The 72,089-nt window shown below is 41.1% G+C and overlaps 1 protein-coding gene and 1 long non-coding RNA gene across 7 annotated transcripts in view; both read right to left on the bottom strand.

Moving 5' to 3' along the window:
• arhgef9a (Cdc42 guanine nucleotide exchange factor (GEF) 9a) overlaps positions 1-27,773 on the bottom strand; it is a 59,580-nt gene extending 31,807 nt beyond the window's left edge. For 2 of the 6 annotated variants that reach the window (XR_012595550.1, XM_074648023.1), the window contains exons 1-5: positions 27,460-27,772; positions 20,474-22,153; positions 19,025-19,363; positions 17,342-17,468; positions 17,125-17,231 (exon numbers count right to left, since the gene is read on the bottom strand). Coding sequence is in view for 5 of the 6 variants with exons in the window: in XM_074648023.1 (XP_074504124.1) it covers positions 17,125-17,231; positions 17,342-17,468; positions 19,025-19,363; positions 20,474-22,081 (2,181 nt within the window). In the remaining variant the exon portion in view is untranslated. Of the gene's footprint in view, positions 1-17,124; positions 17,232-17,341; positions 17,469-19,024; positions 19,364-20,473; positions 22,154-27,459 lie in introns of all 6 variants that reach the window. The other 4 variants (XM_074648024.1, XM_074648027.1, XM_074648025.1 and 1 more) reach the window with 3 other exon arrangements.
• A 22,166-nt stretch (positions 27,774-49,939) lies between these two features.
• On the bottom strand, positions 49,940-61,833 carry LOC141774806 (uncharacterized). The gene is made up of 2 exons (XR_012595471.1): positions 61,684-61,833; positions 49,940-50,238 (listed from the first exon to the last, which is right to left on the bottom strand). It is a non-coding gene; the product is annotated as an uncharacterized LOC141774806 (long non-coding RNA).
• Positions 61,834-72,089: the final 10,256 nt, after the last annotated feature.

Below are 72,089 nucleotides of genomic sequence, written 5' to 3'. Positions count from 1 at the left end.
ACCCACATATTTCAATCCCCACACCCCCAGCAGGCTGTCTGTTAAAAATGTGTAAGCCCTAATGACATCATCAGATACTTGCTAAAGCTCCTCCAGTTAGTTTTTACACCCTGAGTGGTACTCCCTGTGACTTGTTAACTGATTTTGATGTTGTGTAAAATCAGTGAAGCTCCAATTTAATTTAATAACTAGACACTGTATATTGTAATGAGACTAGGATCAAGTGCATTCTAAGTGTTTTGTGGATACATTTTAATAATCATTTTAATTGTGTATGCTAATGCAAGGATGCACTCACACAACCCTGGATTTATACACTTAAAACATACAGTAGGTAGGGAACCAGCAGTGTGGGTGGTCCAGTGAGCAATCACATCCTGGTTTTTGCAAAATGAATTCCAACTGGTTTGTGAGAGTGTTTCGACCTCATTACCACCGTTGAGTTGCCCTTGAGCAACACGGTTAACCTCAAACTGCACTAGTGGAGCTGCTCAGTGTCCCACAGATCAGAATGTGGGTTGCAGAGGAAACCTCCAGATGTGAAAGTGTGTAACTGTGTAAATGCAGAGCGGGAAATAATCCGAAATAAAGCACGGGGCTCAGAAAAGGTACTCTGAACAAATAAAGGTACAAAAGACACACGGCTCAAAACCTCAACTAGAGGGTGAGTCCTCTAAACTACACAAACACTCATTTGTGGAACAGGAAAATATATTCAGAAGCACTGAGGTTTGCCCAGTGCTTATGGTGAATCTCATTTCCAAGGCCCCGGGAGAAGTGCGGTAATGCGGTAATCATGTGACGCCCTGGGCTCAGAAAGACATTACGACACAGACATACTGAAAAAACAACAACTGTAAAACAGAGTAACAATTTCCTGAGCGTCACACGTATTAAAAAAACACCCTAAACTGTCACAAACAAAATACAATTTTCGCCTAGTAAAAATGTAAAGGTCACATATGAGCTGTATTAAGATATTATTCTTTTGAATTAATCATTTGTACCCTCAAAGTAGCAGGGATACGTCAAACTGGAGTTGCAGGGTGTTGTGAATAGTCTGGTTAGTTAGAGAGGACAGAGGCTGTAGTCAGCTTGGAATTATACCATTTACAATAAATTGCAACAGCAACACAGCTTCATGGCAGGAAAAGGGTATCAAAATATCAGTAAAAACTGCTCAAACCATCCCTGCAGCTGCCATTCCATATGCTCAATATTTTCCAAACTGTCACATTTGAACCGAAACACGGCTAAATGAACACATTGCAGTTGCTGCTAGCTTGGTTAGCTTTTAACACTCAGGGCCAACACAAACAAACTCTGTTGCGGGTTGATATCTTTTGGCAAAAAAATGACTGTTTGGAACACACTGAGCATATGGATGGATACCAGAGAAGAGGGTTGTGCTTCAGGACTGTTCTGAGAATTTTTTTTAATTTTTATCGCCGTGAAACTGCTGTTGGAATCCACAGTAACCGCCGCGAATCTGTGCAGACTACAGCTGACGCTCTCCGCAAAGTAGCAAGCTACAAACACTTCAGAGTCACCTTTCAAACCTACAGGAGACGAGCGTTTGGTATTCAAAACATATTTTTCCGGGTGCAGTATTCCTTTAAGGCTCAGTGTTGTGAGTGACAGGATAAAATGGCTCCAGCTCCCATCTGATGCACGTGTTTGCCATTGGCGTGCGCATCATTATTTTGGCCTCCGTGTTCGCAGTGATACTTAAGGTGAACATCGCATTGCACACGAGTGCATCCCGGCCTGCAGCACTTGTCCTGGTGTCTGCTGCGCCTCTCATTGTTGGCAGATTATGAAGAGAGCACAACATAATCATGAATGAATTCATAAAGGAGAATCAGTTCAGTTCAGTCCCAGCCGCCGCCTAGTCAACCATCCAGCACACGCACACAGACACAAAAAGCCTCTCCAAACTACACTCTGTCTTCACATTCAGCTGAGAGCTTCAGGATGGATCAAAAGACCTGAGAATAAGTTTAAAAGAATAATAACACCAAACGAGTGCACTATATCAGTATTTTTAAAGCCATAAATAATTTCTAGGGCACTTTCTGCACATACATGCTGATAAAAGCAAAGGCTCCTGAAAGCCAGGCTTTCAGTGAGATGCTGTACGAGGCATCACAGGCAAGATATGACAACCGTCCTCAAACAGGCTTTTTTCCCCCCTTGCTCTGTGTGCTTCTGTGTGTCCATGTGTGTGTGTGTGTGTGTGAAACGCAGAGTGAGCAGATTACATAAGCCTGCCCTACCTCTGTGGGCTCCCTCTCCAATCTCCCTGACATTTAGACAACAAAGGTCACATCTGAAAGTCTAAATCTGCACAGACACCAATGCTAATATACTCATACATATACAAAAGAGAGGGAGAGTTTGTAAAAACGGCAGAATATCTCCCACCGGCAGAGAATCACATGTTAAATAAGGATGAACTTAAACTTACTGTACGTGAATTGCATGCAAACAACCCCATTTGCAGTTAATCAATATGACTTGCATCATTTTCAGGACTGTCATCGTGAAGGGATTTGTACGATTCATTTGTACATTGATCAACTACATTCTGTAGAGTTGGGTCAACACTTTTCGAAGACAGTACAAAAATGTAAAGCTTCATGGATAGTATTTATAGCAGGACAATGGTATTACTTTGTACAGCCTGTTCTCAAACACCGTTAGTAGCTATACCTACGAAAAGTAATGCACTGTAATTCGTATATATCCCACAAAATCAATTTGTATGTAATCAATGTAATCGTGAACCAGGAAGTATAAAGAGCGACAAACGCCGCATAGGAAGCAGGTCGGGGCAAAGAACGTATATTGCCAAGAAGTGAAAGTCAAATGTTCGTTCCACTGTAACATCAACGCCCAGCAGCTAAGCTACGCTTCTGCCATTTTGGACTGAAAGCGACTACCGGACGCCAGTAAAACGTCCGCCTAAAAGGTGACGTACAAAAGTAAAACAAAATCATTTCTAATCTTTTGTCATAATCTACTGGAATGGCCGGTGTTGAACAATAACATATTATAAATACAATAAGCGTTTTCAGTCAAAAATGGTGGCAGCAGCTGTTGTCATAAAAACACCGGAGTTTCGCCTATTTGCTTCTATTCCCTTTGGTCAGGGTGGATGGGTGGATCAAAAAACACCGGACATTCGCCAAGGAGACAGGTGTTCGTGTTCAACGTTGATTTATTTGGCACGCAACTTCCGTACTTAAGTTATGCCACTTCTGGAGTTATTTCAACATAAACCTAATGAAGTAGTTTTGTTGCCTAAACCTAACCAAGTTGTTTCCTGTGAAGACGGAAGTTTATTTTGAACAAACTGTATGAATATATGCACGTGTCACATGTTGCTGGACATTCGTAGGAAAATGCACAAAAAATGAGGAATAAGATATCATACGAACCGTTGTATGAGGATACGTTACTGTGTATTGCATTGTATATTGTGTTATTGTGTCCCCTCACTGTATGTGCAGCAATGTTTGAAATCATTTAATTAAATAATATGCGAGGGTGCACCAAACCCTTCAGTTCTCCCAATGGAAATTAATGAGGACAATGAACTAATGAGTGAAGATAAAAATCTACAGCATATGTTCCTTCCTGACTGGATTGTGAAGGCTCTATTCCACCCATCCATTTGTCAATTGTTCTGTCATTTATCACGCTAAGGGTCCAGAGCAATGCAGATCGCACAATTGGGTCATGGGTCTGTCTCAGATCTGCTCAGTACATGCAATTGGCTATGTCCATTGTACCTTCAAGGGGAGGTGCCTTTGTAAATACCTGACCCACCTCAACTGGCCTCCTCACCAGATCATGTAAAAAAACAATAAAAAAACAGCTAAATCAGTTAAAACTAATATGATGCTTCAGCAATCTGAATTAGCTAAATCAGTGTGTATTTTCCAAAGTCTTTTTAGTGTGAAATTTCCTCTTTGTGTTTTCAGTGTTTCCTTGCTGAGCTGTGGCAGAGAGATAGTAATACAATGCAGGAATTTGGTACCAAAAAAGATTGTGAAGATATCCACTTCATTTGTCAAACTCAGACAGCAGAAGTCTCATATTAAAGTCAGCTGCACTTTACAATTAATCTTCGTCCCAGATCTCTTACTTTGAAATTGCTTTGCAGCCAGTATGGACAGGAGGAACAATTACACAGTACACATAGGCATGTGAGTACTGTATCAAGAGAGTGAAAAACCTATCCTGAAATCAACTTCATTTTGGATCTTTGCATTTGAAATCACATCCTTTCTGTCACTTCTCTGAGCTTACAACCAGGTTAGAGGCAGAAAAAAGTAAAAAGTGGGGCTGTCAACCAATTAAAATATTGAATCGCGATTAATCGCATGATGATCCATAGTTAATCGCGATTAATCGAAAATTATTCGCACATTTTTTATCTGTTCAAAATGTAACTTAAAGGGAGATTTGTCAAATATTGAATACTCTTATCAACATGGGAGTGGGCAAATATGCTTGCTTTATGTAAATATATGTATATATTTATTATTGGAAATCATTAACAACACAAAACAATGACAAATATTGTCCAGAAACCCTCACAGGTACTGCATTTAGCATAAAAAATATGCTCAAATCATAACACGGCAAACTGCAGCCCAACAGGCAACAACAGCTGTCAGTGTGTCAGTGTGCTGACTTAACTATGACTTGCCCCAAACTGCATGTGATTATCATAAAGTGGGCATGTCTGTAAAGGGGGTATCCATAGAACCCATTTACATTCACATATCTTGAGCTAGTATCAAGCTAGTATGACATGGTTGACACCAATGGATTCCTTAGGTTTTTCTAGTTTCATATGATGCCAGTATCTTCTCTCTAGCTTTAAAACTGAGTCCACTACAACCTACAAATCGCAAGTTACGTTAATGCATTGAAGAAATTAGTGGCGTTAAAACAAATTTGCATTAACTTTGGAAGCGCTAGTAAAAAAGGGAACTTTGCTATCATTATCACCAGGGTGTGACATTACTGCAGCGACTGCACCAGTCAATCTCATGATCTCACCCTTCACCCTCACTTGTGAAAATGACCCTGAACCCTTTCCACAGACGCAGCTGCTCACTACCCGCTTGATTGGGACATCTTTTCCCCGTGAGAGAACCAGTGCACATTGGATACACCACGGTCCAATTGAGCCAAAGGGAGAAGATCATCTGCAAATAACAGAGGTCGATCTAATGTCATCAAACTGGACTCTCTCCAGACCTCGAGTGTGCCTCATTATGCTGTCAATGAATATTAAAAACACATGTGAGTGCAATGCACATCCTCGACACCTCCCTTAAATAAGGGTCGATGCAGTGCTGCCAGAAAAGCATGGTGTGATTATGCTATTGCCGCAGAGCTCTACTTCCAAATGTATGGCTCAGGGCAATATCTACACATAATAGTTATTAGTATCCTGGCAGGATATAGGCAGGAAGCTATGCTACTTAAGGCCGTCGTTTGCTACAATATTGGCATCATCCATCATTGCCACACTGACAACCATATGAGGAACAATGTTTGCACCTCTCACCTTTTTTAAGCATTACATTAAATCCAGCACTGGTAAGAAGTGCATGAGTCAAACTCTCTAAGTTTAATTCATTACATTCATCTCATCTCTTTCTGCAGATTTTCTTTGAAACTCTGCATATTCAATGAATGCTGCTGGACATTCACTCATTATACAACCAGATACTGTAGAAATACAATGAATTGGCTGAATTCAACAATTCTCCTTCATGTGTATTTACTGGTCTGAGATCAACCCCTTAGTTCTAACTGTGGATCTACTCTGAGGTCAACTCTACTGGCTGTTCGCCAGCGAGCTACGTCTTTAGAAAGCCTCTCCCTGAACACGACTACAAATGTCAGCGCTACCAAATGAATCTGTTTGTGGTCAGTAGGTATTTGGCTAATGGGAGGCGAAGCCCACCACACCCATTTCCCCTCCAGTCTGCTCCAGTTCTTTTGTTCCCCTCCCGTCCCCACGACAACCACACTGACTTCCTGCTTCCTCCCAGGCCTTCCAGCCACAAAAGCGCCCCTAAAAATAAATCGCTGGACTTTTCCTGAACGCAGTTTTGTCACCATTGTTCAGACATCAGCTGTTTATTCGTTCAGCTCAATTTGGCTACTGGTGTAAAGGCAAGTCAGTGGGTCAGAGCATCGAGCATTTTAAGAAATAGATGAGATAAGAGAGGTAGGTCATGTCAAGTGGGATGGAGGAATTAGAGTTAAAGACATCACAAGTGTTATCAACATTCCTAGACCTAGCAGCGTCAGGAGAAATATTCCTACTCATTCTTGACATAGCCACGGGACCAGTAAAAATGAATTATCATTTAATGATAAACCAGTGCAATATCTATGTGTTCTGCAGACTGTAGAACAAAATGAATCTGCCCTGTGACTGCGTTCCTTTATGTCAGCCCCCCATGAGTCTGCATAACATTGTGAAGTTCTAGCAGGGAAAGAGAAGACGCAAAGTCTTTGGATAAACACTGCCAGAATTTAGGGTATATTACGTCTCTTGAGGAATTAAAACAGGCTTTTGAAGACAAGTTTGGAGATGATAAAACTTACAGTATAATACGAAGCTCTGTGTGGTTGGTCATTACTACTCAACTACTGTATGCTACTTTGATAATTGTATTTTGTTTGCTTATAGATTCACTGTGACATTAATGGCTAAAAGCATATAACACAGAGAACTCCATCTCAATACACTGCCCCTGTATCTCTATTAAAAATCCAAATTATATTGGAACCACTGGGGGGAACTGTCAGGGTTTGCGGACAGCGCACACATGACTCAACGATTCCCACCAAGTGTTACGGCAAAGGTTAAAGGAATATTGCAACATTTGGGAAAATGTGTAGGATTTGACGACATCTAGTGGTGTGGTTGCAGATTGCAACTAACTGAACAGCCCTCCACTCATTTCGCCCTTTCCAAGACTGTGGTAACGTGGGTCGCTCAGTGCAAAACTGCGGTAACGCCGTTCGCCTCGCTCAGAGGCCATCCTTACCATAATAACACTACTTTAGGAGCAATGGAAGTCAGACAGCGGCTGGCGGTACCACGGTTTTGCACTCTGTAGCTCACGTTACCATAGTTTCACAAGCTTGTTGGAGAACTACGGTGGCCTTCAGGTAACGTAAAAACACAAAATACTCTTTAGAGCCAGTGTTTGGTTTGTCCGTTCTGGGCTACTGTAGAAACATGGTGGAGCAACATGGCGGACTCTGAGAAAAGGACCCACGCTGTAGATATGAAGGGCTCATTCTAAGCTAACAAAAACACAACCATTCTTACTTTCAGGTGATTATACACAAATGAAATATGGATATGGATATAGTTATGAATATTGTATTCCTTTTCTTCTAGTAGATCCCCTGAAATGTTAAACACTGCTCATTGTTTTACCTTGAGTTATGTGCGTTACTATTTCTTGAAGCCATTCAGTGAAGCTAAGTATCGAGGCCAAGAAATAGGATGTTAATTAATGAGCTTTTAGAGGTGCTGGTAAGCGAATTATGTCTTTTGGACAGAGCCAGGCTAGTTGTTCCCCCGTGTCTCTAGTATTTATGCTAAGCTAAGCTACTGGCTGTAGCTTCATATCTATCCTACAGATATGAGAGTGGTATTGATCTTCTTCATATACCGTAACTAGGGGCAAGAAAGTCAATAAGCACATTTCCCCAAAAGGTCAAACAATTAAAAAAAAAAGATGAGGACAGTGTACAGTATTTTTATACATAATTAAAGGTCTCTAAATCATTTTTTATGCAGACAAATAAATATATATATATTAAAAAAAAAATACATCTAAAGAGCTTTTAAAAAAGTGACTTTTCCTGAAAAAAAAAAAAAAAATTAAGACTGTGAATTAATCATTTAAAAAATGTTGGCAGGTCCAAAATGAATGTTTTGTTTATCTCTGTGGAAGATATCTGCTTTTGGTTGCCACTTCTAACAAGGTTTGCGAGCCAATAGTATATTGACGTTGGTATCACGTGATATCTCTGGGTCGTCAGTTAGTGTTGAAAGAAAATGGATAAAGGGCTGAGATTGACAGTAAGTGCCTGGCAACGAATTGTGTGAAGTGAATGCAATGGAACGGGGGAGGGAGCATGTGATATCTACTGGCTGAATGTTATCAATCTTATCAATAGTATCTTTAAGATGAAAAAAAGATTATGTTGTATTACATTATATTTATACTTTTACTGCAATGGATTTAATTTAGATTACCTGTTTTCTATTTATTTAGCCCTCTTCTTCTCTGACCAGTGTGCTCAACTTCATTTGCACACATGTTGACTCCTTTAATATCCATTAAGACTGACAAGCTGAAATCCCTATAGCTCCCCACTCTTCGGGGAAAAACGAGTAAGTCTGAAATTTCTCTAAAATTTCCCATAGAGGAAAACAGTGCCTCTGTTAAAATACACTATAACAAGTTCCCTTAAGACAGCATTGTAGCTTTACACAAACTGCAACAACAAGAAAGCATTAAGGAACACAGACTATTTATTTACGTATCTGTTCAGCATCAGTGCTAGTGTGTACTTAATTAAAGCCTGACGATTGGTCATTTGAGAGCCCAGCTGTGGGGTGAGGGATAAAATCGAATGACCTATGCGAGGATTTGGTTGGTTGCCTCAGCCGGCGCTGCTTTAGTGGTTGTGAGTGTAGTGAGCGCGCTCGCTAGTGTCATCCTTCATCAGAGCACTGTCAGCCACCTGCGGCCCAGAACACTGGGAGGTAAGAGCAGTAGTGTCTTCCCATCCTTCCCGAGCTTTCTGGCTGCTACATTTGCATGCAGTGCTTGTTGGATATTTGTACTGCGTCTCTTTGGGAGCGGAGTATATTTAGATTTTTATTGTAACAATTTGGGTGAGGCCAGTCACATCATCGCCGACCAGAGAACAGCCCACTCACCTACTCTAATCAACCATCATGCCCACTGCAACTCACTATAAAGGGGGTTTGCATAAGAAACAGCTCCACCTGTCCTCTGAGCTAAAATGATTTTACATTCTCACTGCCTCCACGCCACGAGAGTTCAAAAGCAGAACATCGGATTGAAATGCAAAACTCTGCAGTGAAACGATATTTGGGTGCAGTGTTGTTTGGCATTCTGTGTTTCTCAGCACCGTACTACTTATTAATAGGTCAAGTCCTGCAATTCAAAGACTTCATAGACTCCACCTGACATACAGTATAGTGCTGTCCTGTAAAACATTCACTAACAAGCTTGCCATCTATGACTGCACACAGGCATGGATGCACACAGAAACCTGCATGCTCTCATACTCGCACACACATCACTGGCCGCAAGGAGCAGGTGTTTTCACATGCCTGGAGGGAGGAACGGGATGGACAAAATAGGGGGGAGATGAGTTGAGGCAGCGAGGAAACGACAGTGGGGGAGAGAAAACGTGATCTGAGGAGAGGGGAAAAGAGAGATGGAAGTGATGAAGGGAGGGGCGATGAGCTCTGAGGTCAGGAAGAAAGGGAGAGGGGGAACAAGGAAGAAGTACAAGGAGCGGAGGGTTGCATAATACGTATATGTGATGAAGGGTCTTCTCCGACGCCACATGTGGTGTAGCAGGGAGCCAGGGAGGTCAGAGGCAGAAAGTTAAGCTAAATAATGTACACAAGAAGTGGCAGCTGCCAGAAAAATACAGCCCATCTTTCACAGAGGCCTGCAGGATACATTCTAACTAGCACAACACTGTACAGGCAGTTAGCTTCTGTCTCATTATTTTAAGACAGGGACAAAGTGACCAGGGCTGGAGCTACGTATTCTATTCAGGGTACAAATACTCAATTAACGTATATTTGAATCACAGCGGTTGTCTAGTTTTAAATTTACAAAATTAAATGTTTTGTAAAAAAAGCCCCAAATACTGAAGGATCATTGTCAGTACAAGATTTCTTCTGAGCTCATAAAAAAAGTCCAGAAGGACAAGATTACAGTAAATGTTACGCTATACCTATCATAGCTAAGAATGTAAAATCTACTCAAATAGAGAGGAGTACTTAAACAATTATTAAGTAAAAGTGCGCTTGATTACAACAAAAAATTGCATATAAAGTGTTTCAAGACTGGGCTTTTTCCAGAGGGGGGCTTAAAGAGACAGCTAGAACAGAGTGTTTCAGACAGAGGGTGAATACAGGTATATTCAGACAGACAGTATGAGAAAAATAAAGTGTTTTTTGAACATTAAAGCATGTAAACATGTTCTAGTAGAAACACAAAATACAAGTATGAACCTGAAAATGAGCATGATGTGTCCCCTTTAAACTCCATGGTTTATTTACAAACTAATGTAAAGAAACCTTTATCAGAAAATCATGATTACTTTAGACTTAGTTGTTGTCTCGTATTAATCTGTATATTGAAAAAAAAATCAATCAATGAAAGTCAATTAACTTGCTTGACACACATTCCAATATGGTGTTTTTAATTTTGGTGGTTCAACCATTTTGTTTAAATTTGATAACAGATTGTGGCTTTAAATTAATAAAGTATTAGTCCAGTTAAAAATAAAATAAAATAAAATAAAATAAAATAAAATAAAATAAAATAAAGTAAAGTAAAGTAAAGTAAAGTAAAGTAAAGTAAAATAAAATAAAATAAAATAAAATAAAATAAAATAAAATAAAATAAAATAAAATAAAATAATCAGGATGCTGGATGCCGCCTTTTCCTAAAGCTGAAGTCAGAATTGTGTCAATATTGACACAGGTATATTGACAATATTGACACACTGACAATATTGCTGAATATTGCAAAAATTGTTGTTTTCAAAGCAACAGCTGATTTGTGAGAAATTTCCAAGTAAGGCAGATTGAGTTGGTGCCGTTTCAAAGATACAGACAATTTATGCAAAACACACATGATCCCCTAGTACAACCAACAGCCAGCAGATATTAGCCCGCATGTTGACAAAGCAGCGAGATGACAACCCCTAATCAGATCTGAATAATGTATTGGCGCCATGGGTGAGTTTTTTGCCCCCAATGTCACTGTTGGTTACATTTGTAGAACATTTTTTAGCTAGTATGAGAGCTGACCATGAATATAATAACAATGTGCAGAGCACATTGGACAAATTATGCTTAATGGAATATTCATTTCGAATGTCCATCCACTGCATTATCTGTAACCGCCTATCCTATTCAGGGCTGCGGGGGGGCTGGAGCCGATCACCGCTGACATAGGGTGAAGGCGGGGTACACCCTGGACAGGTCGCCAGACTATCACAGGGCTGACACATAGAGACAGACAACCATTCACACTCACATTCACACCTACAGGCAATTTAGAGTCAACAATTAACCTAACCTGCATGTCTTTGGACTGTGAGAGGAAGCCAAAGAACCTGGAGAAAACCCACGCTACCACAGGAAGAACATGCAAACTATGCAAACAGGTAAATTAGAGTCAAAAAGTTACCCAACCTGCATGTCTTTGGACCAAACCGGGTTCAAACCCAGAACCCTCTTGCTGTGCCAACAACTGCACCACTGTGCCACCCCTCATTTTTAATGTGTATAGGATTAAACAATTAGATTATTTGTCTATCATCAATAATTTTTGTATTTTATGGACTGTTGCTACTTAGTTTATTGATTTAGCCTCCTTTCAATTTAATGGCAATCTGCCAATTACATTATTGGCTATCCTGTGTGGAAGGTTTTGGCTTAAGGTTGGCGCAAGAGAGAGCTGATGCAGTGTCCAAAATGTTATGTATTTTCAGCTCTGTAAAATTCCAGCTTTCTCAGCTGAAGACAGAATTATTATTATGTTTCTATGTTTGTACTAAAGGCAAGTCAATTTAATTTATACAGCCCCAAGCCACAAATTGCAAACATACATGAAGAACATGGATCCAGGAAGACGTCAAGCAACTTCCAGGTGCCAAAAAACAATGGCAGGACCTGGGTCACACAACCTCCTCTCTAAAAAGCAATGTATCGTAGAGAGGTAAGGAGTAATGAGATTGTAATGGGACTTGGTAATATCAAATTCTAGGCTATTATTATAGTCGAGTGAACAGCTACAGTGAAAGTTATCAGTGGAATTAATACGTGCATAAAATTCCCACAATCTCTCTGTGAAAGACATCTGTTACACATTTTTAGCCTGTGGGGTGTCTGCTCTAAGATGGTGCTGTCAGATAATAAGGGATCCTCATATTACCCAACACAAGGTGACATTCTTCTGTGTTGACTTAAGACCGGAAAAAGTCCTTATCCCCAATATAAACCTGACAAACAGCCATGAAAACAAACAGCGTATTACACAAACAGCAGAAACTGATGACTGTGGGTAAAATCACCTAAGCAGCCTGGGGAAACTATCACAAATGATACAACTGATGCTGGATAACAAGCACTGAAGTGCCTTAGGCCTTAAATAGTCTCATAACAAAACTCACTGCAGGTTGTGACATTGCTTCCACCAATATATCCCCACTGTCCTACAGTGGCAGGGGGCATTAGTTAGGGGTGATGATGGAAGGATAGACATACTGGCCCTGATGAGGTATAAAAACAGAACGTGCTCCAAGAAAGCACAAATCCGTACATGCACAGGCATGCATGATCTGACAAAATAGGAGCGGAGATACTGTAAAACAGGACACACCAGTGAGTAAGAGAATTAACACACAGCGCTGTTCCTCCAGTCCCTGGGAACATGCAGCCATCTGAAATCAAAGTGGAAATGGCTTTTGTAGGGAGCAAAGGAAACCCTCTCAACAGTTATATAAGAGAAAAGGCCCTGAGCCTATCTGTCTCTCTCTCTAACACACATCACATAAGCGCATGGAGTCGCATGCCTATGCATACAACAACAACAACAACACACACACCTGACAGGCAGAAACACATTCTTTGGTAGAAACAGCCTAGGGAGGCTCTGACACAACCACCTGCTCGGATTCAGTCAGCGGCACGACTATTTATTAGACGCATCCTATAAAACAGTATTAGCTGGTGGCTGCAGTAAGTCACCGCGGATACCTGCCCACACCTTGGCGGGGGAATGATGTTGAATGAACACTGATAAAGGATTCTGACTCGCCCGTGGCTCAGAGTGCGGACTGCACATGCATGCAGGTTATTTTGAGGAAGACCTATTCACATGGTTTGTCTCTCTGGCTCTAAAATAAAGCCCGGGGTGAAACAAATGCCACACAATCATAGTGTGTTTTGACGGAGATATCACCGGCCGGTGCTATTCATTTCCTCGCCAAATAATGAAGTCGTCAATGCAGTGACTCACGCACCCTGACAGATGAATACATCGGGAGAGCATGCAAAGTGTGCATGTGTGTGTCAGAGTGTGTATCATAGGTGCTGAGCCCTAAGAGGCAGACACAAACTGAATCTATGTGTATGCGGTCAAATTAACATAAAAGCACTGGTGCTCCCCACGTGTGTATAAAAAAGTGTGTGTGCATAAGTAGTTCATCACTGCCCTACTATTTGCCCAACTAGCCGCTGCCTGCTGACTCATGCGTTCATAATAAATAGATGGCATTGCATAATATGATTATGACCAGACAGACCTAGGTTAGCCCAAACTTAATCATATCTCTTGAAACTCTTAATCTGCGCGAAGCCCTTAATAAGACGGTCCCTCTTCTCTGACAAGTTGACAGCGGAGCTTCGGGCACAGCATTAGTAACACACAGGAAACTGTCCTCTCATCTGCATAGGAATTAACAAAGACTGCTAAGTGTTTGTGAGAGGAGAGGAGAGGAGAGGAGAGAAGAGGAGAGGAAAGGAAAGGAAAGGAAAGGAAAGGAAAGGAGAGGAGAGGAGAGGAGTGGAAAGGAAAAGAGAGGAGATGAGAGGAAAGGAAAAGAGAGGAGATAGAGAGGAGAATGAGGAGAGGAGATGGGAGCAGAGCAGAGGAGAGGAGAGGAGAGGAGAGGAGAGGAGAGGAGAGGAGAGGAGAGGAGAGGAGAGGAGAGGAGAGGAGAGGAGAGGAGAGGAGAGGAGAGGAGAGGAGAGGAGAGGAGAGGAGAGGAGAGGAAAATGAGGAGAGGAGAGGAGAGGAGAGGAGAGGAGAGGAAAGGCAAGGAAAGGAGAGGAGAGGAGAGGAGAGGAGAGGAGAGGAGAGGAGAGGAGAGGAGAGAAGAGAAGAGAAGAGAAGAGAAGAGAAGAGAAGAGAAGAGAAGAGAAGAGAAGAGAAGAGAAGAGAAGAGAAGAGGAGAGGAAAGGAAAAGAGAGGAGATGGAGAGGAGAATGAGGAGAGGAGAGGAGAGGAGAGGAGAGGAGAGGAGAGGAGAGGAGAGGAGAGGAGAGGAGAGGAGAGGAGAGGAGAATGAGGAGAGGAGAGGAGATGGGAGGAGAGGAGAGGAGAGGAGAGGAGAGGAGAGGAGAGGAGAGGAGAGGAGAGGAGAGGAGAGGAGAGGAGAGGGCAGTGACTGGGGGAGAAATCCATTTAAATGAAAGGGAGAAGAGAGGCGTCAGCATTAGCAGTTAATCCACTGCAGTGAGAACGCTCTCTCTCTGCCTGCGGCCTCTAGGCTCCAGCAGTCATCCTAACAGGAAGACTGTAACACTGTATACCAAACAACAGATCCGATCCTGACATGAGATCCATACCATATAAACAATGCATGACTTACCAGAAATAACACAGCGACACACAGATTTAACGTCGAAGCATCACCCATCCGCGTGACTGCAGTACAGCTGCGTTACCATGTTATGTCACATTATGCATATATACAGTATCTACATCTATATATGCTACCTCCATGCTCAAGAAGCACTCATAAATCCCGCATTTGAGGCCCGCTACAAACTGAACTTCCCTCGCCCATTCAAACACACACAAGACATTTCCAGTGTTGTGAGTCCACGTTCCCTACCCCAGGGGAGGGCCACGACAACAAAAGTGCACATACAAAAGGGAGCATCTCTCTTCCCCTCTCTGTTTCTCTCTCCCACCCCTTTTTTCTCTCTCTCACCCACACACTTTCTCTATTTAGCTCACACTTAAAAAGGCTGCCTAAAGATAGAAGCAAGAAGATGAACAGGAGCCAGCGAGTGTCATGGCAACAACGTGCAGTGGCTCACAAACACTGTTTAGACCAGCGAGGAAAAAGTTATAATCAAAGCCTAAATGCGGAAGAATCGCCTCATCAAAGACATAGTTTACAAAAAATTTCAATGCAAAGACGTGCCAGGACCAAAAAGCCCGCGGCTTAGTATTCAGCATCTCTCATGAAGATGGACTGCTTCTTGTTCTAGAAATTGTTGTGGTTAATCACTGACTACTAGTAAACAGTTTGAATTTGAGTCTACTGTAGAAAACGTGAGCTCTGCCCACACACCTTTACAACACTGTGCACTCATTCTTTCTTATATATTTTAGTGGGTAATACTTCTCTAATACTAATGAATATGAATGTATGATTTTGAATGAAACATGCTATGAAACATTATGCATGATGCTCTTCACTCAATGAAAGAAAAAATATATACAGAGTCAATGAAACCTTGTATGTGGGACTCAATTTAGTGAGATCAAACAATGATGTAAATAGTGTTAAGCGCTATGCATTGCAGTTCTGCAGGTATAGATGTTGGACACGGCCCCAGAATTGTTCACTACCCCGTCAGGATGTCTCAGAGAAACTCTGCATCTCCTCCCAGCAGAATCCCCCCGAGGCCACTTGCACATCAAAGCAGCACCGATTCTGAAATGCCTGGTTTCACTTCCTGAGTAGTATTACTCCGACGTACTCTGAAGATAATTTTACACAACTGACAAAGACGCGTTACGCTTCTCGTGGATTCCGGCACACCGGGTGTATGAAAGATGATTTAATGTCATTCCTCTTTCTGCGTTTGTCTGCATGCGCACACGTCAGATTAAAAAACATCTTGGGTGCCAGATTCAGGATGAGTAATGGCCTAAGAGTACTGGATGACATTAATCCACGCGGCCACCATCTTCACGGATCAGTTCCTTCATTATCTGATGAAACATTGACCAGTGCTCTGTCATCTCCATATTACCAGCATCAGTGAGAGGTTATTTATCAGCAATAGTCCTACTTTATTATACGTCCCATTATCTCATCTACAACTGCTCATATACTCGACAGGTGAAAAAACTCGGTGTGAAATGTACATGTGTATATAGGTAGTCAATATCATATATATATAGTGGGCACAGTATTTTGTATAAATCTGTACATATTGTGTTTATTATAGGGCTGTCAATCGATTAAAATATTTAATTGTGATTCATCGCATGATTGTCCATAGTTAATTGCGATTAATCACAAATTAATTGCAAATTTTTTATCTGTTCAAAATGTACCTTAACGGGAGATTTGTCAAGTATGCAATACTCTTATCAACATGAGAGTTGGCAAATATGCTGCTTTATGCAAATGTATGTATATATTTATTATTAGAGATCAATTAACAACACAAAACAATGACAAATATAGTCCAGAAACCCTCACAGGTACTGCACTTAGCATAAAAAAATATGCTCAAATCATAAGATGGCAAACTGCAGCCCAACAGGCAACAACAGCTGTCAGTGTGTCAGTGTGATGACTTGACTATGACTTGCCCCAAACTGCATGTGATTATCATAAAGTGGTCATGTCTGTAAAGGGGAGACTCGTGGGTACCCATAGAACTCATTTTCATTCACATATCTTGAGGTCAGAGGTCAAGGGACCCCTTTGAAAATGGCCATGCCTGTCTTTCCTCGCCAAGATTTAGTGTAAGTTTGGAGCGTTATTTAATTATTTAGTTTAGGTGCTCTAGTTTCATATGACCAGTATCTTCACTCTAGCTTTAAAACTGAGCCCACTACTACCTAAACGCAAGTTGCGTTGATGCGTTAAAGAAATTAGTGGCGTTAAAACAAATTTGCATTAACGCGTTACTATTGCGTTAACTTTTACAGCCCTAGTTTTTTATAAATCAATCTAAAGGGTTTGAAAGTCTGACAGAAAGAAGAGTAAAAGTATTCATGTGTGTGTGTTTATGAGGGTGTGTGTTGGACTCACAATGTTGACCTGCAGCGGTTCTGAACCAGGTCTCAACAGCCTCCTCCTCCGGCAGCTACCAGAGCCTCCAGACCGTAGACGCACCGACGATGACGACTGACCCATGTCTGGGGGACAGGCACGTGCAGACAGACGGGCAGACAGATGATCAATTTAACAAACACACATCAATCAACAGTCTGCATATTAATGGGAAATAAAAAAATGAAAGGTGTACCTGACTGAGGCAGGAGCCGCGCCAAGGCGGCGAGGGTGCTGGGGGGCAGCGGCAGGGAGCGGCACCGCTGGAGAGACGCCCTTAGTGGGGGCTCTAACGGTGACACACCCGGGGGACGAGACAAGGCCTAGAGGGCACTGAGTAGTTAGGGCATCTCCTATATTCCATACAGAGTTACTTCCATGCACACACACACAAGGTTGAATGCACAAATTCCCCTGCCCTTCACGTTAAAGAAATCTTTCCTTACTGCCTTGTCCCCCTTTTTTTTGCAAGTATTTCACATCCAGGAAGTCTATTCTGGTGCATTGGTCGGTGTGCATGCCCTGCAGCTCACCAAGACAGACTATACATCATGCCAACCGAGGCGGTCTCTTCAGGTTAAAATGAACTGACTCGGAGTTAGGGCAATGAGAGGTAGAGCTTATGGGAGCGATGAGGCAGAAAATTGGCGACAGAGAGAGAGACTGAGAGTGAGGGAGAGAGAAAGAGAAGCCACAAAGAAAGAAAGGGTGAGAGAGAGAGAGAAGAAAAGGAGAGGGAGAGGGGGGAAGTGAGCTGAGGGAAAAGCAGCATCCAGAAATACAGGCCTCTATAAATGGGGCAGAGCATGCATGCATTGTTGCAACTAACAGTGAGTGGTGGTGTATAAATACTGGGTTAGTACTGGGCTGCCCTTCAAAGTCTGTAGTGTGTGTGTTCGATTCATTATGGGCTAGAGGTATATTTATCAGTGACACTGTGTCCTCCAACTAATTTTTTCAACATCAGGATGTGATATATTTATGTCTACTGCATAAATATTAGGGCTGTCAAAGTTAGCGTGATAATAACGTGTTAACGCAAATTCGATTTAACGGCACTAATTTCTTTAACGCATTAACGCAACTTGCGATTTTTAGGTTGTAGTGGGCTGTTTTAAAGCTAGTTAAGTTAAGCTAGTGAAGCTACTGTATCATATTAAACTAGAAAAACCTAAGGAATCAACTGGTACCAACTACGTCATAGTAGCTTGTCGCAAAGGAGGCTAAATAATCCTCCAAACTTGCGCAAAATTTTGGTGAGGAAAAACTGGCATGGCCATTTTCAAAGGGGTCCCTTGACCTCTGACCTCAACATATGTGAAGGAAAATGGGTTCTATGGGTACCCATGAGTCTCCCCTTTACAGACATGCCCACTTTATGATAATCACATGGAGTTTTGGGCAAGTTATAGTCAAATCAGCACACTGACACATTGACAGCTGTTGTTGTCTGTTTTGAGCATATTTTTTTATGCTAAATGCAATACCTGTGAGGGTTTCTGGACAATATCTTTCATTGTTTTGTGTTGTTAATTGATTTCTAACAATAAATATAAACATACAGTTGCATAAAGCAGCATATTTGTCCACTCCCATGTTCATAAGAATGTTTAATATTGAAAAATCTACCTTTGAGGTACATTTTGAACAGATAAAAAAATGTGTGATTAATTTGCGATTAACTATGGACAATCATGCAATTAATCACAATTAAATATTTGAATCGATTGACAGCCCTAATAAAAACACATTTACACAGTATAAATGTGTATTTTTATATTTATGGGGCTTTTTCTTTGTCATGTTTATGTCAATGTTTATATATTTACTTTCAGTGAAATTATGCCTGAATGCCTGTGTTTGTCATGTGACATCTTACTCTGTGGTGCAGCTCCGTGGACTGCGTCTCCCTAGTAACACTGGTCTCTATGACAGAGCAAGGCCTGGGGCGAGCACCCGTCCGCCTCTGCCCCGGAGAGTGCTGCATGGTGGGAGCAGGCCTGCGTCTCCGCCGGCACAGCGAGCCAACCTCGCTATAATGGTTGTAGAGATCCCAGTCCGGGTTGGGCCTCCACAGGTCCAGTACAGCTGAGGCCGGTCGAAGACGAGGGCGCGAGGTCCTGTGAGGTACAGAGGTCTTCTCTGTGCTAGAGTGGGGCACGGCTGGGCACGGCTGTCTTACACCGCAGCCTGTCTGGCTGGCAATCTGCTCGCACAGCTGTGATTGGCACAGATACTCAAGCAATTTGGCCCAGATAAAGGTGCAACAATGCATTTCTTGTGTGGGGAATTGGGAGTTCTCTACAGATTCAACAAAATATACCTCATTTTATTTCAAAAGATTCTACTAGCCTTAATTGCTATGCATCAGTAGCTAGCCACAAGTGCCAAGAAAGCCCCTGAATAGCAGTTTAACTTCAGAGAAAAAAACAAAACAATAGACAGGTGGATTTAATTATGTAAACAGTGGCTGATTAGGGAGGATTTTCCTGGTGCCATCATTTCTCCTAAATTATTGTAGGACTGCACATTAACAGCCGTCCCAGAAGACAGATTCCCACAGCCCTCTGCATAATAAACCCCTATGAAAGTATGCTGAGTATTGAGATGTCACATCTCATTTTGTCATCAGGAGTTAAGGCTAACATGTCCTGACTCGTTGGTGTGACTAGAAGCTGGATGACTAATGCCTTCACTGGAGTGAGAAGGGAAGGGTGCCGTCATGAAGCACAGACGTCACAGAGCTCTAGGGGCTACCGCGGTCGCACACGGCCCGCTTTATGGGAAATAGGATTTCCTTGCATGCCAAACAAGGCTGGCTAAGCAGGAAAAGGACAAACTATAATATGATATTGTCCACCATTGTAATTACTGACTGTTTCCTTCTCTCTCCAACAGATGGGGCAAAAGGACAACTGTAGAGTGGGTGCCCAATTCATGTCCTCACAGGCTGGTGTCTTGAATGTTTTTGTTTCTCCCTGACAGTTAATGAACCACACCTAGGACCTCTATCATGAGGAAGTGAGTAACAGCTCTGGCACTATTTATATTCTGGCTTGTTGTTGATGATTTGAAGAAGCAAAAGAATGATCATGGTTAAAACAGTTACATAAATGATATTCTGAGCATTTTATGTGGTAATTACATGTTGCATGCTTTTGGCAATGTTAATGATGTGGAAAAAAAGCCTGCAATGGAATGTGGTTATGGCATGAATGTGAGACACATTATTCATGAAAAATGCTGTTTTGCAACACAAATTACTGCATTTATTAACATCCAGTGGCTGGTGATTAAAATAGCTCATTTTGTATTTAAAGTCACATACCTTAAATATTTCCTCTGTGGAATCTGATGCTGGTACGCTATTGGTTGTGCTCTCTTTATCACCTTGTTGTGATTGGACATTCACTTCCTGTATCTGGTGGGAGTCAGGTGGAGCATCCCTGGAATCCTGTTCATTTCCTGTCTGTCCCTCTACCTTTTCCTCTAGACAGAGACAGTTTAATGGATCCCTTTCAACCTCTGCTTCTGTTTTAGTCTCTGTGGTTGGACCTGACTGGGGGATATGATTCTCTACTATGGCTGTGGACCTGTGGTTTGTCTCTCTGTCTACATGTTTGTCAGTGCCCTCAGAGCTCTGAAGGCCATTGACAGCTCGAGCTCCTGGGCATGCCCTAAAGGCTCTCAGGACCACCTTAGGGGATCGTCCACCTGTCACAGGTGCTGGCGCCTCGCTGTCAAGGCCACTGGGGTGTGAGGATATAGCGGTCACTGGTGATGATGGAATATGCTGGGATTTTGGAAGTCCTTCATTGTGAAGTGTCAGGGACACACTGTGAATGTTGTCCTCTGTGGGTTGTGGGGCCCGTGGGGAGCTCATCGGCGTCCTCTCTCCCTCTGGAGGAGAGAAGGAGTGTGATGTTGTCCGCCATTTTCTGGCTGTCTCTGCTACACTGTTAAAAAACTTGAACAGACCACCAAAGTGCCCCTTGGTGTCAGAGTGTTTGGGGGGCGGTGAGTGAATGTCTCTGACGCTCTCAAACTCTACGGAACCATAGTCTGAGTCCATGGTCTTGTCCAAAGAGGGAAGCTCAGAGTCAAAGCTCCTCTCTGAGAAGACTGGATTGGCCTTCCCCAAAAGGGAAATCCTCCTCAGGTAACTCCACACATCTTTTTGCCTCCTCCCTCTACCCTGGTGGGTGCTCGGGCTACCTTTACTGCTAGGCTCTTCACAGCTTGCAGCTGTGTTGTTACAGTTGGTTGAATTGTTATGGCTTCTTTTCGTATAGCAAACTCTTTCTGATGGTTTACAACCATTCTGAGTCACAGCCTCTCCCACCACAGCGGGCTGGTGGCCGTCTATAGGCGCTGCGAGGTCGATGTCTTCGAACGAGCAGTCAAATTCTGCTGTGTAGCCAGCATAGGAGTGCCTCTTGCCACGGTGCCTAAGCATGCTCCTGCTGGACTGCTGAGGAGTGCCAATGTCGCGGCAGAACGATTCCTCATCCACCAAGGAGCTGCTGAACTTGGCATTGGACAATTTCCCCGTCTTCCCTCTAAACACAGAGGGGGATTTAAGCTTCTTGAAGGAGCGAACTTTGTCAGCAAACGAGAGTTTAGGGATGGAAGCCTCCCCGGGCAGGATCATGGAGTGGGGTCTGCGCTCCAGCTCCGAGGCCCCTCTCTTTCGGTTCAAGATCTTCCAGATGCCCCCCGTGGCACGGGGCCTCCGGTTGACCTCCTGTCTGTCCTTGACAGGGGTCTGAGAAGAGGCAGCCTGGGTCTCCCCCTGCCCCTCTGCAGGCCCTGGTCCAGTCTCCTGAATATAAACACTGCTGGTCTCATTCTCCACGTCCAGAGAAACATTAAACACTCGGTTGACAAACCCATTAGGGTTGTTGCTCACAGGGGCAGGGTTGTCTGTCTGTTCCATCCTCTCTCATTCTACAGTGTCAGCTATCAGCTCCAATGGACATCATGTCTCGGGCCTCTCTCTCTCAAACACCTGGAGGAACAAAACCACATTTTTATTCTGGACTTTGACATTAAACTGTCTTATCTTTTCATATCATGCTTATTCTGTCTCTCTCGATGTGTGCCATAAATGCAAAAATATATTATCATCTAAGCGGAGGGTCAACTGTATTTAATTTACACGGAGGGGTCAAATGTTCAAGAATAATAGATAAGTGTAGTGCTACTTAAACACTAAAACACAGTGGGAGCATTAGAGGTCTCATTTTGTGATTCACAGACAAGGGCTTTTGTACCACGAGTCAACAGTCACAAACACCCACCAGCCCCCCTTCCCCCCATATTTGGTCCACATTATCCAAAGTAATTATTTGAGACACAGTCCCCCGTCCACCATTTAAACCAGGAGGCTGCGTTGTCATGGAAACACTCACTACAGAGATGTCTGGTTATTTCAGGCCTGCTCCGGCTGTGACATCATCATAGCTCAGATAAGCTCCTTCTGAGGAGGAAGATGCTCCGGTAAGTGCTACATGCACTACCACATGTTAATTACCCCCATTTCATAATCCCTTTAATGTATGGAAGCAGCTTGTGTAATTGGGGCCTCTAGCATACGTCTTTGTTGTTACATGAGATCAGCACCAAAGATGTGTTTCGTTTAAGATGGCCTTTTTACACAATTTAATTAATGGGCCTAATATGCTTTTTGCTGATAAGCCTTTAATGAATACTATTTTAAAGAAAGTAGGTGCTCAAGCATTCAAAAAATATAATGTCAGTTTACAAGAACAGTCTCCATTCACATATATTAGCAAGTACTTATTTTAGCATTTCAAAATAAAATGTGACATCTCTTTAATGTTACTTGACCATTACTATAAAAAAGTTAGTGACAGTTAGTAAAGTTATCTAGCTAACAGTGACAGTTAGTGACAGTTAGTAAAGTTAGGTAGCTGACAGTGACAGTTAGTAGTTAGATAGATAACAGTGACAGTTAGTAGTTAGATAGATAACAGTGACAGTTAGTGACAGTTAGTAAAGTTAGCTAGATAACAGTGACAGTTAGTAGAATTAGATAGATAACAGTGACAGTTAGTAAAGTTAACTAGCTAACAGTGACAGTTAGTAAAGTTCACTAGCTAACAGAGACAGTTAGTGGCAGTTAGTAGAGTTAGATAGAGAACAGTGACAGTTAGTGACAGTTAGTAAAGTTAACTAGCTAACAGTGACAGTTAGTGACAGTTAGTAGAGTTAGATAGAGAACAGTGACAGTTAGTGAAGTTAACTAGCTAACAGTGACAGTTAGTAAAGTTAACTAGCTAACAGTGACAGTTAGTGACAGTTAGTAAAGTTAGGTAGCTGACAGTGACAGTTAGTAAAGTTAACTAGCTAACAGTGACAGTTAGTGACAGTTAGTAGAGTTAGATAGAGAACAGTGACAGTTAGTGAAGTTAACTAGCTAACAGTGACAGTTAGTGACAGTTAGTGAAGTTAACTAGCTAACAGTGACAGTTAGTAAAGTTAACTAGCTAACAGTGACAGTTAGTAAAGTTAAGTAGCTAACAGCGACAGTTAGTAAAGTTAACTAGCTAACAGTGACAGTTAGTGACAGTTAGTAAAGTTAGCTAGCTAACAGTGACAGTTAGTAGAATTAGATAGATAACAGTGACAGTTAGTAAAGTTAACTAGCTAACAGTGACAGTTAGTAAAGTTCACTAGCTAACAGAGACAGTTAGTGACAGTTAGTAGAGTTAGATAGAGAACAGTGACAGTTAGTGACAGTTAGTAAAGTTAACTAGCTAACAGTGACAGTTAGTGACAGTTAGTAGAGTTAGATAGAGAACAGTGACAGTTAGTGAAGTTAACTAGCTAACAGTGACAGTTAGTAAAGTTAACTAGCTAACAGTGACAGTTAGTGACAGTTAGTAAAGTTAGGTAGCTGACAGTGACAGTTAGTAAAGTTAACTAGCTAACAGTGACAGTTAGTAGAGTTAGATAGAGAACAGTGACAGTTAGTGAAGTTAACTAGCTAACAGTGACAGTTAGTGACAGTTAGTGAAGTTAACTAGCTAACAGTGACAGTTAGTAAAGTTAACTAGCTAACAGTGACAGTTAGTAAAGTTAACTAGCTAACAGCGACAGTTAGTAAAGTTAACTAGCTAACAGTGACAGTTAGTGACAGTTAGTAAAGTTAGGTAGCTGACAGTGACAGTTAGTAAAGTTCACTAGCTAACAGTGACAGTTAGTAGAGTTAGATAGAGAACAGTGACAGTTAGTGAAGTTAACTAGCTAACAGTGACAGTTAGTAGAGTTAGATAGAGAACAGTGACAGTTAGTGAAGTTAACTAGCTAACAGCGACAGTTAGTGAAAGTTAGTGACAGTAAGTAAAGGTAGCTAGCTAACAGTGACAGTTAGTAAAGTTAACTAGCTAACAGTGACAGTTAGTGACAGTTAGTAGAGTTAGATAGAGAACAGTGACAGTTAGTGAAGTTAACTAGCTAACAGTGACAGTTAGTAAAGTTAACTAGCTAACAGTGACAGTTAGTGACAGTTAGTAGAGTTAGATAGAGAACAGTGACAGTTAGTAAAGTTAACTAGCTGACAGCGACAGTTAGTGACAGTAAAGTTAACTAGCTAACAGTGACAGTTAGTAAAGTTAACTAGTTAACAGTGACAGTTAGTGACAGTAAGTAAAGGTAGCTAGCTAACAGTGACAGTTAGTAAAGTTAACTAGCTAACAGTGACAGTTAGTAACAGTTAGTAAAGTTAACTAGTTAACAGTGACAGTTAGTAAAATTAACTAGCTAACAGTGACAGTTAGTGACAGTTAGTAAAGTTAGCTAGCTAAAAGTGACAGTTAGTAAAGTTAACTAGCTAACAGTGAGTTAGTGACAGTTAGTAGAGTTAGATAGAGAACAGTGACAGTTAGTGAAGTTAACTAGCTAACAGTGACAGTTAGTAAAGTTAACTAGCTAACAGTGACAGTTAGTGACAGTTAGTAGAGTTAGATAGAGAACAGTGACAGTTAGTAAAGTTAACTAGCTAACAGCAACAGTTAGTGACAGTAAAGTTAACTAGCTAACAGTGACAGTTAGTAAAGTTAACTAGTTAACAGTGACAGTTAGTGACAGTAAAGTTAACTAGCTAACAGTGACAGTTAGTGACAGTTAGTAGAGTTAGATAGAGAACAGTGACAGTTAGTAAAGTTAACTAGCTAACAGCGACAGTTAGTGACAGTAAAGTTAACTAGCTAACAGTGACAGTTAGTAAAGTTAACTAGTTAACAGTGACAGTTAGTGACAGTAAGTAAAGGTAGCTAGCTAACAGTGACAGTTAGTGACAGTTAGTAAAGTTAACTAGCTAACAGTGACAGTTAGTAACAGTTAGTAAAGTTAACTAGTTAACAGTGACAGTTAGTAAAATTAACTAGCTAACAGTGACAGTTAGTAAAGTTAGCTAGCTAAAAGTGACAGTTAGTAAAGTTAGCTAGTTAACACTGACAGTTAGTAAAGTTAACTAGATAACAGTGACAGTTAGTGGCAGTTAGTGAAGTTAACTAGCTAACAGTGACAGTTAATAAAGTTAACTAGATAACAGTGACAGTTAGTGAAGTTAACTAGTTAACAGTAACAGTTAGTAAAGTTAACTAGCTAACAGTGAGAGTTAGTGACAGTTAGTAAAGTTAACTGGCTAACAGTGACAGTTAGTGACAGTTAGTAAAGTTAACTGGCTGACAGTGACAGTTAGTAAAGTTAACTAGATAACAGTGACAGTTAGTTAAGTTAACTAGCTAACAGTGACAGTTAGTGACAGTTTGTAAAGTTAACTATCTAAAAGTGACAGTTAGTGACAGTTAGTAAAGTTAACTGGCTAACAGTGACAGTTAGTGGCAGTTAGTGAAGTTAACTAGCTAACAGTGACAGTTAATAAAGTTAACTAGATAACAGTGACAGTTAGTGAAGTTAACTAGTTAACAGTAACAGTTAGTAAAGTTAACTAGCTAACAGTGAGAGTTAGTGACAGTTAGTAAAGTTAACTGGCTAACAGTGACAGTAAGTGACAGTTAGTAAAGTTAGCTAGTTAACACTGACAGTTAGTAAAGTTAACTAGATAACAGTGACAGTTAGTGAAGTTAACTAGCTAACAGTGACAGTTAATAAAGTTAACTAGATAACAGTGACAGTTAGTGAAGTTAACTAGTTAACAGTAACAGTTAGTAAAGTTAACTAGCTAACAGTGAGAGTTAGTGACAGTTAGTAAAGTTAACTGGCTAACAGTGACAGTTAATAAAGTTAACTAGATAACAGTGACAGTTAGTGAAGTTAACTAGTTAACAGTAACAGTTAGTAAAGTTAACTAGCTAACAGTGAGAGTTAGTGACAGTTAGTAAAGTTAACTGGCTAACAGTGACAGTTAGTAAAGTTAACTGGCTGACAGTGACAGTTAGTAAAGTTAACTAGATAACAGTGACAGTTAGTTAAGTTAACTAGCTAACAGTGACAGTTAGTGACAGTTTGTAAAGTTAACTATCTAAAAGTGACAGTTAGTGACAGTTAGTAAAGTTAACTGGCTAACAGTGACAGTTAGTAGAGTTATCTAGATAACAGTGACAGTTAGTGAGTTAGATAGTTAACAGTGACAGTTAGTGACAGTTAGTAAAGTTAACTATCTAAAAGTGACAGTTAGTAAAATTAGATAGTTAACAGTGACAGTTAGTGACAGTTTGTAAAGTTAACTATCTAAAAGTGACAGTTAGTGACAGTTAGTAAAGTTAGATAGTTAACAGTGACAGTTAGTGACAGTTAGTAAAGTTAACTATCTAAAAGTGACAGTTAGTGACAGTTAGTAAAGTTAGATAGTTAACAGTGACAGTTAGTGACAGTTAGTAAAGTTAGATAGTTAACAGTGACAGTTAGTAAAGTTAGATAGTTAACAGTGACAGTTAGTAAAGTTAACTATCTAAAAGTGACAGTTAGTAAAGTTAGATAGTTAACAGTGACAGTAAAGTTAGCTAGATAACACTGAAAGGTTAACTTGATGTTTGGTTGGTTGGGCGTCTGAAATGTGTTTTTTAAAATATGGCCGCAATGAAATTTACATTAAAGTTGCCGAATTCGGTTTTATGGCATAAATGTGTTAAATTGTTTTGTAATTTAGCGTTAGTTTTTTGCGTCAACGTTAGTTAACAGCTAACTAACTGTTGAACAGGATGAAACGCCCTTATGAACTTATCAGTATAACTTCAACGAGCTGTTTATCAAGTTATACCCGCGAAAAATAACCCGTGTCTCCTCTCACTCACTCACATGTAGCCGTCAAAGCTGTTCACTTACCCGCAGAAAACGTTCCCCCCGTTTAAATGGGCATCGTCGTCGTCGCCTGTCCGTATGAAGCCAGTATAAAACCCACCGCCTCTCTCACAGTGTGTTTCACGGGCTTAACTTATTATATCCATGAGTAAGGCTGTAGTTATGTTGCGGAGAGCGACTCCTTCGCAGTTGTCATGTCTTTGAGCTTTTTTTTATGTCTCTAAACTTCGTCAGCTATCATGAAACTGAGAGAAACTGAGAGAAACTCCCGGAGTTAGCGACAGACCGGTGAACTCTTGCCCTGTAAGCTCCTGCAGACGCCGACACACTGATCTGTGATAAAGCTCTCACACAGACAGAGCAGCGCGCACACACACACACACACACACACACACACACACACACACACGCACACACGCACACACACACACACACACACACACACACACACACGTCTAGCTACACACTGAGAAACAAATGGAAATTGTAATTATTTTAATTCAAAATGTGTCTGTTGTAATAGATAGAAGTTTATTTATTTTTGTTATTTGTTTATTTATTTTGCACAATTTAAGACTATACAACATAACGAAAAAAATGTATAATGTACATTGCAGGAAGAGGCAAAAAAACAAAACACTGGCTTATCTGAAGACTCCACCCAGAGACAAGATTAATGTAAAGAAATAATATGACTACATAATAGTGATAACAAACAATTAGGACAAGATATATATAATAACAACAATAAGAATACAGTAAATATATCAAAAAAAGACAAGTGTGTGTGTGTGTGTGTTGCATGGAAGTGTATGGTTAGTGTTTGTGAGGAGGATATTGATTTAAATATCTATAAAGACTTCTGGGCAATCGTAACAAAATAACAAGTAAGTGTTGTAAGTTTGGAGCTAAGTTAGGTTTAATGTATTAGATAGATAGATAGATAGATAGATAGATAGATAGATAGATAGATAGTGTTCCCTTACAAAAAAAGAAGTAGCCTATACTTCAAGTTTAGTAAAAGTGAAGTAATTTTACATATAGTTCAAGTATAATCCCAAGTATACTTTATGTAATGAGTATACTAATATCAGTGTACCAGTGCACTACTTGGAATACTTCTTCTGACTAAAATGGCCCACTTTTTAGTTTATAAAAGTATACATTTAAGTATACTTTAAGAGTAGTAAACTTTGAGTAGACAACTAGTTTACATCCGAGTTGTATTTTGTACTGCAACTATAATATGAACTATACTACAAGTGAACTTACAGGTATACTGTTAGTTTACCAGTAATATCATTGTAGCCCACTTTTTAGTTTATGAAAGTACACTTTAAAGTATGCTCTGCGTAAACTACTAGTTTCATAGTTTTTTCTGCAAGTACACTTGTAAGTTTTCTTTAAGTGAACTTATAGTACTTAACCAAATATACTTATACTTTTCTGTAAACTTTTCAGTATAAGCCAAGTATACTTGGACTTTTCTGTATACTTCCCAAGTACACATAGACTTTTCTGTATACTTACCAAGTACACATAGACTTTTCTGTATACTTCCCAAGTGCACATAGACTTTTCTGTATACTTGTCGTTATAAGCCAAGTATACTTCAACTTTTCTGTTGTCGGTATAAGCCAAGTATACTTTGACTTGTTTGTATTCTTGTCGGTATAAGCCAAGTACAGTATACTTAAGTTTAATTTTGTTAAGTATATCTCTGATAAGTACATAAAAAGTAAATTGAAAGCATACTCTCTTATTTTAAGTTTAAAGAAGTTTACTAATAGCACACTTGAATAAACTTCTTTTTTTGTAAAGGTTACAGCAGCAGGTTATCCAGGCAATGTACAGGAACAGTAAATATACACATCAACACTAGAGATAATATCTATAGTATACACAATACAAAGAATATATTACAATACACTATAAATATACCAGACTAGCATATAAAATATAAAATATGAACATAGAATAACATACTATATATAATAGCAAAATGTGCAATGACATATTATATACATTAGCAAAGTGTGCAAGTTACAATTTTTGTTATAAAAAATTAAATTAAATGAGGTATTAAACCAAGATTATTACCGGAATAAAACAGAACAGAGTGTGATTGTGACAGAAACTATAGGGCTGAGAGTTCTCTGTTAGCCAGAGGTGAAGTGTTGTAGAGAGTTATTGCTTACATTATATTATATTGGGATGTTTACTGTGCTTTTAATCCTATTTTTTAATCCTATTTGCCATTATAGCATATAATTTTTTATGTGGCCTATTACTTTTTTTCTATCATGCCTGGTTGGATGGATTTGTAAGGAAGCACTCATCATCTTTAAAGGAACATCAGTGAAAACAAGTGATTGACTGAACTCTGGTCTCACTAGCTGATCCTCCTTTGGGATTTGCGTTGAATGTGAAAATCCTTCTATTGAAATGGTACAATGGGGAGAGGGAGCTCAGGGGAGGGGGGGAACTGAAGGAATTCACGAAAAACTAAACAGCTCCCGAGCTCCAGAGCTCCGTAGCCGTGAAAGAGGAGATGGTGGAAGAGAAGGGGGCCTAAATTTAAACATTTCCTCTTTGTCCTGTTTTGGGCCCATTGTCATCGCAATGGCGTTCTCCCTTCTGCACAGGAAGGAGTGGATCTGACATCAACGCTCTCAGGCTGACAATGCCAGGAAGTCTGTCTGACTGTATGTAAATATCTCTATGTGTCCATGCTTCCCTTGCTTGCACGAGGAGCCGCTCTCCTCTCTCCCTGGAGCGGCTTTGAGTACTCGAGGGTGTAGTAGTAGTAGTAGCAACACGGTGATTTACATGCTACACTTCCCTCCATAACTCATACGTAAGCCGTCACTGTGAATTATAGAAACCTCATCTTCAAGTGACCTCTCCTCTGATGTTAGCACATGGCTTCATGTAGACTTAATAGGCTCTTTTTTATTCCTACACCGATATTTGTCTATTTCTGATTTGTGTGTTTGCCGTTTCTCCTTTGTACAGTCATTTTTCCTCATAGTTTTGCGTTGACTTACTGTTTGTTACTCTCCTTCTCCTCCATTCCCTCACCTCCCCTTACTCACTCACTTCCTCAGAACCCCAAGCCGTCTTCCTGTTGTCCCCTCCCGCCACAAAAGACATCCTGGCTCAAACGGGGCCAAATGTTTCAGCTCAGATCTGGCTTACACAGACATAAAACTCTTATCTTTAGAACATAAATCCAGCATTTTGTATGAACGACAGAAAGCACGAGAGGAAAAGGGGAAAGAGAGTGATGAATGGAGGGAGACAGATCAGAGATTCATACACTCTGTACCAGCTGGGCTTCTGTCTGAAATGATAAGTTTTGTTGACGTTTTGGCGAGCTGCGTGCACATTACAGTTTACTTTGTCGCCTATTTACCGTGAGTGTTGAACACTCCGAACAGAGCTCTTTGAAATGATGTCATTGCCTCCTCGTTCTCAGAACAATCGGCCTCTTCCTCCTCTTCCTATGACGCGGTCCCCACTGGTGGAGTTCGCTAGAGATTACTGGAGACAAACACTTGCTGAGTTTAGGCCCAGCTGTAATTATTTCGCCAGTCTTTGTCAAAGCGGTTGAGTGAAAACAGGCTGCCGTGAAAAAGCCGACCAGACAGGGAGGGAGAGGAGGGGGTGGTGGTGGGGGGGTAGATATGTTGTGATATCAAATGAAAGGCTTACTAAAGCCTGGGAACTGGATTGGGGAGGTGTAAACTGCTGTGAGAACAGCTGCAGTTACATTTTGTTTCCAGGCACAGGTGTTTTGGGGACACTGTGTAGCTGTGGGATGTTACTGGATGCCCTTAGATGGGGAGATTGCTGAGTTAATGCTGATGACGCTTTGAGCATGTATACACTATGGCTCCTTATACACTGCCATGATAGAAGTGCACTGGCACACTGCCACACACACCCACACACACAAACAGATTAACATTTCTACCCAGTCCTCTGGTATGAAATATGCCCAGGTAGTCGTCGCCTCCAGTGGTAGAAGAGAGTTAGAATTACACTGACATTCCTGACATTCCCTCTGCTCTGACCTGCATACTTCCCTGGCCTGGCTGCACATGGCACAATCCCTGAAAACCACACACACACACACACATCTGAGCCCATCCCAGCAGTTCACACATACTTTGATCTTTACTGCAATCAGTTTGGGATAATCAATCAGTTTGGGGTCTCTCTCGCACACACACACTTGTACCACCAGCTCACATGGCACACACATGGACAGCTGGAATGTTAACGTGTGGAACTGGTGTTGGTGATGGGAAGGTCTCACTGAAAACAATTTGTTTAGCAGCCATCCGAGAGGGAGAGAGAGGGACATAGAGAAAGAAAGAATGACAGGGAAAGGACAGGGGGAGTGTGTGTGTGTTTTTGAGTGTGTTTGTGTGGAGCTTTCAGCTGTGGGACTTTCAGCCATTATCAGGATGAATCTGAAAACAGGAAGGCGGGTTCCATTAAACAAGACGAGCGGAAGACGACCACAGTTCTACTTCCTGTTTTAGAACGAGGGAGGAAACCGCAGATTTTTTAGGAATTCAAATCAGAATCAACACTCCGGAAAGAATATCTTTATAACAAATAAAACGCTCTTGTTTTTCAAAATGATATGCATTTAAGGGTTCATTTAGTAAATCAGTTTTTTTAGTTTTCCTTTGTGCAAATGTTGTTGTCAAAAAGTGTGATGAGGCAGATGTTTATCATCCCAGTTCTGTATCTGTGCGGTTGTTTATCTCTGTATCTTGCCGTACCGGCTTTGGGCTGAGCCGGACTTGGCTGCGTTTGTGGGTCAGCAGCAGTGAGAGTAAAGCAGCCCGGCCGGCATACAAAACACCATTTCCGCTCATCTGGGTGCTTCCACTTCTTCGGAGAGAGAGAGAGCAAAGTTTCTGATTGTGAAGGACCCAGGGGACGGGGGCGATAAAGGGAGGGGATCGCAGTCAGCTGCAGAGGAGGGTTATTTAACTGAGGAGAACAAAAGGAGATGAAACATTGCAGATGTGTCAGTATCGCTGAGCGGAGTAAAGGGGTGAGATCGGAGGCGAGATAGTACACAATTAGTAGTGTGATTGATAGTAAAATGGCATTCCTCTCACTGATTCCTCATTAGGAAAGTTTTATCTCCTTGATGAATGTTGACCTCTGACCACATCGTCGTCTCTGGTCAGTGTCCTCTGTGCTGGTTAGGTTGTGAAAATAGTGTTTTGGGCAGACCAGTTTTAATGTAGGCAATAAGCACATTATTAAGCAGGCCTATCAATTATAGCTGGATCTAATCCCTCCCTCTATCCCTCTCTAGCTCTCTGTCCTCGCCACAGCTCCTTCACCATGTCCTACTTAGAGGCGGAGAGAAGCTTCCCATTCCTTTGCTGTACATCCTGTCTTATCACCAAAAGAGGGAGCAAAAGAGGGAGTGAGGCTGATATTTTGTGAGTTTACACTGTGCTAGTAGCATAACCACATTATTCATTCACTCCTAATCCTGAGATTATAAATAGTATTTCATGAAAACATCCTCTATCTTTATTTATCTTGTAACCCATATAGGTTAAAACATGTCTAATATAAAACAAATCTTAACATTAGTTGAAAGAAAATGTTATGTAATGCTATGATACAATCAGGAATTGACTACGCATGTCATTTCAGTTCCCATGGTGTTTTTTATTTTGATCATTTCATTATCATTTGAAATCATTAAAATGGTAACAGGGTTCAGCATTTAGCAGCAGGTCATGTGTATAAAGAAGAAATGGAAAGCTGACAGAAGAATGAATGTACTTATTATTTGAGTTAAAAATGTACTATTTGTATAATAAATAATATCTATTTAAAGGTCCAGTGTGTAGGATCTGCAGTGAGGAGATTGCAACTAACTGAAGCCTCTCCCGGGTGCCACACGTGTTGGAGAGCTATGGTGGCCGATGTGAAAACGCAAATGGCCCTCTCTAGAGCCAGTTGTTATAAGAGCAGACAGCTTAGTGTGTGTGTGTACAAGGGAAGTGAGTGGTGAAGCAAGAGAGAGAGAGAGAGCAGCGGCGACGGGTAGCGAGTAACGTTATCGATTTTGGTTATCGAAAAGTTAACAGTGTTTGGTTTTGTCTGTTCTGGGCTACTGTAAAAACATGGCGGTGCAAACAGGGCGGACTCCATGGAGAGGACCCGCTCCCTATTGAAAAGAGAAGAAAACTTGTTAATATCATATTCTATTTCTGCCAATAGATCCCCTTAAATGTTACACATTGATCCTTTAAATCTAATCTGCATGTACAACTTTCATGTCTCATGACAACCCGATTCGACTGTTATCAGGCCAATAAATGTCCGTTAGAGGTCACTGACGTTCTTTTATTCCTTCTTTCGGCGATTGCCCATGTGAATAGATGACAAAACCTACTATTGGGTGTAGCAGGTCCCTACTGACCCACATCTATGGGGCTTATAACCACTGATAATGGTCATTTAATGACCTGATATCAGTCTAATTGGCTGATGTAGCAGAGGGGTTGCATTTTTTTTGTTATCATGGACCACTATGGTAAGTATTTTATTTTTTATTTTTATCTTTTTAGTGATTTTATCCTGTGTAATGCTTCAGTTTTATGCAACACCTAGTTTGAATTAACTGATATTTATAGTTAGTTTTATATTGCATCATCTTGCATTTCATGCTTCTGCATGTCCATGTCCATGTCCGATTAATTTAGTGTCTTTTGCTTTGGTTTTCTTTCTTTCTTTCTTTCTTTTGTGCGTGTGTTATGTATGGTTTCTATGACAGAATAAAACCAAACCCCTCCCGGCCATCCGAACAACCCTCCGCCCCTTCACACACATAGCACACACACACACACACTTAGATCCTCTCTGTCAGGGTGATGTAACTGCATGTAGAGGTTGTTAGTCTTGCCAAACATCCAAAAGCAGAGACACACTTGAGTGAAGAGAGACATCTAGAGGAGCCAGCTGAAACTGCTCTCTTTATTTATTTACCAACAGGGTGAGACTGGCTATTTTTTCACATGTCAAATTTGATGTCTTTAAATACAAAATACACTCTCAGCTCTGCAGAGAAGGCTGCCTCTCACTGAAACATGCTGTCACTCTACACGTTAATACTTAAAGTTTTGGTATGAAACTTCCTGCAGTGCACCAATCTGCAGTTAAAGACCTCTGCCACACGGGGGCACTCTGGCTCTTTCAAAGGACACGGCATGCATCTTGCCAGAAGTAATAGTGGATTACAAGACAATCCTTTATTATTAAAAATCAGATATAGCGTACATTGGAGAATATTGTCTATTTCAGGAGTAATACCACACAGGCAAATCCTGGTTTCAGGGGAATGTAACTGATAGAGTGAAACCGGAGGAGTTGATCTAAAGTGATGAAATGAAATTGACCAAATTTGCTATGAGGATTGTAATTAACTATTAGAGATCCGAGGTGCAGTCACTTCCTCATTGAATTATTGGTTGCTGTTAGATAGGTTCAATAAGAAACTGCTACCAAACCTGATAAAGAGCTGTGATTGGGCTCTGCGTCGGTCTGAATTTAGGCAGTATTAATGACAGAGGTAGCCTAAGGCTTCAGACTCCTCACTCTGTAATGAAGGTGTAGTTACATGTGCAGTAACTCCATTGGAATTCAGTCTTTAGCCGCGTGTCAATCAATGGACCACGGTCATACCGCCGAAGCTGGGACCGCAGATACACTTTTTTTTGAGAAAATGCGCCTCGGGCTAAAAAGTAATTTGGTGTGAAAGTAAAGAATTAGACCTCGAAGATGTGGCTAGCATTAAAGTTAGATGTGATTAAAGCTACAGGCATCGATTGGATCTCCGTTACAAGGTACCGAGCCTCGGGATGTTCTGCAGAATGGCGAAATCGCTCCGTTCAATTTTGTGATTTTCCACTGTAACACTGCGAGATGATTTCATTTGCTTTACACATTTGCAAAATGGCTCAGTCACAGAAAAAAAAAATAGAAAAAGGGCGTGATCTCAATCTTTCGCCGGCCAATTCTATACTGTAGATGCCTAATTGATACAAGTTAGGTTATGGTTCGGTTTAAATTAAAAGCTACATGTTAAGTGGAACTTTCTCATTCATTATTCAGTGAAGCACATCATCCTTGCTTAAATGCCCTTAAGAAGCGAGATAAGAGGCTTTTCAATCTATATATGGGGGAGACATACGTCCGTCTCAGCTCTCACTTCCAATCAGTCAAGACCAGGTGAAATCATGTGTGTGTCCCACATGTGTGTTTATCCAATTACCTGGGTGCACGTTCATTTATTCATGCGTGCTCATTGAGAGAGTATGTGAAGGAAAAAAGAGGTGTTCTGGTTATTAGGGGGAAAACTGTTGAAGAGGTTAGAGCCCAGCACTCCGAACTGACGCCACTTTTCGCTTTCATGTTAGCAGCTGTCCAAGCCCAAAATGGCCAATTACCATCATTTCTCTGCTGGTGGTGGTAATGTTAGTGAGAGATTCAGAGAGGGAGAGAGAGATAGAGAGACAGAGAGAGAGAGAGTGAGAGAGAGAGAGAGAGTTATGCTGGGGGAACCAAGAGCAGATGAGGTAGAGGCAGCCGAGATAAGCCGGAAAATAAAACCATATTTCCACAGCATGGAAATCAGACAACATCCACCATGACAGAAGGTGAATCCATCATCTGCAAAGGAAATAGATTCAATTAGACGGGTCCTTCTGCTGTGCGAATACACACAGAGATTGTTTTTATGGAAATAACGATTGTAATTGCAATGTCACTGGGTCTGTTTCCATTGATTATGCAGTGTAAATAAGCAGAGAGACAATGTATATATACAATGCACGCCCATAAATATATAGGCTTCGCACAAAGGAAGTGAAAACAAAAGGAAAAAGAAAGAGGTGTGATATATCTGCATATTCAAGTCCATAAGCGTGCGTGTGTGTTATTATTATTGAGAGTGAGATGAAGACTGAGTTTTCCCCAGAGACTCCTCCACTGATCCGTGTCTCACTGTCTCAGTGTCTCAGTCTGATCTTTGCCAGCAGCTAAACGCTGTTAGAGCTTGAAAGATTGCGTTCGCATTATTTCTTATGGGAAATATATGATATTCACTTAGAAACAGCATGATGTTTCTATCAGGCTCGCTCACGGTCTGCAAGGCGAATCAATCCGAGCCAATCAAAGTCACGTACAAGCGAGTGCTTAAAGAGTAAATATCAGTGGATTATTTTCAACTCTGTTCGGTTTTTATAATACCTCAAGGAACACGTTGCTTTGCACGACCGGCGCAGAGACGACAAACACAAGAGTCCTCGAACACCTGGCAAGGTCCAAGTGAAAGAGATGACATTTCTCAGTTAGGTCAGATGAAAGATTGCCTCGTGTCTTTTCATCAGGATTAATAATGCGGCGCACAGTATTACATGTGGGTGACTCTACTGAAAAGGAATATAGAGTCTGTTTTCTGACCTTTCATTCGACTGGCTGTACCTTACCGGCGGATTGACATCAATATCAGACTGTCTTGTCTGACAGGGAAAAAAAGAGAAGCACACCATTTTGTTGACAGAGTATGATCGGGGAGTTAAAGCGAACAGTGGCAGAGGGGTTTAAAAAACACCTGTGCGGGGAGAGTGATGATGCTGAGGGCAAAAAGGCATTGCAGACCCGAATGGTAATATTACAAAAAAGAAACCAGATGAAATGGGTTTTTTTTTCCGCTGGTGATTTCAAAGAGCAGAAGTTGAAAGAAGCTGATCGCCCTCGGTGGTCCCGCCTCGAGCCGAGGCCCTGTTAATTCACATCTTAGGTCCCTCGCACGATAAGTAATCAAGCACTCCTCACGCTGAGTTTATTTTCATTTGATTAATTCTAATGCGGCTTTGCCCAGTCTGCGATGATAACAATGAGGGCTGCATGTCTCACTGCCTCCATCTGTCCTACTAGAACATGTCTGGGAACACAGCATCACCAGAACACCAGAACGGTTAATCTGCCTTATTTACTTCTCCCAATATGGCTGCTTTGTCACACACACATCGTTTGTCCTCCAGGATAAATATTTCCCCAGCGTCGGTGCACACTAAATGTTGATTTACTCTCAGCCTGTTAAACTGGCCAATCTGCATATGGCGTGTTTGTGTTTTGTCAGGATGCATCCACTGTGACAACATATACTACAATTATCATCTAAGTGTGACAGCGGAACTGGAATCCATTCAGTGGTCTGCAGAGACCTGGGTGTGTGAACTGAGTTGTCATATTGTTGCTGTGTATTGAAGATGTCTCGTCTGACAAAGGGCTGATTTAATAGGAGGACAATTTAATGTTGTCCGATGTCATTGTAATGAACAGGATCGCGGCTCATTTTTCTCTCCTTAAAAGGAGAGAAATAAGAGGGGAGTCGGAGAATAGGAAAGAGACGAAGATCTGATTCGTCGTTTAGCTATTTATGTTGCTGAAAGAAAGAGAATTTGGAGCAGGCCATTTAACTTAATGCTCTCTCTTCTTTGCTAACGGTCTGAAGATAATTAGTATTACTAATCAAAACACTTGTGTCTCCTCTCCCCTGGTGTGTCATCTTCCCCCAGGGCCATTGTAAACTGTCTATTGCTATGAAGGGCACTCAATTCTTCCTTTTATGTTTCCATTGGATATACATGAGCACAATCTAATGCATTTCCCATCTGCACTGTTTATTGTTGCTGTCGTAACGTCTTCAACTCATTGTTTTTCTATGAGTCACCAAGCATCACATAAAGAAAAAAACATAAATCACCACATTTCCCTGGTTTGGATTCAAACCAATCTTAATTGGATAGATGCAAATTAGACAGAATCAAGTATCTAACCAAGCATTATAGTAAGTGATTATCTGTCATTGTCTCAATAACTCAGTTCATTGCTGAAACGCTAAAGTCAATTAATTAGTCGAGAAATTGATTAACAGAAAATTAGTTTTGTTATTTCGATAGTTGGTCATGATCTAAAATATATACCAAAGATGTATTTGCTTGTCTGTATTTCATATCATTTAAAATAGGGGCTGCAACCAATCTATAACTGCAACTAACAATTATTTCCATTATCAATAATTGAATCAATATTTTTTTCAATTAACTGATTAATTCTTTAATTTTAATTGTCAGGAAATTGTGAAAAATGTCCATCAAGAGTTCCTATAGAGTCCACGGAGATGTCTTCAAATGTCTTGTTTTGTCCAACTAACAGTCTAAATCCTAAAGATATTCCATTTATTATTATTGTTACATTTTTTGAATGACAGTATTTAGCAAAACGTTTTTAAACAGATACATAAAAGCAACAAATCCTCACATTTCAGTAGCTAAAACCAGAGAATGTTTTTGCTTCATAAATGACTTAATTGATCGATAGATTATCAGGTTGTTGGTGATTCATTTTCCGTCGATTGACTTATTGATAAATCAACTAATTGGGTTTTCAATTATTGGTTAGACAAAGCGCATAAAGACATTACTCGGGCTCAGGAGGCTCTGTAATTGTTTTTTGAATGGCTTACTACTGAAGGAAACACAACACTAAGAGCCTACAGCCATGTTTAATGGCTCTGGGAGGCTGTATAGTGCAGTGTTTTGAATGAAATATTAATGAAAGCATGCTAACATGCTCACTTTGACAATGCTAACATACTGATGTTTAACAGGTATGATGCTTACCATGGTCACCGTCTTTGTTTAGCGCGATAGCATGCTAGCCTTCGCTAATTCGAATATCTGTAGCAAATATTGCAGCAGTCCATCCAACAGTTGTGTGAACCACAAATGTCAAAGTCATGGTCAATCACAAAAAACAGTAGAATTAATCCCCTGGGCACCACGAAAGGCTGTATAATATGTCATGCAAATCCATCTAATAGATGTCGAGATATTTCAGTCTGGACCCAAACTGGTGGACCAACTGACCGACTGACATCACAACACATTCTCATCCCAACTGGCCACATACCGCCCCTTGGGGTCAAAACCACTATAGTTAGCTGTGCACTTTAGGATTAGGCAATAAAACCACTATAGTTATGTTGAGGAAAGAACTACATGGTTGGGCTTAAAACTACTATGTTTGTACAGTGAAAATTACACTAAACGTTGTGAGCACAGGACACGAACGAAAAGCTGATTCTAACGTGAAAGTGAAACTTAATGCACGGGACACAAACTTGTGTTTGTTGAACCCATCCACCTCCAATCCCGCCCACCCTATGTGTGTCTTTTCACTCTTTAAACAATGTCACCACACTCCCGGTGCACTTTCTTGGAGCGTTTACTGTTACCGCGGATGGGTTTACGTTATAGTTAAAGGAACGCCCGGTGCGTTTCATACTGGCAATAAGGGGTGCCTTGTGCGACGGTACCACATGCCGACGGCCATGACAGAGCCTTGGTATTTGACGCCCTGGGAATGAGAACGAGAGGACATTACCATCCGTAGAGCAGGGCTTAAAATTACCCTGCGAAACACCCTGGAGACTCCATGTGTCTTTCATTGCACTCACCACAGTTTGATGCCCATTTTCCCTACACATACTGTATTACGTAGGTTAAAACTTTCTGACTTAATGTTTTAGACTGTAAAATAAAACTGAAGTTCACTGCTTGAGTCAAACCAGGGTGTTCTTGCTGTGAGGGAAGCATTGGTAACCATCAAGCCACTGAACGAAAACAGCACAATTATTATATAAAAGCAGACTAACATTAGAACAGGTGAGCTATAATCCCAAATATGATTAATTACCAATATTTTACTACGTGAAAGGGATAGGAAGCGAAGGATGCCAACAGTGTATGCTGGTTTCTTTTCTTTCTGAATCCATTACAGTGTTCTCGATAGTTGACACTATACTCTGGATGGTGGATATTGGCAAAGAGGAGGGAAATGGTTGTGTGACTTCATCTCAATAAATTACAGCCCGTCATGGATTATAGATTAATTAGTTTGTCCTTACCTGAGAGCAATGAATGAAATCCAGTGGTGAAAAGACCAATTTTACACATCTCTGATTAAATAGTGTCAAATTACTTTTTGGAAATATGAGCCTGGAGGAAATTGTGGAATTATTTTCACACTGGGAGAGTCTAATAGGGTTGGAGCAGGTAGTCTACCGGGCTGTGCATTACAAAGTTAAAGTTGCAAAGCCATTTCTGTGTAATGTGAATTAATAATGTGACTTAATTAAACTTATTAAAATTAAAAGAAAATTACTCTCCCTGCCAAGGAACTTATCTTCCTGGGCGTGCCAGGATGGGTGGGAGATAAGGCTCATATACACTAACATACCCTACAATATCAGAATACATATTTAGATGTGGCTTAGCACCTTCATGGCTATAGCTGCACTACCAGGAGTGGAGTTGTACAAAGTTCCCAAGGTTTCCTTCATTGTAGAGTCTGTTTTATCTCCATCACAATGCAGGGCATTTTGACATTCACAAATCAATGCCTTTACAGGGAGAGAGTGATGTCCTTGTAATGTCATTGTTCAGGGTGTTATGCCAATGAATGTTGAATATTACCAAAGCACAAAGAACAGATTTTTACCTAAGACTCGCTAAGAAAGTTCTGTCTGTTTACACTACTTTCTATGATTTAGCTCCAACACACCATGAGGACACACAATGTAACACATTGTTGCAGCAGTTTTATCAGAGCTTATCAAATACATTCTGATAAAACTAATGTATATAACTTCACAGACAGCAAAAAGACACATTTAGTGACTAGCTAATGACCAAGATCTTTTTCTTATTAGTTGGTGGAGACCAAACTAGAGCTAAAAGAGGGTGAATGTTGGACTGTAATCAGGTTATTAAATGGACATTATCAGTATAAGCCTCATAGATGTGGGTCAGAAGGGGCCTGCTACACCCACTAATAGGTGTTATTATCTATTCACATGGGCGATCACCGAAAGATGTAATAAAAAGACAAATACAGCGACCTCTAGCGAACGCATATGAAAAAAGCGGAAGTCAGGTGCTGTAGTATAGACCGCATGAAACTCAACGATGTGTAGAGGTTGGTGGCGATGGATGAAACCAGTACTTTCACCCTGGAGACCAGGATTTGCATCCCGTATGAAACCAACATCGTGTAGTTGTCTTTGTGTTCACAACCCCAAGTTTCACTTTTCAAACGTTTAAGCCAAACAACGATCATTTTCCCTAAACTTGACTAAGGGGTTTTGTTGCCTAAAGCTAAACAAGCTCTTTTGTTTGTGTTAAAAATGTACCGTTTCATTTAGGGCTGTCAAAGTTAACGCAATAACACGTTAAAGCAATTGTTTTATCATCACTAATTTCTTTAATGCATTTTTAGGTTGTAGTGGGCTCAGTTTTAAAGCTAGAGTGAAGATACTGGTATCATATAAAACTAGAAAACCTAAGGAATCCGCTGGTACCAACCATGTCATTCTAGTCTTACTAGACATACTTGTTGAGAAGGAGGCTTAATAACGCTCCAAACTTACGCTAAATTTTGGCAAGGAAAAACTGGCATGTCCATTACCTAAAGGGTCCCTTGACCTCTGACCTCAATATATGTGAATGAAAATGGGTTCTATGGGTACCCACGAGCCTCTCCTTTACAGACATGTCCACTTTATGATAATCACATCGAGTTTTGGGCAAGTCATAGTCAAATCAGCACACTGACAGTTGTTGTTGCCTGTTGGGCTTGAGTTTGTCATGTTATGATTTGAGCATATTTTTTATGCAAAATGCAGTACCTGTGAGGGTTTCTGGACAATATTTGTCATTGTTTTGTGTTGTTAATTGATTTCCAATAATAAATATATACATACATTTGCATAAATCAAGCCTATTTGTCCACTCCCATGTTGATAAGAGTATAAAACACTTGACAAATCTGCCTTTAAGGTACATTTTGAATAGATAAAAAATGTGTCTAATTTGCGATTAACTATGGACAATCATGCGATTAATCACAATCAAATATTTTAATCAATTGACAGACCTAGATTCATTCAGTTTGACGTGTTAGAACGTGTTGCTTTTAAGTTTCGCTTTCACTTTTATAACGTAGTAGGTGTAGCAGGCCCCTACTGACCCACATCTATGATGCTTATAACGACTGATAACGCACATTTAATGAGCTGATAACTCGAGTAACCCTACTGTTGTCACGGGTCTAGAAACACCACTGCAATGTCTGCTGAATGTGCAAGTAGGCACTTGTCACTTGCTAACATGCCAAAAAAAATATTATATAGCAGCTCTAAATGATAATTTTTTTAATTTATTTGATGTGAATGACATTTCTGTGGTCAGCAGTGGTCATGCCAGTGTCAGTAGGAGTAGCTAACAAACATTTGTAACAGCAACAGCCGCTTCCTTTATGGTAATTTCACCTAAAATTGGAGACATGTCAATGTTGTGTTTATTCCAAGTGTTGGTATTGACATGACGCCAAAGAATTAATTTTCCTCACTTGAAAACATTATTATTCATGAGTCACCTTTTGCAGCAAAATCACTGATCATCCAAAAAGCTGTTGAGGACTAAAAGGCTGGATCAAAACAGAACAAGACAGTGAGAGGGGCTGTGACTAACAATCCCCGGAGAGAAAGCAACCTTGATGGGTTTCAGACACTGCTGGTGTCTGACAGGGTTGTTTGGTCTCTCCCTGGTGACCTCGTTCGTGAAACTTCAGATCAAACTAGCCTTGTGCTCCTCGTGCTTGATGATAGAAAATTATATCTAAATAAAATGTGAAAACTGAGCGTGCTTGAAAGTTTTCGCGAGCTGTTTATTGTCAGATACGAGCACAGGATGTGACAACTGACGAGGCAGCATGTGTGTATTTGAAATCGGAAAAAAATTGTTTGCTAATTTGAAAACTCATGCATATTCAGATAGAAAGGTAGGGCAGCCTCACTCTTGAAGATGTCTCAGAATGTTCCAGCTTTACTCATCTGTCACACACTTTGTACTGTGCAAGAACTCTTCTGGGAGAGGGGTTCATATGTTTTCCAAAAGACTCCTTTCAACATGTGCTTTTGGCAAGCGATCAGCCCCTTAGCCAACTCAGCTGTGATACGCGTGTTGGAACTAGTGCATAATAAGAAAATGGTCTTTAAGTGTGAAAAATATCATTATTTCTCATTTAGCTAGACTTCCAAACTCATCAGTGCAAGTCCTGCCGCAGAGGATGCCTCCTGCAGCTGCTGTGATTATGTGCAATATGCACTCATTGTGTGCGAATGCATAATTCAGCTTGAACGTGTGTTTGCGTGCTTACATCTGTATGTGCATGTGTGGGTGTGTGCGTCCCCACGAGACAGGATTAAGTGTAGATAGAGTTTTCAGAGTAGAACCGATCTCTCGGAGAGACAGGGGTCTCTGGGCTCTTAGCGCTGAGCCCCGCTTCTCCTCCTCGCCGTTTCCCTCCCACTCCCCTCAGCACCGTGCTTTAATACTGCAGGGCCATGGGATGAAAAACATCGTGGTTTCAGGGTTGTGGTTCCCATTTAAAGTCAGCCCGGTTCCTCTTTTTTCAAAAAGTAGTGAAAGAGTGAGAAATCTGCAGACGGATTTCTGGATAGATGTGCTTCCCTCTATTCCCGATCACAAGCTCCGTGGGCGTCAGACTTTAAAAACGGCGAATAAAAACTGAAGTTTTGTGCACAGCGAGTCTCTGATGGGTTTGTGAAGGATGAACAGAGAGAGACACTTTCATGTTCGAGGCCAGAAAAACAACATCGAATGCCCGTTTATGTTTTTCGCAAGCCGATGTCCGTGGGAGAGTGAAGGAACAGTTTTTTTTCTTTTTTGCGCACAGAGCAAAATTGCAGAGACAAGCAGACATTACCTTGCAAAGTCAAGACCCAACATTTGCGATGTGTATTGACATATTGATTTTCCTTGGCAGCTATTGGCAGAAGGAGTAAGGAGGATGGGGCCATGTGTGCGGGTCCACGGGAGCTCGCTGAGATCCAGGCAGCATTATGCACACCAAGAGAATGAGGCTTAGCATATATTGAGTGTTTATGCTGCAGAATAGAAAGTGTGGAGCACCTTTGCTTAAACTCACTGGCTGTTAAATTGGGCTTAACTAAAAATCCCTCTTACACAAACAGAAAGTGATCCAGGGCTTTTTCTCCTCTCTTTTTTGCATAAAATCTTTTTCATGTGGGCATCTTGGCAAAACACTTTTTTTATATATACATATTGACGTGTCTCTCTGCTCTACATGAAAATATACAGTTAAACGTGTATGAGAAAGAGATGAAAAAAGAGAGGGAGCATGGCCAATAGATGAAGGATAATGTGTTGGAAGAGGTGATCTGGAGGAGAGTGAAGGATATCCATTGTTTGTCTTCTTAAGGGCAGGGCACACATGGGGGACAGAGCTGGAGTGTATGTGGATTAGAGTGAAGCTCTGTCCTGAATATATAACCAACCCAAGGTCTGCTCTCCTCTCCTCTCCTCTCTTCTAGCACAATGGCCATTATAGGAGTTGAGAGACGGTGAAATATTAACGCCCTTAAAGTATTCTTACTGGACACCTCTTTGATGTGAACAGATAAGGAGAATAGCACATGGCAAGCATGCAGCTTGTGCAGTCCGCTCACGTTTCTCACCTGATGAAAAATGGGTCAAAAGTGGGAATCCAGGTTTGGGATGCATTTTTGATGGGTTGTTTAGGAGCAGGGATGGGAAAGAGTAGTGTATGTCAGGACATATTTTGATATAAGGCAAAAAAAGTGATAAAATAAACTACAAAATAGTGCAACAATAACTTGAATGAAAACCAAATAAAGCATTCTCTATGTGAAAAATACACAAAATTCCCTTCAGAGAATTTCACTCAACTAGATTTCATATGAACAAAATATCAAACGGACTTAATGATCAAACAGCAACAAATATTAAATGCACAAGCAATCACTCGTGTAGCTACAGTACCTTGCTCCCTCGGCTGATAAGGTTAGGTGGTATTGTTATGCTTAGCAACGTGTCTTCAATTCTTACAATTTATACAGTCTCTTTGTAGCAACATATACAGTCTCTTAAGCACCTGAAGTTTTTCTGTGCCGTGCGTTTTCATCCGCTCGGTGCTCTTGTTTGCTGGCAATTAAGAGCTTAACACAGTAAATCATTGCCTTGGCTGTGTGGAGCACGCAGATGGCATGTGTGCATGGAACATGACCAATCATGTCAAATTGTTACGATTAGTTTGATTTATTTGTTTTTTTCGGTAAAATGTCCAACTGCTAAAATGAATGGATTAGTTTCTTAGTATAACAAGGGGCAAATGGCATGTTTCCACTGCACACGTTTACTCACTGACCTCTTGCTGATAAGAGTTGCAGCAAATGATTGTGTTCGATTTGCAGCTCGGGGTACGCTGCTTAGGAGTGCTTAAAGCTTGATGACGCATGTTACTGCACACAGATAAAATGTGTTTCTGGATTGGTGTACTCTGTACAAGCGGTGTAACCCAGGCTGCTAATCGAATGCACACAAACAAAGGTTTGAGGGAGAGTAGGTCTGATATAGATAAACTAGGGCTGTCAATCGATTAAAACATTTAATCGCGATTAATCGCACGATTCTCCTTAGTTAATCGTGATTAATCACCAATTAATTACACACATCTGTTCAAAATGTACCTTAAAGGGAGATTTGTCAAGTATTTAATACTCTTATCAACATGGGAGTGGGCAAATATGCTGCTTTATGAAAATGTATGTATATATTTATTACTGGAAATCAAACAACACAAATTAATGACAAATATTGTCCAGAAACCCTCACAGGTACTGCATTTCGCATAAAAAATATGCTCAAATCATAACACGGCAAACTGCAGCCCAACAGGCAACAACAGCTGTCAGTGTGTCAGTGTGCTGACTTGACTATGACTTGCCCCAAACTACATGTGATTCTCATAAAGTGGGCATGTCTGTAAAGGGGAGACTCGTGGGTACCCATAGAACCCATTTTCATTTACATATCTTGAGGTCAGAGGTCAAGGGACCCCTTTGAAAATGGATATGGCAGTTTTTCCTCACCAAAATTTAGTGTAAATTTGGAGTGTTATCCGTCATAACAAGCTGGCATGACATGGGCATTCCTAAGGTTTTCTAGTTTCATATGAGGCCAGTATCTTCACTCTAGCTTTAAAACTGAGCCTGTTACAACCTCCAAAATATCGATCGTGATAATGTGTTAAAGAAATTAGTGGCGTCAACGCGTTAACTTTAACAGCCCTAAGAAAAAAAATTAAATAATAATGGACCCACCCTTTAAATCAACAGCTTGAGATTTGGGGAAATGTGCTTTCAAGCCGAGAGTTAGATGAGATGATTGATACCACTTTCATGTGTCCACTAAATAGAAAACAACAGCCAGCCGTCAGCGCGCTTAGCTTTGCATAAAGCCTGGAAACAGCTAGCCCGGCTCTGTCTGAAACCAACAAACTACACCCACCAGCGCATTCAAAGCTCTGTAATTAACAAGTTATATATATGTTGTTTGGTCAGACACATTTTGTTACCTGTTTCCAGTCTTTATACAAAACTAAGAAAGCTGACTGTAACTTCACATTCGCCATAAAGATGTAAAGAAAGTGGTATTGTTGTATTTGTGTATATTTTCCAAAATGTTGAACTGTATACTTTTAGGCTGGAATCACAGCTCAGCATTGTTTTTACTCTCGAGATCCCCAGTGGGAAGAATAGTGTCTTCATGCATGCCAGACTACCACAGTACAACGGCACCGAGGCTTCATCTGAACCCTCATCTCTGTCCCTGTCACAGAAGACGGCATGTACTTAAGCAGGGATGTGGCAGGTGAAGCAGTCGCATATACCCGTCCCTCTCATCTCAGTGCCTTCCATATCCCCGCCTGGAAATAAACACACGTATTTGGATGCACACAGCGACACACGCTGAGAAGCTCACACTAACACGTGCGCATGTAACACATCGCAGTTACAGTATGTTTCAGCTGATGCTGGAGGGCTGACGGTAAGACACAGCTTACCCCCAACTGAGCAGGCATGACTGAACCTGAGTTTTACAACCAGCCTTATTGATTTACTCATTATCTTCTTCACAGGCGATCCCCCTGTAGGGGATCAAAGGCCATCACTCTATTCTACTCTATTCTGCTCTATTCTGTATATATGTATATATGAAGCTTAAAGGGTTATTTCACCAAATCAAAAAAACATATTTTCCCACTTACCCCCAGTGGTATGCAGGTTATTTTCATTTTATTTCAGAATTTTTTAAATATTCACCCGTTCAGAATTATTTTTCTAAGAAATAGTCACACTCATTATCCAAATAAACCAGAAAGACATGTTCCAGTTCAAGTTTTCAAATTTAATTTTTAATGCTTTGAGCACTCACTGGGGCAGCAGCAGAGGTTTCAGTTGTGGATATCTTGAAATCTCAGCACATAAAACCAAAACTATCTGAATACCATGGGGTAGATATGAGAAAAAAGATGATTTTGGCAGACTGACCCTTAACCAATGAACAAATAAACTAACTCAGCCATTAAACTATTCTATTCTAAGGCTGTCCACACATATACAGATATTTTTTTTAATTGTTATTTTCCCCTCCATTTAAAAAAAAAAAAATCTGTCCACACGACCTTCGTTTTACAAAATATCTACGCCAACACTCAAACGCAAAAACTACTCCAAACGCTCGCTGTAATATTTACATGTCACCACAAGTGAGATCACAAGTTAAGGGTCAAGTAATTTTGTTACCACCCTTCTCACTCCCTTTCCTTCGGCTTCATTACAGTCAGTTGAATAACAATTATTGTAGGTGGGGGGCTGGGATTCCTGGTTAAACTGCATGACTGTCAACACTCTGCTGTCATCAACTGTCTCTTTACATGATAAATGAAGATAATAAAGGGAGGTCATTCAGGTGTCAGATGTCCATAGCTCTTCTGAGTGCTCCAAACCTCGCCTTTAATTGCCCAAAAGCACATTCAATCACCATTCGGCCACGGCATGTTTAATGTGTTTCCTGCTTTGGCCTCCTGTGACTGGAACATTTTTCAAATGTAAAGTAGCAATTACTCTAACAAAACGTAAAGAAGGCAGTAGTCTGCCATCTTTGTTATTGTTTCTGGCGCATGCTCATTACACAAAGCAACAATGGGCATGCGCGAAATGAGGAGGACGTCATCGTTTCTCAAATGCTCTGTTTTACACGTCCACACAGATACACACAGGAGTTTTAAAAAAATTGCACCTTAGAAGGCATTTTAAAAAAATATCCGTTTTTGTGAACAAAAACTTTGCGTGTGGACGAGAAGCCAAAACCTAGAGGAAAATTTCCTTTTTTAAAAATATCTATTTATGTGTAATCAGGGCCTGAGTTTCAAAGTTCATTGTTGACCGTAGCTGTTCTGGAGCTTTCAACCATATCACATGATCTTCATCATGATATAATCAAAAGCTCAAAAAAACAGCTACTGCATGGACCTTGTGGAAAGGTTGTTTTGTATTAAATTCTATTCTATATCCTAAAGTTTATTAAATTAATTCTTGGAAATATTGAAAACAATCTCACTATAAAGTCTATTTAGTAGCTGTTCTGAAGCTTTAGATCACATCACATGTTCTTCATCAGCAGATGGGGTTTGCCCAGTTGTCATGGAATTGTACGTAAAGAAAAAAACTATTTCTGAGCATTTCGAGGGCTTCAAGTCAATGTTGGCTTGAAATAGGCTACGAAGTTCTAGGTCCAATCTTGACCTTAGAAACAGCAGCAGAGAAAACAATTAGGGGTGTAACGATCCATCAATCTGGATCGATATATTGATTCCATGATCAATGACCCAATGTCATCAAGCACCTCCTTCCTACAGAGCCCAGTAATAAAATTGTCAAATCATCTTTTAAATGCTTTTTGGGAGTTGATATAACTGTAGCTGCTTGTGTTTAATGAGCATATGATATCGTCTCATGTCGATCGATGGCCCCCTGAATTGAATCGAAATCGTATCGTGGCAGACTTGGCGATATCAGAAAATATTGTATCGTTGTCCAAAGAATTGTTATATCGTATCGTGATAAAACTTACACCCTTAAAAACAATCTCACCATCACATCATCGTCGTCATCGTGATCAGAATCATGACATGATCCAGAACAGCGTCGACATGGACCTCATGGTGAGATCTATTCTATTATCTTTGAAGAGCAAAACCTCCGACTGTCTTTCCACATTCCACTTTTTCTTACATTATGTGGATGCTGATGCATACATTGATGGACTCAGCTTGAGAATCAATGTGAGATTCCTTTGTTTATGCTGATGGTATTATAGTATAACAGTCAGCACAAATCACATCAGGAAGGAACTGTGTCATTGTGCAATAATTGGAATTATGCAAATAGTCGCGAGGCAGCACTTTGTAATAAGCACACTTATTCATATTTTTCCTTTTTTATTATTAGTTCACTCTGAGGCATGGACTTGCTTTTTATCATTTATGTGGTATTCATTATTTTTTGTCACCACCTTATGTTGCTTTCATTGTGTCGACTTGTAAACAGAAGGACATGAAAATAACAAGTGCATCCTATTGAACAATGAGCAGGGAAACAAAGTTAACAGTCAAAGAAGCTTTTCATGCATAAGTGTTGATTTCTCTGGGGAGGATCAGCAGGCACTTTTTCTCTCCCTCCCAATTCGATCCACTTCTGCGCCACTGTAAAGTTAGGCTCTGAAGAGACGGAAGAGAAATCCATACGTGTCTCTGTCTGGCCATTGATATTCTCCTTACTCCCTTCTTTTTCTCCACACCTCCATCACCCCATCTCTTTCTCAGTTGGTCCGTAGTGGCCAATCCATCCTCACGCCCTCCACTGGCCAGGTCAGGACATCTAATATCCCATGGATTCACACTTTCTCTCCCTCCCCAGCCGCCTGCACCCAAGTAACAGCACCGCCAACCCACCCACTCCTCCGCTCTGTCTTTCCTCTCCTCCAACCGCACATCAATCTTACAGTCCTCTCCTCTCTTTTCACCTTCTCCACCCTCTCTCTCTCTCTCTCTCTCTCTCCCTCTCTCTCTCCGTTGTGAGATGTTTGGCTTATAATTCTTTTGGTGTCCTTTTGCATTGTCCCTTTCCCCCTCTAAACGCATGAAGAATACTCACCTGCAGGCGGAGGATCACGTAATAGTCCTTCCGCCCACTTCCACTTGTGACCTCCACTTAGTCTGAATAATTAGAAGAGCTTTATTTTCCATCGGTTTTATGTAAGATAGAAAGCTTTTGCTTTATAAATGACTTTATATAACATCTATTTTTTATAAGTAAGGGATAATGCCCGATAAGGCGATCATTATCAGGAATTACACGCAGCGTTTGCCTCCGCGAAGTCCATTAAATCCTGATTATGGACACCTCGAAGGGCTTTATCCCGCTAATACCATGGTCACTTTCCAAAGAAAAATAAATTAATATCTGGACCAACCATAACCATCCCATAAGGTTCTTATGCAATGGAAACATTGTTCACTGCTCCAGTAAATACCATGGACCTTAGCTACGACATTGCAACAGGAAGATATTTGTAGTCCGTCCAGTTCCAGAACCCTTTGGCTCAGCTACGAGCCAGAAAGCTGACGTTATGCTTGCAAGATTGGTTTTGGTTTTTCAGAATAAAGTGCAACATAAAAACAGAAATATAACATGACATAACACAGTAACTTTGCACAGTCTCAGCAGCACTGCATCAATGAGCAAGCATAATCGTCACAACAATGATGACAACCTGTCATCCCCCTACTAAATATGACCAGCACAGCATTCTAATCAAGACACCCAACAAGCAAACAAAATCGTCCAGCGACAACGACACAACGAGAAATAAGAATCGGTACAAACAACAACAAAATAAGAAGTCAGCTCTGAAGAAGTCTACCTCTGTTTCCTTGCATTGTACATGGTAATGAATGAGTGTTTGTATCTGTTTGTCTTGACTCAGGAGAACCACAATAGTCGGTTTATGATGTATGTTTTTCTTCACATGGCTGGTAAGCCTATACATTGCATAAAATGTTTTTATTATTTATTCATTTATGCTTTTATTACGTGCATTTTATTCTTCGCCTGGTCCTCGTGTCAGTCAGTATATGCACGGGGCCACACGGGATGCCAGTGTGCATCTCTGACCATGGACAGAGTTCTTTATTTATTTACTCACTTCTGTCTCTGACATACTGGTGACTGCTGCTGTCTGTGTGTCTGTGAGTTTGTGTTGTCTGAATCTGAATCTGAGAATCTGAAGCTGGTGTCAGAGGGGTAGGGATTGAGACTCCTGATGAAGAGGGTTGGGTGCGCCCAGACCTCTTCACCCTCTTCACCACCTCTGGCTGTTGTAAAGAACAGTCGGGCTACTCTGCTGGACACCTGTAACTTTGCTGCATGTATTTACTAAAATCTTGATTAGCATAACGCTAACATAAAGCTAACGTTATGCTACAAGATTCAAAGTCACTAACATTACATATGGCTGAAAAACAGTAAATATAATTTGACACGCCAAGACAAGCTAGCTACCCAGTCATGTCACTTTTCCCCAAATCAATATCAAGATACCACATGAGAGGCCATGTGTGCTGTCGGCCGCAGCCTGAAGTAGCTGAATAGTGAATGGGATGTGAGTGCTTATGTGATACAAAGTAACAGCAAGTTCTGAGGGGCGGTGTAACTTGCAGCTTGTGTGTTACAGTCGCCACACTATAGTGTTCAGAAGATGAAGCACTGAAAGACAAATTTTTTACACGCAGCACATTCATTTAGAACGGTCAACAGACAATTTCACTGGAACTTAGGTGTCCATCAGCAATTTACATCCATAGCTTAATGTAACAACCGTAGTCATTTTAAGCCAAACCATGATGTTTTTTTTTAACTAAACCTAACCAAGTAGTTATGTAGCGTTTTTTTATTAACCACGTGTTCAAAATCCGAGAGTAAGTACGTTTCCCTCGAAACGTAATTGAGGATGCAGTTTAGTTGTATGGGAACGTCATTTTGTAGGAGACGGGGTAGGAACATCGCAGTTTCACTGTAAGGAACGGACTTTGGATGCATTCACACCAAATTAGCTGTTGCAGCGATTAGCGCGAGGTTGTGCAGCACTCATTTGATCGACCCATTTGATTTGATCGCTGGTTAAGTGATTGGCCAGTTTTTTCTGTTTCAACTTTTTGCTGCTGCTGCTGTTTTTTTTTTTCTCGACATCCCCGGCGATTCCCGCCGAAACACAACACCCACATTCGGATAAATGGGAGGACCAGTGCTTTTATTGCAATGCCTGATTAGGTGTGAATGCAGCCTGTGATGCGTGCGGTCAGTGGGGCTAACGTTACTGTAGTAACTGTTGATGGTCAGTAAGCACCACCAAATAGCAGGCTGAGATATCTAGATAGATGGATGGATGGATGGATGGATGGATGGATGGATGGATGGATGGATGGATGGATGGATGGACGAGGGAGAATGTGTACAGGAATTGCACGTATGCCATATTGGTTGATAAGCCTAATTCATTATGGGAGACTGAAACAGCCTGTCTTTGAGCAGAGAAGCCTGCGCTGGATTGTGTTAAAAGCACAAGAAAAATCAAAACGAACCCTGACAGAGCTATCTGCATTTTCTGAGCACGCGTACACTTTTGAAGCATAAAAAGAATGGCATCCTCAACATTAATTTTGGCCTGCTAAGCAAATTGCAGCGGCTCCACACATTTCCTTGCCAACAACTCTAAAATGCTCTGAAACAATCCTCTCAAAAGTTTCCATCACGTGTGAGGAGAAGGGAAGTTTGGAAAGAATTGTTTTTGGTTTTTATGAGAGGATGTCAGATGTAAACAAATAATACTCTTCTGTGACAGCATCTGGTGTTTGGCTCTCCTATCATTGCTTTTTGGTCATGCTGCGCCTAACCTCATTCTGTCACAGACAGCAACACCCCCAGTGAGAGCAGCGGTGATAAAAAAATCTAAATTAATGTGCAATTTAATGTATACATAAACTCACACCTGGAGTGGCTGGTGGTGCTACTGTAACTGGGAGGCTGCTACCATGGAGACGGCTAGATGCATTGTTTTAATGCAGTTAGTTTCTTTTGGCTCGATGTGGGGAGGAAATTAGACGGTTACACACTGCCACACACGATCTTGGGCCATTTCCAGTGAAAGAATTAGGAAATTAGAAAAAAAAAGAAAAACTTAAAGTGCAATTACTCAAAACAAACCTGACTTAAACAGTACATTTCTTGAGTTGCTCAGACTTTTAGAGTATTAAGATGCAAATTAGGCTGCAAAATGCCCTTATTGCTTTTTCTTACATGTAATTAGCCATTGTGAAAGGTGATAACATTCAAATGTGGAACCTTTTGAGGAAAGGGGTCAAATTAACCCCCATAGGTTGCGTATTAAAATTCTGCACAGCGTTACTCAGGTTTTTTATATTTTAAAAGCAGCATGAAAACTTCACTCGCCCCCCTTCAAAAAAGGGGTGCATCTCTTAATTACTGACATAGAGCCAATTTGCGTCGAGCGTGTCTCTCAGTAGATAATGATAATCATTATAATTGCTTGAAGCGTTTGTTTCATGCAGCAAAAGCAATAATGTTCACTCAGATCTCCTATAATAAAGGCTCAGCACTTGGCTTCCTCCAAGCTGTTATACAGTGACTGGACGTGAATAATCATTAGTGAAATTGAAATGCAGGGGTAAATACATGGCGGTGTCTGTCCTCTCCTCTGTACTGCCTGACTCTTTTTGTCGGTCCCTGGGTACGGCGCCAGAGACTGATCAAAGACTGACTCTGATTCACTCTGAATGATCAAGGAGAAGAGACAGGGAGCTCTGTGATTACTGAACATTGACGTTGTATCAATTTCAATCATTCTACAATACGCGGCTGTCACACACAAGGTGTATCATGCACTCCGTCTGATCACCTGGGATCCAGCGGTTTGGCTGTTATTGATCATGAGGGGTATTCGTGTATTTTTCATGAGGGCAAAGAAATTTTGTGATAAAAACTGCTGCTGGCTCAGATCCACTGATTGCCTTGAAAGATCAGGGTTGGAGAAGTGAAAGAGGCATGCTCTACAACTACAGCTGCACTGGTTTTAAAGCAATAGTTCGACATTTTGAGAAATACGCTTTTTCGCCAAGCACCAACCTCCAGACCACTTGAGGCTGGCTCCAAAAGTGAGTCAATCCCCATAGACACCAAGCCCCCAGAAAGTGCGACGGACTTTCAAAGTTGTCAAACAGCAGTACTACAACTTCCGTGCCCGTCACATGATGCCATTGGGCCCAAAAATACTTTTTCCCATAGACTTACATTGGAAAAGAGACGTCCATAAATCAGCAGATAATTTTTTTTTTTAGGCGAATCAACTTTCCAATATGATGACTTGTATAGTCCTTATATAAATCATTAGGTCCTTAAAGTTGTAAAACGCCCTAATAGCCGAATCCAGAGTTATTTTCCTTCCTCCGTTCATGTGAATGAGCCCCAGACCGCGGCTGGAGCGAGGGCTGGGAGGCAGAGTTAAAGAAAAAGCTACTGCGCCTGCTCTATGGGCCCAATGGATGTGGAAGATCGCCAGATGATCCGGGTACTTTATCGCTAGGCAGTCGAGCCATTTTTGCTTCATGCGCCACAACTCTCATAGGACTGAATGGGGTCAAGCCTCCAATGCTCTATCCAGTTCTCTCTATACATCCATAATAGGCCCCCATGTTAAAATGCCAAACTTTACAGCAGAAATAAACATGTTTACAGCCTGGTACAAAACGGTTTTGACCTCTATAACTAATTTCCCCATTCATCACAACTGTATGGGAGTGAATTTATATATAACTAACCCGTTTAATTTATATTAAGGCCTAAAGTTAGGCTTAATTGAGGGCTTGACGCTTTGAGTGACAGATGGGTGCCGTACCAGGTCGCTAGGTGCTAGCTGTCTGCTCTGCTGCGTCATCCAGCCCGCCTCAGCTCCACCCACAATCCACCTCTTTGCCCATTTTTGGATGAGCCGGGAGTTAGGCTGTGTCATCACTGCCAAGAGACGGCCGGAGCCACCTACTTTGAGCTTCACAACGGCTCTACAGAAACTTATGGGTGACATCACAGAGACTCTGTCCATATTTTATAGTCTATGTTTTTCACTTACTTGCCAAGATGAGAAGATCAATACCACTCTCATATTCAGCCCTGTATGTCTGGTAAATACAAGACTATATTCAGCAGCTGGTAATCCTTACTAAAACCAAAGAGTGAAACGGGGTGATATGTTCTATTCTTGGCCCAGAACAGCGACTGATTCCAGTCTTTATGCAAAGTTAAAGTTACTGTGAGGAACTTTTAGCTGGTTATGAAACACTCTTAATTTAATGCTGATGCCTCTATATGAGCAACATAAATAAACAAGACCATCAGTGAGAAGATTGGCTATTTAGTAATTCTTAATGCTCGTCATCGGCGCCACCAGGTCGGATTCCGCACAAAATCAGATGAAATCAAGCAGGTTCACCAAAAACTCCTTCATCTCAGACTCCAGCCAACCGACCACAGATAGACCCAGATCCGGCTTCGTGCCGCCTTCAACCTGCAATCGGAGCTCTGGCGGGAGGTGGAGAGCTCTGTGCCAGTCCTTGCTGGGAGCCAACACCGGCAGCATGTTACTAGAGGCCCAGGCCGTATTGCTGGGCCCGCTGGAGGCAAGGGAAGCACGGGAGAATCAGAACCAGGACGGCGTGGGGCAGACTGTCAGACCCTGCTGCAGTAAAATGAGAGGTTTTCTAAAGGGAATCTGATGCTTTGAAACACTATCACTTTTGTCCACAGGGACCGCCCAAATCAACACAAAATGAAAGTTCCTTGTAGTAGCTTTAAGCTAACAGGCTGCTGGGCGAAGCCTTATGTCCACGACTACTGTAACGGTGTCTTTACAGGTCTCACTAAAAAAACTATTAGACTCAGAACACTGCTGCTCGAGTCCTCACTAAGACCAAGAAAGTGGATCACATCAGTCCAGTTCTGAGGTCTTCAAAATACATCTGTTTGTTTATAAAGTACTGAATGGTTTAGGGCCAAAATACATATTTGACCTTCTGCTACATTATGAACCATCCCGACCTCTTAGATGGCCTGGGGCAGGTCGGCGTTCTGTCCCCAGAGTCAAAACTAAACATGGAGAAGCAGTGTGCAGTTTTTATTCACCACATATTTGGAACAAACTCCCTAAAAACTGCCGTTTGGCTTCAGGTTCTTTTATATCAAGGCTGAAGACTTTTCTGTTTGCTGCTGCCTTTTATTACACTGCACTGTAACTATTATTCTTGTATTTTATACCTGTCTTATTGTATTTTAGCTTGTTTTTAGTGTTCTATTCTCTTGGCTCTTTATAATTGTATTTGAAAGTCCTTTTGTTTCTTTTTGCACTTTGTCTGAATGCTTTTGATGTTTCATTTAGAACACTTTGTATTGCCTTGCTGCTGAAATGTGCTTTATAAATTAATTTGCCTAGCCTTTATTTACAGATATGAGAATGGTATTAATATTCTCATCTAACTCTCAGCAAGAAAGAAAACAAAATTGTTTTTCTAAGTTTATTAATTAACATTAAATACTTTTTATTTAATCGGTGAAAGAAATAGTGTAGAAACAAGAAGTTGTGGTTTTACGGGGTGAAAACGTCACAGCTCGACAAGAGTTGAGAATCTGCATCAGACGTTTGTAATAACAGCAGGACAGAGGGGGAGCGAACACTATCATGTTTTTGACAGCAGAGACTACAGCTAAAAGAATTGAAAAATGACAGAGCGTTTTGGTGAATTTTATGTTTGTGGGTGAAACCAAGTCACAAGGTAATTGTTTAACTTTGTTAAAAATCACTAAGTTTTCTATTTTGAATAGCTAGTGCTGTACTGGATGGAGAATTAAATATGCACAGTAAAACCAAAGACACAGGCTTCATTTCTTCAGAAAGACAGAAATACAAGAAATGTATGAATTTGAATGCTGAATGAGAGATTGTATTGAGTTACAGAAGCTAGTGGACTAGTGGTCATGACTTCGGCTCTCTATATTTCCCAGACAAATATACAAGGTACAGGGTAACTAAATTGCATATCTTCAGTGCTACGGTTTACGCAATAGGACGAGCAGCGTAACATGATTGTGATTGGCCCCGGTGCAAATGTTTTTCTCGGGCCCTCAACCCAAACAGAAGCGCACGCTCGTGAGCATACACACATGTACACACACAACCACTCCAGACAATTTGAAAGCAGACAATTGCAATACAACCATGGAGTGGCTCACGGTGCAACTCCCATACTGCAAACCAGCCTCTGATCAGCACCACGGACAGCAGCTGGAGCGCCAAATTTATCAACGTTAATTTAACAGAACAGAAGTGCATATAGCGGATTCAGTGTGGACACGGTGGAGGAATGTGATTTTTGGGCCTTGACAGCTTCTGGGCCCCGGTGCCGGTTGCTCCTTTGATATTTACTTATAACTTTAATAACTTTGACAGCCCTAATATATATATAATATGTCAAAGTTAACGTGATTCGTTTTAATGGCACTCATTTTTTTAACGCAAATTGCAATTTTTAAGGTTGTAACAGATTCAGTTTTAAAGCTAGAGTGAAATACTGGCATCATATGAAACTGGAAAACCCAAGGAATGTCCATGTCCATGTCATAGTAGCTTGTCGACAAGGAGGCTAAGTACGCTCCAAACTTATGCTAAATTTTGGCGAGGAAAAACTGATATGGCCATTTTCAAAGGGGTCCCTTGACCTCTGACCTCTAGAAATGTGAATGAAAATGGGTTCTATGGGTACCCATGAGTCTCCCCTTTACAGACATGACCACTTTATGATAATCACATCCAGTTTGTCAGCACACTGACACACTGGCAGCTGTTGTTGCTTGTTGGGCTTGAGTTTGCCATGTTATGATTTGAGCTTATTTTTATGCTAGATGCAGCACCTGTGAGGGTTTCTGGACAATATTTGTCATTGTTTTGTGTTAATTGATTTCCAATAATAAATTTATACATACATTTGCATAAAGCAGCATATTTGCCCACTCCCATGTTGATAAGAGTATTAAATACTTGACAAATCTCCTTTAATCGCAATTAACTATGGACAATAATGAGATTAGTCGCGATCAAATATTTGAATCGCCCTAATATATGTGTGTGTATATATATATATATATATATATATATATATATGAGATACAGATATATATATATATATATATATATATATATATGAGATACAGATATGACAGTTGTATCAATTCTCGTCTGTAATTCTCAGCAATAAAGCAAATAATGTATATACTTAAACAACTTATTCCTGGGCTATTTTGGAAAGATGAAAATAATCCACCCTTGACAACATCCAAGAAATGAGAACAAATTCTTCGTCAAACAGAGTGGTGGGGGGAAAAAGCATAGGAATATTTGATGTACGACCAACCATAAATGGATTTAGTTGTCACAGCGCGGTTGTTGCATGGTATGAGGATCACAGCACCGCCGCAACAGAGATGTGAGGTGTCTTATTTCAACAGGGAAAGTGCTTCTCCTGAGGTGACTGAGCCGTTTTGTTTTGGTTGTGGTCGAGCGGTTTGCTGTGTTCTACAGGTGCCATGAATAAAACATTCAGACCGGTTATAGAGGACGCACCGTGGCTGGAGGGTCAGCTGTCCAACTGCAGCTGGAGAATAGAGGAGCACCCCATCAGGAGAAGTGGGCTGCATCGCCACCGTTTGATGGGAAAAGCTGCAGGGGCGAGATACCGGGAGATTGGGTGCAGATTTAAAGCCTCATGTTGCATATCCACAGGTAGGCTGCCACAGGGTAATACCCTTTGAGGATTACATCAATATCGGAGCTAAACATGTAATCATACACTGAGGCCACGCTCCGGATCCGTCTGGATAACCTTCAGTCCCATCAGAACGAATTGCCTAAGCCGGATAGAAGCTTCTTGGAATTATTCATAAGGGGAAGCTGATGAACATCACAAAACATTTTTCCCCAATATGCATGACAGAGGATGAATTTTTCAAAACAGAACAACAGTGACTCTACTGCTCAGTGCTTTCCCGGGGACGGCGTACAGATTCACACGAACACAGTGTAAAAACACTGCTCTATTGTACTCTTATATGCCACGACCAGCTTAATCACTGAACCTGAGAATCAACAGTCCATTCAGAGCCCTCTTCTCAGCCATGAAGTAAGCCGAATGGATTCAAGATACAATCCTGTAACTTTCACTGTCACTTAATTGCAAGACTACTCCTTTGATTAAGTCTCTGCCTTTCTCCCCCTCTGTCTGTCCCTCTGGGAAATGAGAAAGGAGGGAGGGGGGGGCATATATAAGACATGACTGGCAGCTCGTAGTTTATTAACAGCTGCCGAAAGCTCTTCTCTACTATAGCAGATGTTCTCTTAAGGATTAAATCTGCCTAAATAACATGATAACAAATATAAATGCTAGCTGAGATCCGGTCTGCTCTCAATTACTGCGATTCTCCCTGTAAAAACATGATTAACAAATTAAAAAAAAATTCCGTGCCCAGTTATTACTGGCTTAGATGGGCGAGAGAGGGATGGCATGCAGCAAAGGATTTAAGAGCTTTCCAGTATAGAACAGAATATGATTTTGGTTTGTGTCTCCCTCTGGTTGGGGCAAAGGGTCAGCCAGCTAATGCAGAATCTCTGCAGTAGGTGAGGATATTTTAATACTGGGGCCACATTTTAAATTGACCTTTTGCTCCAGAAGTAGTGAAGGAGCTCCTGAACCCAGGCTCGCCCACAGAAAAGGCTTCACCCCTGAAAAAGTCTGGTGAATATAGCCCTCCCCAAATCTGCTGTACCCATGTATCTTTCTCCAAACTAAAAACAGACATGTAGACTGTGAGAGACTTACTCAGTGATGGGGGCAACATACAATTCACTCTAACATTAGCTCATAGTCAGGTCATGTGACCGGTCGCCCACATTTTTTGGTGGGCGCCCGGTTGTGTACAGAGCTGATCCTGATCCGCAATGGCCATGTAAGCATTTTTCCATTGCCACACAGTCACACCTGACACCCCAGTGCTCCCACTACAATCCTCCCTCCTCTAAAACCATTTGCTCCATCTGTCGGTAAGAATAAGTAGACCTATACAGAACAGAACGAGGTATAAACAAACGTTTATTCAATAGAATATTATCTACAGAATCTTAAGATAAGTGAATATTAACATTAACATTTAATTAGAAATTGTAGAAAATATAAAATGTAGAAAATAATAAAATACATCACTGAGCTTTGCCAGTCCTCCCAATATTATACAATTAGCTTTTATATACAATGTAAATAAAATATAAGCCTAAAGGCTATGGTTGCATAGCACCTGTAAATTATAGATAACGCTTTTATTGATTTTATCAGCTGCATCAGGGCCGTTCAAACTGACTCCCCGTGGTTTCCTTTTATACATTTTCAAATATAAAATACTAGTTATACTGTGGCTTGGCTGGATACTTGATGGTCATTATTTACTGAGAGATGTGCATCATATAGCCCAGTATGCCCGGCTAATCAACATTTTGAATTCAATATTTAATCAATAGTCCATGTCAATCCATCGCTTTCCATCTTGCTTTAGTCCAGAGTTGTTACTAAACCTTGACTGAGAGACTAGATGGATAATTAGTGTCTTGTTTTAAAATGATGTGCGCCTATGAGGAGAGTAATCATTCACTCCCACATATCGTCTGGACTCCCCACAGAGGCTGCTGCTGGAGTTTCACTTAGTGCACGCGCATATGTACGCGTGTTCACGAGCGACATGGTTATCTTATCCGGGCTGCAGTTTATAAATACCGCTGCCCGTTGGTGTTTATCTAACGTAATAAATAGGCCTAGTTGTATTTCACTCTCAGGCACAAAGTCACAGAACACAGACTTGGTAGTGGCTGGCGAGCAAGACACAGATAGACCAAGAGATTCACTGCCCAGCTACCTAGGTTACACTGAAAGCTAGGCTACATCAGCTTAGTTATTGTTATTTGCTGACATCAGACTTGGAGAGGAGAGAAACAAGTTTACCTGATTGCTGTTCCCGCAGTTCACTCTCATTGTGTTTTTTTCCCCCCTCTTTTCCTGTATAGTTCAGCTTCATCCTCTCACTGAAGCTGTTAACATTTGACACGAGGGGGAGGCGAGGCCCTTGCATAGTTTATAGGGCCCTACACAACTTGCATAACTGAGCGCATAGGGCCACCCTGCGTACAAAAAAAAAGTAAGAAAAAGACCACCATTTTCCAGAGAGGGGGTTTTCATTATGAAACATGCTACACTTTATGAAAGCAACAATTAATATAATGTTTATATTTGTTGTTTTAATAAGTAATGGTGAATATTTTGGTCGCCCACTGCTCCCTCCCCTAGCGGCTGGGCCCTAGAGAGCTGTCAGGGTCCATTTTAAGAGCAGATCCGAGTGTCAGAACAGGTCTAAGAGGCTAAGTGAACAACAATGAAATTCCAGTCCTCTGAAGATTAAAACCAAAAGAGGAAACAGTTTCAGCCCCAAAGGCTGAGGACACTAGCTGCTGAACCATAATTTGCACTTTATGATGATGATCCACTTATTTATTGTTCTGTGACTGAATGTTTTAATGTTTGTTTTTCACTGCAAAGAGCTGCTAAACTGTTTTTCGTTGTTTTCAATGACAATGACAATAAAGTATCTATCTATCTATCTATTAATAATCAGTGGTGATGTAAATCCATCTGCAGGAGCTCTGTAGGCCACTAATCTTTAACATCTAAATGCATAACACATTGAGCATGTCTTAACATGCACACTAGTATCCCAGTTAGGATCTTTTTTTTTTTATATCCTGGTTATGTTTTGCGCATGTAAACATGCTGGTTTATGAAACCTGGATAAGCCCTCAGCCCCGGTTTTAAGAAACCTGGAAGTGCTAGCTGGAATACTCCTGAACCCGGGATATTGTGGCTTGTAAACACCGTATCCAGGTTTTTTAAACATTGTCTGCCATGTGTGCAAGCACTTTCTCTACTTGAGTTATCTAGTAGTTAAATGAAAGTGAAAGTCTGAATTTCGTCACTTTGGATGGATCTGGATCCTACATTTCCCAAAATGCCACCAGCATCCCTTCATTATGAATTTGTAGTCTGTGAGCCCAACATCATCCCGGTTATTTTGTCAGACTTGACAAGGTCTCTTCCAGAGCCACAAGAGACCTTTTTCAACAGTTTTTAAAGGGCTGATCGGTACTCTCCGTCACTAAACTGACCTTTATATGTCAATTCGGTGGAGGTCCCCATTTAATGTTGTAGCTGGTGGAAATGGAGCTAATTTCAACCACTTTATATACTGTTAGGTAGTTAAATATGTAGCAATGCATCACATTTTATAAGATGATCATCGATTTTGTGTGAAAATTCTGTAACTAGTCACTGCGGCTGTCAAATAAGTAGTAGAGAGGAAGTATCACAAAACGGTATACCCCAGTACAGTATTTGAGTAAATGTACTTACTTACTCTCCACTATGCTGCTGAGGTAAGAGCTGGATGAGGCTGCCACAGTCCCTTAGAAACGTGGTAACCAGGTTTCTCCTGTTCCATGTAAACATCACATCCTGAAATTATCAAAAACAAGATACAAATGTGCATGTCAACATACTCAAAGATGTTTGATGGAGGACCATTACATGTGTTACACAGGTGTAATTAAACCAGTGCTTCCAAACCTGGGATTCTGGACCTCCAGGGGTCACAGGATAAATCTGAGGTGTGGTTTATATTTTCCAGACAGTCCTTTAAAGATACTCAATACAAAATTCAGAGCATATCTATTGTCTCCACATGGCTCTCAACATGGTGACGGCTAAGTCGGCGGGTTCACAGCGAGCAGTGCTAACAGCGCTAACAGAGCAAACAACGGCAACAGTGCAGACAGAGCTAACAGTGAAACCGGAGGGTGAGCGCTATGATTCCACGACATTATCAATTGTAACCGCCTTATGAGCCGTGAGCTAGCCAGTGGTGCACGTTAACGTGCACTAAAAGGCACTCGCGGCCGGCCAGGCTATATGAAAACAAAGCACAGAGAAGCTTGGATTACAAAAGTGAGAGAGTGACTTCATTCTCTGCTCAGGTAGACATTACTCCTCTATATCTTTACATAGCAAATGGTTGTTTACTGCTATATTCATGCTCTGGATATCATATGGAGCAGCTTTAATGTTTGCTTTTATCATGTAAATACTGGATAATTCTCCCTCCTCTGGCCTCAAACATTATTCAGAAGAAAAAAAAAATACTTTGGTCAACCTGGTCATAATTCATACAAATGGTGATGATTGCTCAGACGAACACATTGCTTCATTTTACGTGCCATAAAGTTTGTGTATCACGGCCTTAAACTGGTTGTAGCTCCAGGAAGAAAAATCGATGAAGATGAACCATGTGGAGAAGATTTATATCTATGGTCTGTGTGATCTATCTGAATTTTAAGCAGGCGAAACAAAGTCAACGCAATTTCAGATAAAGAATAAAATGAACATACCATTTAATTTTTATGTTAATATCAAAATCATTCAAATGGCCAAAATACAAATGTTCAGTGAGAGAAAGCGAGCAGCTTTTGCCCCGAGCAACATACTGTACTGTGTTCTGCAGCAACAGCAGAAATCACACCTCTAACTTTTTTAATTACACCCTTGAGAAGTGCAGTTGACCTGTACAGTGATGTCTGCCTGTCTCAGCGTGGGCTCCCCGGGCCAACCCCGGGTCAGCTTGTCCACCCAGAACCCCTGAGATCCTCTCCTCAATGAGGCCCGCAGTGCTTATGGAGTCTGGAGGTGTGACCCATGAAGTGGTTCACCCTCTCCCTGTTCACAACAGAGGACCCACTCCTCCTCTAATTTAATCCTCTGAGCTTTGAGGGTGAAGTAGACGCATTACACACACATGCGCACACACTGTTTTTTTATCTGGCAGTAAGTGAACCCTGTGGAGGCTATACTGATGTATATACATTAGGGCTGTCAAAGTTAACACGATAATAACGTGTTATGCCATTGGTATAAACCAGGTCATTCTAGCTGGTTGGAGGTTAAATAACGCTGCAAAGTTACGCTAAATTAAGGCGTGGAAAAACTTGCATGGCCATTTTCAAAAGGGCTCCCTGGACCTCTGTCCTCAAGATGTGTGGATGAAAATGGGTTCTATGGGTACCCACAAGTCTCCCCTTTACAGACATGAACACTTTATGATAATCACATGCAGTTTGGGGCAAGTGATAGTCAAGTCAGCACACTGAGAGCTGTTGTTGCCTGTTGGGCTTGAGATTTGTCATTGTTTTGTGTTATTAATTGATATCCAGTAATAAATATATACATACATTTGCATAAAGCAAGCATATTTCCCCACTCCCATGTTGATAAGAGTATTAAATAATTGACAAATCTCCCTTTAAGGTATATTTTGAACAGATGTGCGATTAATTTGCGATTAATTGCGATTAACTATGGACAATCATGTAATTTATACTGATTAAATATTTTAATATTCCCTATATACATGAATTTTACTTCCCTCATCCCTAATATACATGAATTTTACTTTGAAATTCTGTCTAAATTTGATTTAAGATGTTTTTTTTTCTGTTTTCGTGCTCATTTGAATTCTCAAACTCATCTTTTCTACATCTTTCCACCCCCATGTCTTGGATATGAATGCAATACGTTAGAGGTTAAGGTGTGAATGTACGTGACGTGTCATAGAAGAATAAAAACAGGCTGTTTTTCCCTCATCATCCTGTCCTCGTCAGTATTCATCTCTTGTAGATGATCATGAGGGTGAGTATATGCATGGATGTACAATATGCAGAGTTATACAGGTAGGTGTGTGTGTGTGTGTGTGTGTGTGTGCGCGTGCATGCATGCATTAGCATTACTTTTGTATCTGCGGATGAATCCAGACACTCACCTTTGTTTATGCGTGTCATTTCACGCATGCGACTGTATGTTTATGCAGCAGCCCGAGCAGCCCTATTTGCATCCGAGGTTTTTTCTTCCATTATTCACCCCCCCCGGCCTACAGCATGGCTTCTGGCCTGCAGCTCTGTACCAGCAGCTGGGCTGCACAGCCTTCCCCAGGCTTCCCCCACAATCTCTTGCTCTTTATCATGCATGGCACACCGCTGGACTACTGCAGGCACAGAACACTTCATCACCACGGCAGCCTGCGGAGAGAAGCAGAGACAGACTGGGAGATGGGCTTAGGGTTCAAGAAGACCCCTATTAGGACGGGATATCCCACATAGGCTGACGGGCTCAGCTCAGCACTTTCTGCCCCAGTTTCAAATATAAGTTGTTGGGGGTACAATAGGACGTCCTCATGTTTTAAGATTATTGGCAAATTGCTTGGTGATAAGGTTACGGATCAACTTCATTTTAATTCACTCAAACCAGCAGGCGTTTCCCCTCCTTAAATTCCAGCCTGAGGGGATCTGCGGCTAACAGCCTCGCGGAGTGGTTTCAGCACAGGATTCTGTCAGAGGACATCTCCGCTGAGAAAAAATGTTGAGTTGAGACAGATGGGAGCGGAGGAGGGAGACTGTTTCCTGGTGTCAGCTCTAACTGGGCTTCGGAGTATTGGAGCTCCTCTCAGGTACACTGATATCATCCCTGACTGCCTGCTGCGGAGAGAAACAGTTGCACCGAGGTGTCAGCTTTAAGTGGGTAGGGGAGTTTTGTCACCGATCAGCTATCAACATTTCACAGTGTCTCCTCACTGAGGTGTTCTCTGAGCCCCGCTGGATGTGGCTCTCCATTCCTCCCCCCCCTTTCTATTTTTATTTCTCCTCCTTTAATCTTTGTCTACACACCTCTCTCTCTCTCTCTCTCTCTCTCTCTCTCTCTTTAGCTCCTTCCTTTTTCCTCCCCTGTCCTCTCCTCACCTTTTCTCAGGAGAGTGAATAATCTCTTTCGGCATCATGGATAATGGCCGCTCTCGACAACAGAGCTGTCTCTCCAATTCATCAGGTCTGACCTTCAGGGTGCATCTTGATGATGAGTGCCGAAGGTAATGACACCGCTCCACTCCATGAGAAAAATACCCATAGTGGCGAAAAACTATAATCAAATCAAGTTTGCATCAGATGTGATTGCTCGATCTGATATGATTGTTACTGCGATGACACAGACAAAGTGTTGACTTTCTTTATTGGGAGTGTATTCTTGGGCCTCTCATTTAATTTACACGGTATAATTTTCACTGCGTCTGTGGCTAGTCCTTGAGAGCACTTTGATATTCAACAAAGCACGGCAAAATTCATTTGTCCGTGTTTTCAAAAAATGTATATTAAAGGGTTACAGCGTCCCTGCAGGCATTATGGGGACAGGAGAAAAAAAAAAAAAAGAGTGGTGGCCGTGTAGCAGTGCATGCTAATCTCCATAGAGACTTCTCTATTGTCTGCATGTACGTCTGTTCTGCACCCTGCCAAGCCGCCTGAGCAGAGTCGCTGCCTCATAAAGGACATTCTCTATCCGCTCCTGGTTCTGGGCTGCCGTTCAACCGTAGGCAGGCTGCTTCCTGCGTGTGTGGGTAGAACAACTCTATATCATCTGTTGGTTTGAATAGGCGGCTCTTTGTGGAAGCGGCTTAGTGTGTGTTTGTCACAGACCCGGCCGACACATGTTTGACAGTGATCAAATATTTGTGGTGTGTGTGGAACCTCCTACTCGAAGCAGTGAAGGGCAGCTCCGCCGAATCAATACGTATTGGTTTCAAGGGATGAAAATGATGATGAATGGGTGAGGGGATTGATGAGCACTATTTTTTTCTGGGGATGCACGCACAGGTACAGTAGCGCATTTGGCTTTTAGCATTTTAAATCCTGCAGCAGGAGCACAAATTGCAGAGCCAGGTGCATAAGTAGCCAGGGCTGACAGTATGTAACATGATAGTTTGTCACTGTGTTAGTGCACATGTCCGTCTCTGGCAGTGAAGAATAATTTCTTCCCCCTAGAATGATCGCTGGTGGCAGCGACAGTCTTCTATCTCTGAGCTAATGAAACCATCCTGACACATCATTCTCCCAACACTAACTTTTATCTCCTGTCCTCCTGCAGACTGCAGTAAAATGACCATTATTCTTTCCATGAGCGTCTGTGTGTGTGTGTGTGTGTGTGTGTGTGTTTGTGTGTGTTTATGCCTGTTGCCTATGTATGCGTGAACAGCCCTCATCTATTCATCAAGATGTCACCTGTAATGGCTGCTAAATTAACCATGTGTTTCGGGGAGCAAAGCTGGCTTGATAAATCTCTCTGTGGCAGGAGGCGTGTGTGGTCCACTCCCACCCACCTTTACCGTGACCTTTCTCAGGTGAGAGTGTGTGTGTGTGTGGGGAGGGGGGATCCTCCGCTAACTGGGGCTCCCAAACAGCATCGCCATAGAAAAGATCATAAAGCATAAACGGATGGTCGGCTGATCAACTGCAGCAGCAGAACGTCCTGGTTCGGTTCCAGAAGTAAGACAACATAATTCAAAATCACACTGCTAGCAAATGACTAAAAATGAAGTCCTACAACCTGACAATGTATAGTTTATTTAATGTCTTTTTTTAACGACCGCTATTTCCCACAAGCCCAAGACTGTTGCTGGAAAACATCACCAGATTGACAGACTGAGGACAGTTGATGGCAGTGGTGGAAGGTAACAAGGTACATTTACTCAAGTTCGGTACTTAAAGACGACTTATTGTGCTTCTTCCCTTTCCTTTAGTGTGTTATATAGTTATTTGTGCACGTAAAAGGTCTGCAAAGGTACAAAGTCTAAAGTCCACGCTAAAGGGAGTTCCTCTCCCCCACAGAAACACTGATCCTGAACTGCCTGAAACGCCTTGCTTGAAGTCCCACCTTTTCTTCTGTAACATGGTGATGTCATCAAGTAACACATTTGCATAACATCTGCCTAGCGGCTTGTTTGGCACACCCTCAAACAAAGCTAGTTAGAGCGGAGCTGGAGCAGAATCCGAAGAGTTTGGTTCGGTTGACCAATCAGAGCAGACTGGGAAACCCAAAATACAAGTATGCACCTGAAAATAATAATAAAAGGTCCTCTTTAAGTACAATTTTGACATACTAGTACTTCACTTAGTATTTCCATTTTCTGATACTTTATACTTCTACTACACTACAATTCAGAGGGATATTGTGTAGTTTTTAATTTTTTATTTTTACCACTACATTTATTTAATACCTTTAGTTACTTTGCAGATTCAAATTAATGATACAAAATATAGTCAACAAATCAATTATGATGTATTATCATGGATAAAAAATAAGCCTTTATTGATCCCTTGGTGGAATTCACAAGCTACCCAGCAGTATATAAAGTAATTAAAATGAGCTCCACATTAAGCTGCAACATTAAAGTGAACACATTAATGCATCAATAATTATAATTAAATGATTTCATATACTGTATATTATTCTGAAATGGGCCATTCTGCATAATAAAAACTACTTATACTTTTGATACTTTAAGTATAATTTGATGCTAATACTTTTGTTATTTTCCTCAAGTAAAATTTTGAATGCAGGAATTTTGTAACAGAGTATTTCTATACTGTAGTATTGCTAATTTATCAGAGTACTTCTTCCACCACTGGTTGATGGACAGGGGGGCGTAGATGCAGGGATTACAGCTAAAACATTGGAAAAATTACATTAAAATTGCTCTAATCATTATTTTTATATCAACAATAGATCACACAGCTGTGTTTAATGTGAAAAAGGTCCCTCTGCGGTTCTTCTCAGCTCTATGGAACCTTTCAGCATCGTTCAGCCCATTGTTTTGGTTTCAAGGCCGTCATGACTTTAGAGTCCCCCTCCACTCAAAAACGTTTTTTGGCTATTGTTACTTTACTTGGATGTTTGAGCTTCGCTGGCAGAATGATGTATGTGCAGAGTGTGGCACTTGAAGGGGAACGTTTCTCTGTCCTCACCTTAAGATGTGTATGAATGAGTATTATTTTGTAACATCACAAGTTTTGAAGCCAATATGTAATTTACACAGGTGTGATGCAGAAACTTGAAGCTTTCAGTGCACATACTGTTCACCGAAAGTGGACTTTTGATTGAAGAAGAGACATCTTATGTCCGGCAGTTAAACTTTCGAATCAATCTTTTTTGTGGAAAACCAGATCAGACATGAAATATTATTCCAAAAGTATTTTTATGTCATAAGAACATGTTTGGAGGGAACATTGAATGTTTTTGTTCAGTATCTCCACTCACTCACCAAAGAGAGCTCAAAGGAGAGTGAATATTGGACTTAGATTTGTGTGTGGCCCTGAAACATGATTCTAATAATGTAGCTAGCTGTGTCTGCTGGATGTGCAAATTATGTACCAACTGTACATTATGTAACAACTTTATAAATGTACTACAATATGTCAATGTTGTGTTTACAGTGTAAAAAAAGCTTTAAGACAATGTGGGCGGATATCATGGGTAAGGAAAAAATCAGTTTAGATTATGTGCTGCCACAAATATATACAGGTATATATATATATATATATGTCCAGAACGGACAAACCAAACATTGCTCTAGATAGGCCATTCGCGTTTTCATATTTTCGCGTCGGCCGCCTTAGTTCTGCTACACGCTTGGCACATGGGAGAAATTTCAGTTGGTTGCAATCTGCAACTTCACCACTAGATGCTGCCAAATCCTACACAATGCAAACAACAAATTGATTGCTAACAAATAAATCATTGCTTCTAACTTTGTCCATATTCTATAAGCAAGTGCTGTGCAGGAAATTTGAAAACATGGCTTAACCTTTTTCCTCTTACCCTCCACCTAATGTGCCCACTCTCCTCTTGATGTACTTCAGGTTTAATTGTATGGATTAAATGGTGGATGGCAAGTCTCCAAAATATGAAAATAGATTCTCATTTAATATCTATAATAATAGATAGTCATTTATCTTTGGATAGGATAATAAACCACAGACAAGCAGATGTAGGAATACTTAATGAGAGATTGCATTAAGTTACAGAAGCTAATAAAACGGCGGCTATAGCCTGGAGACAGCGGTCTCTATTCTGGTTTTCAAGCTGTTTTTGTCTATTTATATGTGAAATATGAGTGATATAGGTCTGGCATGTGGCGAGCATCTTTGCAGTAAAATATAGCAGAAAAAAATCAAAATACAAATGCTGTAATGACACTGAAGAGTTAACAAAAAAAACAGATCAAGGTGTTGCACTGTAATGATTTTTGGCGCTGCTTCAGAAAGAAAAAAAAGGCGAGGAGGATTAAAGTAAAAGGAAAATAAAACGACTGTGCCTGTAACCGAGAGGAAAAACACAACAAAAGGAGCAGTATCCTGGGGTGCAGATTGATTCCTATCAGCTGGTACATAGACAGTGACCTGCGGGGGAGAGCTTATCTTGGCTCATGCTCTATCTCCCCTACATTTTGATCCCACTGCTGCAGGGTGTGGACTGGCTGGGAGGAACAGGGGAAGAGTTGGCTGGATGAATGGATGGATGGATAGATGAATGGGTGGTTGTTGTGAATAGATGGAGGGAGGAAGAGGGAGATGGATGAAAGAAGTGGAGTGAGGTTGAAGGAAAAGGAAATAGGGTAGGAGAGGAGAGACGGAGCGATGGCGTCTGGAGAAAGTCTGATAGATAGGGGACGGAGTGGGGGAACATCAGCAGAGGAGGAAGAGCCTTCCTCTGCAGAGTTATCAGGGCATGATCAGCAGATGGGAGGGCAGGGAGAAAGGAACGAAGAGGGACAGCTGGAGAGATGGAGGAGATAAAGCAGAGATAGCAGAGAGGGGGAGAGATGCAGAACAAAAGCGTGGACACTGGCCAGCATGTAAAAAAAAAGAAAAAGAAAATGAAAGATGAAAACGACGGAGCAGAGAGAAACGAAAGGGGGTAGAAGAGCGGATGCTGACAGAGGAGAGGATGATAAAGTGTTCACGTAAAGGGGCTAATGTGTTCACTGCAGGGTGGCGGGACAGGCAGTCACGTATACGCACATGACCAGTGAAATGGACAGAGGATGAGAGGATGGAGAAGGAGATCAAATTGGTGCGGATATGCTGAACTCAACGTGTTTTAGTCTAAAAAGGGAACATTTTGAGCTTACAGGTTGGACTGAGGCTATATCGATTCTTGAGAGTATTCCCCATAGATAGATACATTATCATGGTAGTTTTTCTCTGCTTCCTTATACAAGTTAACTGGAATTTTCTGGATCTTCCTTTATATTAATTAGCACAAGTGAGATCAGTGCTGATTCACTGAATCTGACCTTCCCTCCCAGCTCATTACTCCTTCACAAGTAGATCCAGTTCACCGTCAATTAACTAACTTTTAATGAGGAAAAGGGCCGTTGAGCAAGACCTACAACTGTTCCGGTTGGTAATGTAACACACCACTACCTTTACTGC

The sequence above is a fragment of the Sebastes fasciatus genome, chromosome 10, assembly GCF_043250625.1.
Source record: "Sebastes fasciatus isolate fSebFas1 chromosome 10, fSebFas1.pri, whole genome shotgun sequence".
In the NCBI taxonomy this organism is placed as follows: Eukaryota; Metazoa; Chordata; class Actinopteri; order Perciformes; family Sebastidae; genus Sebastes; species Sebastes fasciatus.
This window is presented reverse-complemented; position numbering and strand designations above follow the sequence as displayed.